Here is a 72089-nt window from a genome sequence, read left to right as displayed (position 1 = left end):
TAAAAGATAAATTACGGAAGAAATTAATAAATATTTTGTGTCCGTAGGGCCAAATCTTGCAAAAAGAATTCCTATAGCTAACAGTTTAACGAATGATCTATGTTTCCCTCTAAACTCTTACTTGAACTCTTTTGAATTATCTTTTAGAGAGTTTGAATTTGCCTTTAAAATGTTAAAATCTGACAAAGCAGTAGGCCCTGATGGTATTAATGGCAACATTATTATAATTTCATCAGATGTTTTAAAAGATATACTCTTTAAGATTTTTTCAATATCTGACTCATTTGAAACTTCTCAATTTACTTTAGGTGTTTTCATTGACATGGCCAAAACTTTTGATACTATTGATCACGAACTTCTTTTTAAAAAGTTGGAGTGGTACGGAATTACTAGAAATATATTAATTTGTCTAAAAAGTTATCTAAATAATCGAAAACAATTTGTTTATGCGGATGATAATAAATTATCTAATTTGTTAAATATTCCACGTGGAGTTCCTCAAGGATCCATATTAGGGCCCTCTTGTTTCTAATATATATTAACGATCTACCAAAAGTAGATCATTATATATATTAGAAAATATACATCTAAAAATCTTGTCTAGTGACAAGATTTTAAGGTGTATATATCGATAAAAATCTTGCATGGAAACCACATTGCTACCTTGAGCAATAAAATTTCAACCACATTGCTAACTTGAGCAATAAAATTTCAAAGAGTATAGGCATTTTATACAAAATAAGAAACGTTTTTGATAAACATACCTTAATTCAATTATATTATTCGCTAATTCATTGCCATATTATCTATGCAAACATTGCTTGAGTTTGCACTTATAAAAGTAAACTTAAACATAACTAAAGTAAACTTAGCACTTATAAAAGTAAACTTAAACAGGCAACAGGAGCATGTAGCACGCCTTAAAAATTTCAAGGACCGTTTTGCTCACGCCAAGCCTCTTTTATATGATATGAAAGCACTCAATATATACGCGTTAAATCTTTTTAATATTCTTTGTTTTATGTGTAAATGCAAGACCCACCTATCATCCGTTTCTTTTCGTAACTTGTTTTTGCAAAGAGATAGGAATAAATATGTTTTAAGGAACGATATTTTAATTTGACAACCATTTTCTCAAACTAATTTTAGAAATTTTTTAATTTCATTTCGCGGACCATTTTTATGGAATAGTATGGTTATAAATACTTCTAAAGATTTCTCTCAAGAATGCAATTTAGTCTCTTTTAAACAAAATCTTAAAAAACTTATTTTTTCAACTGAAAATATACTAATCTACTTTTAAGTTTTTGAAAATCCCTTATCTATATTAGTATATGTATATATTTGAGGGGCAAATAAAATTTTTTCATGACCAAAATTTTATGTAGATTTTGAATCTGCAATAAAGTTATAGATTTCTTAAGTTTTTGTTTAATTTATGTTTTTTTGAACCCAAGTGAAAAATATGATAAGAAAATGAATAATAGAGTAAAGCAGAGAACAAAGTACCACCAAAAAAAAAGAACATTTAATGTGCAGAAAGATAAAAATGCATGTAATGTAAGTGGATGTGAGTTAAATGACAGTAATATTTTAGACGCATCTGCTAAGAAAGTTAAATTCATTACAAATGTACCAAGTAAAAGCATTAAAAAAATTAGTGGTTTCAGAATTATAGACACTGAAATTTTATCTAAAGTTCTTTCATTGTTAATGTGTCTTCAATGTAAAAACTGTTCACTGTACCTAGTTGATCACCATGAAAAAAAGAAAGGTTTTGCATCGTTTCTATATTTGAAGTGTACTACACTATCTTGTGATTATATACATAAATTTTATACATCAGATAATTGCGATAAAGGTTTTGATATTAACAACAGGACAATATATCCAATTAGAGTATTAGAACATGGTCACACTGGAATTGAAAAATTTACTCAGCTCATGAATATGCCTAAACCCATGACACCCAAAAATATCAACTAAAATAAAAAACGTTGTGAAAAGTGTTGCAAACGAGACAATTTCAGATGCTGCAACTGAAATAAAAGAAAATGCAACTGGTGAGGATATTGTTGATGTTGGTGTATCATGCGATGGATCGTGGCAGAAAAGAGGATATCAGTCAATAAATGGTGTTTTTTACTGCAATTTAAATAAATAGTGGAAAAAATAATTAATGTTGAACCTATGAATAAGTCATTTAAAGCATGCTGTATGAATGAAAAATTAGGAAAATCAAATCCTGATGCATATCCTAATTGAAAAAATAAAAATATTTGCTTGTAAAATTATATAGGTACAGCTGGTGGTATGGAACCTGTTGGTGCAGTCAGAGTTTTGAAACATTCCATTGAAGAGCACAAGTTAAGATATACTGAATTTCTTGGTGATGGGGATAGTAAACCCCATCTTTCTATCAAAGAAATATACCGAAACATGGAGTAAAAAAAGTTGGAGTGTGTAAGACAATACCAAAATCGAGTTGGTACTCGCTTACGTAAGTTAAAAAAAAGTGTTAAGGGTCAAGGTGATCGTGCTCGACTTACCAATGCAGTTATTGATTGCTTGCAGAACTTTTTTGGTGTAGCTATCCAGAGCAATACATGTGAACTGAAAAAAATGAAAAAAGCAGGAAAATAACTATTACATTTACTGCCCTACTGGAGGCGATAGTTGGTGCAATTATCAGTTTTATCAATTTAACATTGATAAAGCTGAGTCTTCTTCCGTATACAAACCTGGACCAGGAATTCCTGTTGATATTATTCACAAAATCAAGTCAATATATGCTGATTTAAGTAAAGATTCTGAAATTGTAAAGTGTCTGCTTGGCAAAACCCAGAATTGTAATGAGAGTTTTAATAATTTAATATGGGAAAGATTACCAAAAAGTAATTATGTTGGTTTAGCCAGTTTAGTGTTCAGAGTGTAGGATACTGTTGCAAATTATAACATTGGTATGAAATCTGTAACTTTAATTTATTAAAAACTAAATATGAAACTAGGACATTTTACTTTAGCTGGTTGCAGACTCATAAACAAAAAACGAATAAATCTATCAACATTTAAATTGAGCGAATGTTTTAAGATTAAACGAATGTTGTTACGACGTCAAAGATTGTCAAAGAATGATCACCAAAAGTCAATAGAAATGTCCAAGGAACATTATGAATTTGGTAGTTTTTAAAATATTGTTTTAAAAAGTAGTTTTTTTAAAGATATATTTATGAAATGAACAATAATTTATGATTTTATTTTTTGTTTTGCGTTTTCTGAGAACTTGCTTGTTAAACACGCCGGTAAAAAATATTGAAAAGTATACATGCTATCATGATGAATTTTTCAGGGATTGTTCATTTTGCCAATATTTATGATATGATCGTAGTAGAATTTCTAATATGACTTAAGATTTTGACTTATCAAGTTTTTTTCTTTGTATTTCGACCTTTCTTTTAAAACCTAATTTGTCTGTAGCTTTTTATGGAAAAAAAATGTTTATTCAAAAATCTGCTTTGTTCATATCACAAAATTGGATATTTAGAACAGTTCTGCAAAACTTTATTAACACTCCATTACTCACAAGTCTTTATTTTTTTTACGGCGTAAACACAGTTTTCGTGGTATTTCAAGCTATTTTTTTGGTTACAATAGTAACGAGCTACCACTTTTTGTATTTTTTGGTATTTTTAATTTTTTTTGATTTATATATTTGTTAAACACCCACTCTATATTACAAGTAAGGTAAATAAAAAGTTTCAAAAAAAAATCTCTAGGATCTAGGAATTTTATTTTCAAGAACATCCTTAAAGATTGTTCTTTGTTCTTTTGAGTTCCAGAACTCAACTGCACATTTTAAGATTTTAAGATCCGTTTCAGGAATTATATTTTTTAAACCAGTAATTTTTATTTTTTCTTTGTGTTGCATTAGTTTCTCTATATTTAATTTATGACTATTGCACAGAGCCTTGACGCTATCTACAAAAGGTCGTGGACCTGATTCGTTGTTCAACTGCGACTTAAGAATATCAAATGTCATTTTATTTTTCAACAGGCGAATAAATAAGTTTATCTTATTTTGTTGCGTAATTATAGATATATCTTCAATACAAAATAGGGGATGTATATAATTTTTACTATGTTTTGAAACGTTTAGTAGTGACTTCAGTGCAATTCTTCCTACTATATCAAGCTTTTGCAATAACATTTCTTTATGGTCGCAAAGCTCAAGACCATACGTTAGTGTTGGAACAGCTAAAGTTTTATATAACTGGACAATAGAGTTTGGGTGAACAAAACGAATTCCAGCTTGAATTAAAGACTGTATTACTGCCCGGAAATGGGATATTCGGTTATCAATGCTTAAACGATTAAGTGAGGCAATTGGTGAATATTTTGTGTCCCATATAAATCCTAGATGAGTAAGTTTATTGTCTAGTTTTATTTTTTTCATGTCAGTATAATATTTTCTATGTGACTAAAGAGAATGTTACTTTATATGTGTAGTTTTGAAATTTGAGGGTGGTTGCCCCTTAATGTATATTCTTTTTTATTTGTTTTTTGTTTTTTTATCAACTAGCAATTTTTTAACATGTTTAATTTTAGTGAATTATTTAACATAATTTATCTTTTAAGTTTCAGGGCTCTTTTATTGTAATATTGTATGTTTATTTTTATTTTAATTCATTACTAACTTTATATACTTTTATTATTAAATTTATTTTTGTAATAAAAAGATATTGAACAAAAATAATTAAATAACAATAATAAAAACTTTGAAAAAAAAAAAAAAACATTGAAAAAAAAAAGACAAAAACATAAAATATAATTTTTTCTTTTTTTATTATGATTTAAAACAAAAACAAATTTACATCACAAATTTACATCACCTAAATCTTCTTAATGTTAAAACTGATAGCGATGTAAAAAGAAAAAAAAAGCAAAGTGCAAAGGGAAGTAAAAAGGCAGAATAATTAATTTAATATTGAGGCGTTAAGAAAATATAAATCAAAGAAAACCGGAAACAACTCAATAGTTGCAAAGATGCTAATACAGCTAATACTTTTTGTTACAATAAGTTCATTAATGATTACAATAAAGCGTTTCCGATAAATAAAATAAAAATTAAGCTTAAAAGCCAACAAAGTCATTGGATTACAATAGGACTTATTAAATAATCAAAGAAAAAACAAAGACTATAACAAAATTCTTAAAAAATAAAACTTATCAAAGCGAAAAGAAATTTACAAAACCTGTTTGAAATCCTGAAAAGAAAAGCTAAAAAAAATTATTTCTTAAATTCACAACAAAATAATATTGGTAATAACAAAAAAACTTGGGATATAATAAAGGAAGTGATAGGAAAAAATAAACAAGATCATGGTAATACTTTACCAAAATATGTATACACTGAAGATGAAAGAACGGTAATTAATGAGCGAAAAGTTATTGCAGAGAGTTTTAATTTTTTTTATAAACGTCGGTAAAACCTTGCAAATAAAATAATTCCCGGAAATAAAAATTTTAAATCAAATAGGAAAGAAGGGGACTATGTGATGGATGAGCTTGAAGTATTGCCTGATGAACTTCGGTTTGCTTTTAATATGTTAAAACCAAACAAAAGCTCAGGTCTTGATGACATTAGCTCTAGGGTTGTTAAAGAAGTTTTCGATATTATTGAAAACCCCTTTCTAATTATTTTTAATCTTTCATTTAATAATGGAATTTTTCCTCACCTTTTAAAACTAGCAAGAGTAGTTGCAATTTTTAAAGATAGTGTTATTTCTAAATTATCTAATTATAGACCTATCTCAATACTTCCATGTTTTTCTAAAATTCTAGAGAGAATAATGCATAATAGGCTGTACAATTAATATATAATATATAAATTGCTTAATAATATTCAGTACGGATTTAGAAAACGGCACTCGACAGAACATGCAGTAATTAAATTAGCTAAAGAAACTTTAAGCGGATTTGAAAACAACAAATATACACTTGGGGTTTTTATTGACCTCTCAAAGGGCTTCAATACTGTGGACCATAATATCCTTCTTTCCAAACTCAGAAATTATGGAGTCAAAAATAATACTTACGAACAGTTTATTTCTTATCCTTATAATCGCAAACAATGTGTATTTTATGACAAAATTTGTACTAGACTAGAAAACATTTCTTGCGGAGTTCCACAGAAATCTATTCTAGGGCCTTTATTGTTTATTATCTATAAAAACGATATATACTTATCTTCTAGTGCATTAAACTTCAATCTTTTCGCTAATGACACTCAGGTTTTTTATACCCACTCAAAGATAGAGTCAGTCTTTATCACTATGAATCTCTAAACAAAACGAAAAGCAAATATATTCTTTTTTCTAAATCCTCCAAATCTGAAACTTTGCTCGAAAAACTCCCGTATATTTCAATAGAAAAAACTAACTTTACAACGGACATTTTGCATTAAATTCTTAGGCGTTTTACTTAACGAACAAATAAGTTGGAAAAACCACATTAAATTAATGGAAAAAAAATTTTCGAAGAGTATTGGAATTATGTACAAGACAAGACATATGTTGGATTAAAGCTGCTTGAAAACTTATCTACTTTTCATTTATCCTTTGCTAAATAAGTTATTGTAATATTGCGTGGGCCAGCAATTATCCATCAAAATTAACGCGTATTTTAAATAAACAATAACAAGCAAGCTGCCTTATATTAAATGCTAATAAATACACCAGTGCCAATCCACTGCTTACAAAGCTTGGAGTGCCTAATGTTTATCATTTAAATATTAACAGTATTTTTTTATTCATGTTTAGATTAAAATATCGTATGCTGCCAAATATATTTGACGACCTTTTTGTTATAATAAATCATAAATATCAAACAAAGCATTCATTACATAACTATCAGGTACCAAAAACTTTTTTAAAACAATCTAATTTCTCAATAACATAAAGAAAGCCACATTTGTGGAACTCATTCCTTCCAATATGAATAAGTATATATATATATATATATATATATATATATATATATATATATATATATATATATATATATATATATATATATATATATATATATATATATATATATATATATATTATGTATCTATATATATATATATATATATATATATATATATATATATATATATATATATATATATATATATATATATATATATATATATATATATATATATATTATATATATATATATATATATTATTTATATATATTGTAGGTACGTAGAATTACGCGTTTTACGGAACCGATATTTGCGCTAAAATTCTGTGCCACATTTTTTGAAGTTTGCTTAATGCTATTGAGGGAGAAACGTATTTTGAGGTTTTTTTATTTAGAGTTATATACTAGTATAGATATTTTTTAAAAACTCGAGTAATTAAACTTAATAAATTTGTACCTTTTGATTACAATAAAAACTTTTTAAAATAGATTTTTAAATGACAAACACTTAGTTATACTTTGTGCATTTAGTAAATGTTGAAGAAATGCTTGTTTTTTTTGCAATACTATTCTCGATGTTAAGTTTACACAATTTCTTTACATCTGCGAATTTCATTGCTTTATTTCATGCAGCACATACTCTATTTTGTGCAGCGCATTTGGTACTTATATTTTGATTTTCTACTTTTTTTTTAGACATGGAGAGGGGGAGAGGGCGGATGAAGAGGAACTTCAATCTGCTTTTAAAATTATAATGATTGGTTCAGATTTAACTAAAAAGAAAAACGAATAAAAATGAAAAAGTAAAAATTTTTGCGGTAATTAAACGTTCTCCACAATAATCCTCTTATGGCAATCAAAGTAGTGGTAAAATCATTTTAATAAATGATATTACCACTACTTTTTGTTGAATAGTAGTTTATTTGAATCATATTAAGTACGATTCAAATAAAGTTCAACTGTAGATAAAGTTCTTAAAATTATTAAAGAAGTATAATAAACTTTATTATTAGCATATAGTTTTTTCAACATAATAAAAGTTAATATTACTACAGAAATATGACAGAAGGCACTGTTAAAATGATCAATAAAAATTACAATGCTTGTCTATTATTCAGTTATGACTTTGGTTTCATTTAATTAAACTTGAAAAGTTTATTTGATTCATTTCTTCATAATTGCATTTTAAAAAAAAAAAAAAATTATTATATATTTTCTTTTCTTTTATAATTTGCTATTAATTAATCATTTTCAATTAAAACAGCTAATTTGCAATTTTAAATAGTTCTTTAACCAATTTTTGTTTACCTTTTTTTTAATATGCATTTAATAAGTTTAAAATTGGTTTTACTGAAATTGAAAACATTAGCATTGTACTTAGCATTGGTTGTAGAAGGTATTTATGCTATTGTTTGCACATTTTTTTTATTCATTTATATTTTCTTATTATAGTATTTCTCCTATTGCATAGTATTTACCCAATAGACTGAGTTGGTATAAATTTAAAGATAATATAGGTCCAAAAAGAAATTTACATATTTTTCGTGGCAAGCTTAAAAGGTTTTTGTTTTCTAACTTTGCATTACCTTGCGAAACAAACAATCAGTGTAGGGTAGGGCATACACTTTTTTGTTTTACTTTAAACAGTGAGTTGTTTATTAAAACTGTGAAAAAAGTCAAAGAGTATTTCGGTTTCAGCATTAGCAAAAATGATATTCAGACTCATGATAATAAAGAAATGAAATGGGTTTACAACTTTAAAAGAGACTCTTAACATTTTATTACATTTTGCAATGAGACCTATGCATTCCAAAATCCACAATTAACCAATTCATTGCAAGCTAACTCTAATAGCATAAACCTTGTATCAACTTCTTCAGTTGTGTCATCATTGGAAAACATTTCTATGTAATCTTTAATAAATAGTGAATCTTTATGTTCACAAGGTCAAATTATAAATTTACAAAGTAGGCACAGTTCAAGAGAAAAATTAACTCAAAAAAAATAAAGTTAAAGAATAGGTTGTCTCATTTGTCTTCAAAGTTAGCTAGCTCTTCTAAAGAATACCAAAATAAGATAGCTTCATTAAAAGCTAAAATAAAGAGCACGCCATATCAATTGAAAGTTTTACAGCAAAGTGTTAAAAAAAAAGAAGATATTATAAAAGCTTTAAGAGCAGAAGTTAGAGACTTGAAACAAAAGCTACAATCATATTATTACAGTAGACGTATTTGCAACCTAATAATTACAAGAAAGGCAAAAAAAGTTAAAGAAAAAGAAAAGTTAAGACAAATGAATCTCAAACATAATAATGTCATAAGGGAAAACAAAATGGCGTTATCTAGATTAGAAAATGATATGATCCAGATGGAGGAGGACAATATTGCACTTTCACTTTCAGATACACCAGAAGATAATAAGGCTCATGCATTACAAACAAGAATGATAATTTACACAATGTTGTTGTCTAATGTCGAACATGTAACATTCCATTCTTATTGCAGAAAATTGCACAATATTTTGGTGTTAAATTTTTACATATTCCTCAGCGTATTACAGTTGAGCAAATAGCTCGTGAACTAGGCAGTATATCTAAATTGCAAGCAGCAGAACGAGCTTTCAATAATAATATTTTAACTCTAGGGTTTGATGCAACAACGCAAGAGGGCGTCCATCGCAACAGCATCCACTTGACTTCAAAGAACAAATGTCAAGTCATTGCCTTTGACCAATTACCTGGAGGTACATCTGAAGATTACCAAAATCACATATGTAATGCAGTGGATCATATGGCTTTAGTTTATTCAGATTATTTCTCACTTTCTTTCTACGAATGTCGTAAGTCTATTATTTCAAGTATATCAAACACAATGACAGACATAGTTGCACCAAATCATCTTACCATTACCAAAGTTTGTGCAACATGGGGTAAGAATTTAAATGACCTGAACTGCCATTTGCACCCGCTTGATACAATAGCTATTTCATGTTGTTCAACATTACAGCCTTTGGGAAAGGAAAGTTGCCTATTATTTGGACACGACTGTATGACAGTTAAAATTGTTTTGGCAATGAACAAAATGAGATTTAAAGATGGCAAAGGTGATCCGGCAGGATTCGTAAATTTTTTAGACAATAACAAATTGCCACGAGTTACAACTCCAAGATATCGTGGCAATTGTCTTCATATACTCCTCCGTAATTGTTTCATCTTTATGAAACACTACAATGCTTTTAAGCATTTTCTTACCATTGGAGCAGTAAAGTGTGGCACTTTACAAACAGTTCTGCGATCAGCGTTTTGTAATGCAACTGCCATAAAAACAAATTTGTGTGCTAGCAATATTTAGAAAACTTCCTACTGGACCCTAGATTAAAAAATTTAATGTATTAGCTGAAAAAGCAAGTTTTGATCATATTGCAGGTATCCAAGTAGTTAAAAATGTTTTGCAAACAATTAAAAATTGCAAATCTAATCCAGGTGCACTGATAAACAGTAAAAAAGATTTTTTCGAAAATCCCCTAAAATCAAATGTTTTAGAACCTATCACAAATTTATGTTCCATCGATGAGTAGGTTATCAACATAATTTTGGCTTGTCTTATTGCGGTGGAAGATGTTTTGAACCGTCAATATGAGCGATATTTCTCACTTTCTATTACAGAGAAACTTAAGGAGGAGACAGCTAGTGCAAGGCTTCACAGCATAGATAGTAAAGAGAAAATGGTAATGTTTAGTGAAGCTAAAGGAAGATCTCTAAATATACTGTTATATATCTCCAAAATTATTTGCAAGATATATAACAGTTTGTTATATATCTTGCAAAATAAGATCAAAAAAGAATAGAACTATAGATTACCTGGATAGTCTTGACCAAATATCTAGGAAAAATATAGTTAAGTGGTCAATGCAAGCAGCTCGTAAAAAAAGAATAAACAAACGACTGAAACACACTGCATTATGAGCAGAGATTTTAAAATGACGGACATGCAAAAGACAAAAAATGTATGAAAAAGAAAAAAGAAAGCTCGAGCGAGAGCTGCGTGTTCTATCTTTTAATGATATAAAAAATTTATATAAGCATTTATCGATTAAACAACTAGACGACTTTATGATGTAATGTATGAAAGAATTGTTGGGAGAGAATTCTATCATGAGTGGTTTGAAACAGATAATAACAAATCTGTCATGTATGATGGGCGAGTAGAAAAAGTGAATAAGAGAAAAGAAGACAGAATTTATACCATTTCTTACTGGAAAATGATGAATCTGATTCAGAAGCTGTTGACCATCTCATAAATAAGATCCAGCTTGCTGTTATTGCAGGAGAGTTGATTTTTTCATAATTTTGCTGTGTTATTATGTGGTTTAATGTTATTTATGTAATAGTAGAAGCCAATAATAATATTACTTATGTGATTTAAGTATTATAAATCTATATATAAAAGTTATTATCAGTATATGTATATATTAATTACAGCAAGTGGTGTGACTTGCAAAAATAAAATGCAGTACAAGTACATAAAAAAAGTACAGCAAGTGTTATGACTTGCAAAAAAGTACAGCAAGTGTTATGACTTGCAAAAAAGTACAGCAAATATTGTGACTTGTAAAAAAGTACAGCAAGTGTTGTGACATGCAAGAAAAGTACAGCAAGTGTTGTGACTTGCAGAAAAGTACAGCAAGTGTTGTGATTTGCAAAAAAAGTACAGCAAGTGTTGTGACTTGTAAAAAAGTACAGCAAATATTGTGACTTGTAAAAAAGTACAGCAAGTGTTGTGACATGCAAGAAAAGTACAGCAAGATTTGCGACTTGCAAAAAAGTACAGCAAGTGTTGTGACTTGCAAAAAAGTACAGCAAGTGTTGTGACTTGCAAAAAAATTACAGCAAGTGTTGCGACTTGCAAAAAGGTACAGCAAGTGGTGTGACTTGCAATTTTTTTGATTGAAGGTTCTGGCTTACGTTCTCGTCGTGTCTATCATTAAAAATGATTGTTGTTTTGTTTCATTGATTGATTTTTTTATTGATGGAATTTTAAATTTTATTCATTTACTAAAAGCCAAGAAAAAAATTAATAATTGGTTTAGTTCAAAATAATTTAGTTTAAAATGTTATTTTAGGTTGGGAAGGAAATTTAAACGCTCTTTTTACAGAAAAAATGGATCATCTGATGCATCTTGTAACTTTGTTAATGTTGTTTTATTTTATTTTAAGTAAAAGTAATTTAAATCTTTTCCTAAATTGCATATAAAAATTTCATTCTATTTTTAGGTTGGAGGGACGTGGTGGCACACGCTCCCTATTACACTGAATCAATGTGTGTATCACTAGTAATAGTAAAATAAAGTTTTTGTATTTAATACTAATTTTTTTTTTTTATTTAAAAAAAAAAAATTTTATAAAAAATATTTTTTCATTTCAGGGTGTGTTAACACCTTTACACCCACTGACACCCTTACACCCACCCTAAATCTCATATTTAGAAGTGGTCTGGAAGTAAATAATAACTACTTCTAAAAAATAATATGAAAATCAACTATTTTACCAAAAAAAAACTTTTTAATAAATAAAGTTTGCATTTATTGGCAGTGTAGGTGTTGGTTTGGTTTTTTGTTGGTTTGATTTTGATAATTTTTTCACTTTCAAAATACTGTAATAAAGCTCTTTCCAAAGATATATATATATATATCAATATAATATTGATATATACATATATATATATATATATTTATATATATATATATATATATTTTATATATATATATATATATATATATATATATATATATATATATATATATATATATATATATATATATATATATATATATATATATATATATATATATATATATATATATATATATATAATATAGATATATATATATAATATTTATATTATATATATATATATATATATATATATATATATATAGTATATATATATATATATTATATATATATATATATATATATATATATATATATATATATATATATATATATATATATATATATGTATAGTATATATATATATATATATATATATATATATATATATATATTATATATATATATATATATATATATATATATGTATATATATATATATATATATATTATATTTATATATATATGTATGTATATATATATATATATATATATATATATATATATATATATATATATATATATATATATATATATATATAGATATACATATATATATATGTATATATATATAATATATATATACATATATATATATAAATATATATATATATATATATATATATATATATATATATTATATATATATATATATATATATATATATATATATATATATATATATATATATGTACAGGCCTTGGTGGAAGTAAATAAGCGTTAGAGTGGAGAAAAGCCCTCCTAAAACAAACATGCAAGTTGCTCCTCTAAACTGCTTTTTACAAAAGTTTTTGGTTTTTGTCCAAGCTATCTATTTATTTTTATAAAAATTGCTTATTGAATACAAAATTTGGTTTTATACTAGTTGCAAGCATATGTTTGTAATGTTAATGTAACAATAATATACAATAATATATAGCCTCCTTGATTAAGATTGCCTGGGGGATGTGAATTAAAATAATAAAAAAATAACAAATAAAAATATAAAAACATAGTAGGCTACACTTGAACACATAAAGTTAACAGTTTTTAAATATGTTACTTTTAAGTATAACAATAGAACAACCCAGAATAAAATTATTCTAAAAACAACACAGTGGTAAGGAAAAGTAGATGTACATTCAGCTGTTAAATTTAAGTTAATAAACATCATCTTCAAAATAAATGCTATTGCCTGTAAACAAAATCAAAATAGAAATTTATCAAAAAAATTTTAAGTAATGCATAAAGTTTATTTTATTTATTATTTAATTATTATCATAATGCAGGATAAAAATATTAAAATCAAATCGGTTGGAAAATCCAAAAATAAGGTTGATACCGATTGGGCAAAAAGTGGCCGTTTAACCCGATGCCGAATAATTGGTGCATCACTAGTATGTATATATATATATATATATATATATATATATATATATATATATATATATATATATATATATATATATATATATATATATATGAATATGTATATATATAAAAATATATAAATATATACAAATGTATATCTATATATATATGTATATATGTATATATATATATATATATATATATATATATATATATATATATATATATATATATATATATATATATATATATATATATATATATATATATAGATCTATAGTTTGTTGGCTTTAGATAGAGCGGAAGGAAAAAAGTGATTCTTACGCCAACACATACGTCACTTTTAATTACTTTTGACTTTTGTCCAACATTTCCGTGTTGGACGAAAGTCAAAACCATTAATTTAATTACAAATTAATTGTTATATAAAAAAACCACAAAAACGCAAATATAATTGACCAGAATGTTTTTAAAAACATTCTGAATGTTTTTAAAAATATAAACAATGTTTTTAAAAATATAAACAATGTTTTTATTTTTATTTTTTTTAATAGAATGTTTTTATTTTTGTTTTTTTTAATAAAATGTTTTTATTTTTATTTTTTTTACTGTAAATCATGCGCGGAGTGTTGCTACATCGACTATCTTATAGCCTGACTCGCAAGGCAGTGTTGCTACATCGACTATCTTATAGCCTGACTCGCAAGGGAGTGCTGCTACATCGACTGACAAATAGCCTGACTCGCAAGGGAGTGCTGCTACATCGACTGACAAATAGCCTGACCCGCAAGGGAGTGCTGCTACATCGACTGAGGGTTTGGTTGGGGCAGGCAGTCTGTTATTATTTAAAAAAAAAAATTCCGGTCTTGCATTTTAATTTTTACTTTTTGTCAACAAAATATAGAAAAAACTTTCGGACAACATCTTAGGGTTCAATATATATATATATATATATAAATATATATATATATATATAAATATATATATTTATATATATATATATATATATATGTATATATATATATTTGTATAAATATAAACATATATATATATATATATATATATATATGTATATATATATATATATATATATATGTATATATATATATATATATATATATATATATATATATATATATATATATATATATATATATATATATATATATATATATATATATATATATATATATATATTATATATATATATATATATATATATATATATATGTACATATATATGTATATATATATGTATATAAATATTCATATATCTATATACATATATATATATATATATATACATATATATATATGTATATATATGTACATATATATACATATATATATATGTACCTATATATATATATATATATATATATATATATATATATATATATATATATATTATATATATATATATATATATATATATATATATATATATATATATATATATATATATATATATGTATATATATATACATATATATATATATATATATATATATATATTAAAATTAAGTTGAATTAATAGAGACCTTATAATAAAAAAACTAATAAAAATGCAATTAAATGATGTAACAAATGTTTTAAAAAGATAAATGAACCGGTAATGTTAAAAGGAACTAGATCGAAATTGTCATTTTTACATGGTTCGTTTGCTTATCAATAGTGGGTTTTTCCCACTATATGTACATGCTTTCTATGAGTTTTAATATAAATTCGTTGGAGGCTTAATCCAAAATTAAAAAAATTTTCATGAACTATTAAAACTGCTTTCATTTGAATATGTTTATAAATGTGTGAGTTTTAATCCATTTTTAACTTGAAAAGTTAAATTACCGCATTAAGTTTAATAAAAAATGCCACGTAAAAGAGCTTAGGATTTCCTACTTCTGCTTTTTAAATTATGTAACATTGCGTAATTTATGGACGATCCCTTTTGTCAAATAAAGATTCTTTGCCAAAATGAGGGATAAAATTTTCGAGTTTTTTGTTTCCAGCGACCAACCATCGTAATTTTTTATAAGTATTATTATTTACACAAGTGTAAACATACAAATGTTTAGAGTTTGCTCCATGTCAAGAAGTCTCAAACACCAAAAAATGCTGGATCCGTCGCGAATGATTAGGGTGGTCTTACGGTCTTATCACAGAGTACTGCAGATAATCATTTTAGGATGAATATTAGAAAGATGAATATAAAAAAGATGATGAGTAGAATGATGTGTGCATGTATGCATGTATGTGTGTATGTATGTATGTATGTATGTATGTATGTATGTATGTATGTATGTATGTATGTATGTATGTATGTATGTATGTATGTATGTATGTATGTATGTATGTATGTATGTATGTATGTATGTATGTATGTATGTATGTATCAGGCCTTGTTACAAGATTTCGCTGCGTAGCGAAAACGCGTAGCGCATTTTTAAGTAACTTAACTCAGCAAATATATTTTGCATCGTTAGAAATTATATTGCGTCACTAGCGTCTTTACAAGTACCGCATTGTAATTAAAGTTATTTTATCAACGCGTTAAAAATCATACAAACAGTTTTTTTTTTCTCACTATAACAAAAGTTACAAATAAAATCTAAGATCTTATTAAAAAAATAATAATTATTATTTTTTTCAAATATAATCTAAATTTTATTTTGAAAAAAATATTTTTTTCATGAAACGTAAAATATTTGTTTATTTTCTTATGATTTTACATTTGGTTTTTGGTTATTTTATTAACTGTTAATAATTTTTTTCTTATTTAATTTGTGAACTCTTTTTAATAATGTTTTTAAACAATAGAGTTTTTTTTTGTTATTTATCAGTTACCGATAACATATTCGTAATTTATTTTCATAAATTAAACGAACGTCATTAAAACTTTACGTTATTGAATTAACAATAAACAAAATATCTTATTAATAAAATATTTACATCAAAATAAATCGTGCATTTTTTAAACTATTATGACTAAAAATAATTTTTATATTTAAAAGGAATTTATATATCTAATTCCTTAAGATAAAACTTAAAACACTTTATTTTTGTAATAACAAAAAAAAATTATGAAAAAACTGTTTCTTTAACAAAAAAATTTATTAGTTTACAATTGCGGTTAAATGCTTTTCTTACGACTTTATTTCTTCTGAATAAACGTCACGTTAACGATAATCAAAAGATAATTTGAATTTTCTAAAAGATATAAGTTTTTGCGTAGCGCAAAACTGCTGAACGCGTAGGCAAATTGCCTTTTCGCAAGCAAAATGCGAGCTGCGTAACGCTTCTTAACAAGGCCTGATGTATGTATGTATGCAGGGTTGCATGGTTTTAACCAAATGGTTTAAACCATTGGTTTAAACCATGGTTTAAACCAATTAAAAAAATGTTGGTTTAAACCAAATTAATGTTTTTTTAAAAAGATTTGAACTTACAACAGGAAACTAAAAGAGGGTTATGTTGACAAATAAAACTAATCTTCAATATATATGATTTTTTTTGAATTCATGAGTTTTGTTTTTGTTTTTTCATAGAATAGAGTCCTCAGTGTTATTATAGAACAAAGCAGTAATAAATTAGTAATAACACTTATTTATCTGTTTTCTTCTACAGGCTGTTTCTCTTTTAATAGGTTCATCAAGAAGCATTGCTTCCTGATGAACTTATTTCATCAGGAAGTTTTCTTAACAAGATATATATATATATATATATATATATATATATATATATATATATATATATATATATATATATATATATATATATATATATATATACATATTATATAACAAGTGGCGCATCATAATATAGTTATATATATATATATATCTATATATATATATATATATATATATATATATATATATATATATCTATATATATATATATATATATCTATATACATATATATATATATATATCTATATCTATATATATCTATATATATCTATATATATATATATATATATATATATATATATATATATATATATATATATATATATATATATATATATATATATATATATATATATATATATATATATATATATATATATATATATATATATAGATCTATAGTTTGTTGGCTTTGGGAAGAGCGGAAGGAAAAAAGTTATTCTTACGCCAACACATACGTCACTTTTAATTACTTTTGACTTTCGTCCAACATTTTCGTGTTGGACGAAAGTCAAAACCATTAATTTAATTACAAATTAATTGTTTTATAAAAAAACCACAAAAACGCAAATATAATTGACCAGAATGTTTTTAAAAACATTCTGAATGTTTTTAAAACATTCTGAATGTTTTTAAAACATTCTGAATGTTTTTAACAATATAAACAATGTTTTTATTTTTATTTTTTTTAATAAAATGTTTTTATTTTTATTTTTTTTACTGTAAATCATGCGCGGAGTGTTATTACATCAACTATCTTATTGCCTGACTCGCAAGGGAGTGCTGCTACATCAACTGACAAATAGCCTGACTCGCAAGGTAGTGCTGCTACATCGACTGACAAATAGCCTGACTCGCAAGGGAGTGCTGCTACATCGACTGACAAATAGCCTGACCCGCAAGGGAGTGCTGCTACATCGACTGAGGGTTTGGTTGGGGCAGGCAGTATATTATTTTTTTTTAAAAAAAAAATTCCGGTCTTGCATTTTAATTTTTACTTTTTGTCAACAAAATATGGAAAAAACTTTTGGACCACATCTAAGGGTTCTATATATATATATATATATATATATATATATATATATATATATATATATATATATAGAGAGAGAGAGAGAGAGAGAGAGAGAGAGAGAGAGATTTATGTGTTTAGCAAAAGTATAAGTAGTTATAACATAATTTATTGATACCACAAAAATGTCTCAAAAAACTGGGTGCAAATGTGATATGATTTGGTTAAAATATACACGAGTGACTGTTCCAGAAAGAAAGGGGTGTAGAGCAGTTTGTAATGTGTTTAGAAAAGAAATGGAAGGTCAAATTCAAAGGATGCATGAACATATAAAAAAGTGCAAGCAATCACAATCCCATGAAATTATGGATTCAATTGAAGATCAACAACTTCTTGAAGGTAATTAAATGACTGCATTGTCATTTTAAATTTTATACTTTCCCTAAATTGTAAACATATATATTTAGAATAATTCAATAAACTGCAATTTCATTTTAAAGGTAACTCACCATCAACATCACAACAACAAATGAAAAGGTTTCAGCCCAATTCAACATCAGCTGATAAATATTTGAAAATTGATAAGTTTTTCACACGAACAAGCCTCGAAGAGAAATATTTATTTGATCTGCAACTTAGTAGATACAGGACAAACTCTAGCTTCAGAAAAGTTGAACACAACGAATTTAAAATATTATCAATATGCTTCATCCAGGATACACTCTACCTAATAGAACTCAAATTGGAGGAGAAATATTAGATAGGGTTTACACAGAAGAAATTGAAAAATGTAATGTATTGAATGGGAAAATTGTAGCCATGTCTTTAGATGGCTGGAGTAATGTACATAATGAACCTATAGTTTGTATCTCTGTAATTACAGATAAAATTAACATTTTAGTAGAAACAATCAACACTTCGGGTCATTCACATACTGGTGAATATCTTACACAATTAGCAAGAGAAGCAATAGATTCTGTAAGATGTAAATTTGGATGCACAGTAAAAAGCTTTGTGACTGGCAATGCAGCTAATATGAAATCAATGAGACAAGTACTGTCATCTGAAAGAGATATTATCATAACTTATGGGTGTGCTGCTCATATGCTTAATCTTTTAGCAAATGATCTTAACATTGAAAATGTGAGCAAGCATGTTACACAAATAATAAAATATATAAGAAATAATCATCAAGCTGGAGCAATTTATAAATTAAGTGGAGGAACAAAATTGTCACTTCCTACTGAAACTCGCTGAATTCTGTATGTGATTCACTTGAAAAATATGTCAACAACTGGAGCATCATTTTCACAATGTTTGAAAAAAATAAAGACTTGGATCCTATGATTGGTAAAAAAGTAAGTGATATACAGATAAAGCGAAATGCAGAGGATTTATTAAAAATATTAAAACCAATTGCAGTAGCTCTAGATAAGTTGCAAAATGATCAAACAAAAATAAGTGACACTGTTGAAATTTTTAAAGATTTGATGAACAGTTTATCATTTTTATCAAACTAAAAAAAAAAAAAAAATTGAATCTAGATACCTTCAGACTGTCAGTGATGCTCATTTACTGGCAAACACACTAGATCCTAGATATTTTGGATCTAATCTTTCTGAAAATGAAAATGAAGCTGCCCGGAATTTCACAGATAAAGAGTTCAAGAACTTGTTACCAATAATATTCAAATTAAAAGCCAAATCTGCTCCATTCGTTAAAAGCTATTTGTATAGTGAATCTGTTTTAAAAAATGTATCACCAATAGAATGGTGGAAATCTCTAAAAATTGTGGATTGTAACATAGTGGATATTGAAGGTTTAAATGCACCAGCTTCTAGTGCTGGAATCGAAAGAATTTTTTCAACTTTTGCCCTTGTTCATTCTAAGTTAAGAAACCAATTGGGGGTAGAAAAAGCAGCAAAGCTTGTATTTATATATAGAACATTAAATAATGATGTATTGAATAATTTTGATGAAATATAACAGTAATATTGATAAAGAATATAGTTTACTCAAATAAAATGCGTTATGCTTTTTTTTAATTTAAAAGGATAACTAAATACGGCATTTTTTAATTAAAACCTAATTTAAACCAAAAAAACCATGGTTTTTTTGGTTTTTTTAAAAAAAACCATGGTTTTTGGTTTTTTTCAAAAAAACCGGTTTTTTTGCAACCCTGTATGTATGTATGTATATATGTATAGAAGTACTATTAACAACTTACCAATCCGCGTACTTCTTAACGCAACTTCTTATCAGCTCTTTTTTTTTATCGGTTCATTCAAGTGGTTCGATTATTTTTTAACTTATTTTAATTCATTATTGTTTCTATATCCACACAGTGGTCCGAACTAAATTGAGCCGATAAGTTGGTGTTTGTATTTTTTACACTTACACATAATTCTCGCAAATTCCATCTTTATTGAACCCTTAAAGGAACTGTAAGATTTATTTGTTATCAATATTATTAGGCATGATATATTTAATTTTAGCGACAAAAACATAAATTATAAATAAAAATAAATACTTTAATGACTTACAAATCTTACTCTTTCGCTACCGGTAGGAAAGAAAACAACGAAATTATTGTAGATGCCTCAAGATGCTTTTGTTGGCGAAGGTTCTTTTGCAAAAGTTTATAAATTTGTTCATAAAATGGTTATTGCTTGTAAACTTTATAAGCATCAATTCCCTAAGTCAAAAATGTTGTCTAATCGTTTTAAAATGCTTAACCATCCAAATATTGTAGCGTATATTGGCTTTAGTATTAGACCTCTAGCAATTTTGTGTGACTACTGCTGCGTACTAGTAGAGAATACAGTATGCCATTCATTGCCAGAATTATTAAATTTGTTTAATGAAGAAAGTTATTTTAATTATATGGAACGGTTAGATTACTGCTTACAAGCAGCTAATGGATTAAAATATTTGCACAACTTGAACATTGTGCATCATGATTTTAAGCCTGCAAATATTTTAGTTCAGGGCACTTTAAGTAGCATAGTTATAAAACTTACTGATTTTTGTGACCTTGCTATAATAAAAGAAACAATGACAACAAAGAAGGTAGAAGCTGGATTTGCTGGTTTAACAATAGCTTATCTTTCTCTTGAAATTTGTAACTATACGGTAAATATCGTCACGAAAGAATCAGATGTTTATGCCATGTCATTATCTATTTTTGAAATTATGTCAGGATTAAACTCACCATGGCAAAATCACTTTTCTATTTATAAAGATATTTTTTCAACTCAAACCCTTGAAAAAGGAGAAAGACCAGATACAAATATTATTTCTAAAATATATTTGGAATCTGACAAAATACATCTTGTTGAAACTATTGTTAGAGGATGGGGCAATGATCTAGAAGAGCGATTATCTTGTGTTTAGGTATCTATGTTTTTGAAACTTCAAGCCTTGGAAATTTCAGGATAAAAAACAACTAACTTTGTTTTTTTCAATGGTATGTATTTGTTACATATTTCTTTATTGTCTTTTTCTAATAGAATATTGAATCAATTTTCTTATTCGATATATATATATATATATATATATATATATATATATATATATATATATATATATATATATATATATATATATATATATATATATAGATAGATATGTATTATATATATATATATATTTATATATAAATATATATAAATAAATATATAGGTATATATATAAATATATATATATATATATATATAAATATATATATATATATATATATATATATATATATATATATTAACCCTCGGAATTAGCAAAAATGAGGTAGGCAATAATTTACCGACCTTAATTTTTTTGAGGTCGGCATCAGGTCGGCAAAAATTATTGGATACAAAGGTCTAACCATAAAGCATAGAAACAAGGTCGGCAATTTTTTGCCGATCTCAAATACTTTCAGGTTGGCAGTTAGGTCGGCATTGCCGAATGCCGACCCTAATTCTAAGGGTTGATATATATATATCTAGGATTGGTCGGCAAAAGCTTGCGATCGTACTCTGATCTTGACCACGCATACAATATTTAGTTGCGACAACTTGCCCACGGCTTCATAGATGTTTTAAGAACATTTCAAAAATTAATCAAGCACAAAAAAGTTCAACTGGACCGATGAGAGATAATTAAAAAAATTAAAGGCTGCCTGATTAAATTGTTATAAAATAAGTTTAGAATAATTAATAAACTTCGTCTTTTATAATTAAGCGACACTATTATATAATGTAAAAACTTACTATCAATAGTTGTTTAATAAAGAAACAATTGTTAATCATGGTTATCAAAGAGTTTAGTATAATTTATTTTATTTGAGTACTTCTGATTTATTTCAACAAGATTCTAATAAACAAATGTTTGTTGATTTATATAATAAATAAAAAAGTCAATCTATTTTTAAGCATTTCGCGCTTTGCGTAGTTGGCCTGAGTTTTGTTTTTACAAATTACATACAATTCTTTGTAGTACGACGAACAAAAGAAACAATTAAATCATTCAGTTACTATGACAATGTTAGAACGTTGTTTTTAGCAGTATCTTTAAAAATGTTAAAAGCAATTCCGCAATGTGCTAGACCCCTGAATTAGCGGTCTATAATGATCAGTATCCAAACAAATTACATTCCAAATGAATTATATTTTTATTTTTTATTTTACTTACCAAAATCAAATTTTAAATACGTCAAACTATATGAAAGCATTTTTTTATGATTAAACTCAAAAGGTAAAAATAAATTACAAGGAGGAAGCGGAACTGCTTTACCACTGATTATGAATAGTAAGTGGGCTTTTTTTATTTTTTTTATTTTAATAAGTATTTAAAACAGAAATAAATAAATTTAAGTTTAAATATAACAAATTTGTAAGAATGACATCTGAAGCAAAAAAAATTAAAGATAGTAAACCAATATCTAAGAACTTAAAAACTTTTCTTTCGTGGGGGCAAGAATCAGTTATTGGATACATGGAAGAAAATGGCTTAGTTGTCAAAATATGGTGTAAGATTTGTGCCAGGAACAAAACTGAAATTTTTACGGATGCTTTAGTTAAAGGAGTATCGAATAATTCTTTGACAGCGTTTACGGAGAGAACTTGTGTGGTGACAAAGTATCAGGTAAAATTAAAATAATTAGCTTGTTCTTAATTTGTGACTCCAGGAATTAATTTAATCATAATTTTTCTACCATTATATAACTTATAACTGTAGTTATCTTATAATTTACTATATTACTAAGTGAATAAATTTTTTAGAGAATTGCTTAATTTGAACCGTGATTTTTTCTTTGATAATAATAAAGGTTGATCGCCATCTTAGAGGGCAAAGCCATAGATTAGCGGTGCTGATTGATAATGGTAACTCAGAAGATCCTGGAAGTAGTTGTGTTGCTAACCTCGATATGGAAAACGTGTTACCTATTACACAAGACAACTGCGAAGCGTTATTAAAGATGATTAGAACAGCCTATGAAATGGCTCTAAACCCGAGCATGCCACATAGCCATTTCAAGACACTGATCAAATGCCAAAGACTTAATGGTGTACTCCTTTTAGAAGGAGAAGACAACAATAAAGCAGGTTATTGAATTTTAGGTTCAGTTTCTTTTCGTAATTTGATAAAACAATTCAAATGAAAAAATCAAATTAAAGTTACGTTACTATTATAATGAAAGTTTAATTATTTTTTTTCAAGATTTTACATACGAATGGTCTTATCCTTTTGATTTATCCATTTGATTTTTTAATTTGAAAAATATTAGTTATATTATTATAATTTTTTTTTATTGTTTTTTAATTTCTTTTTTAGCACGTGAATATATCTCATGCATTGCCAGTGCCATTAAAGAAAAAGTTGCTAAAATTGTCAATGAAACAAACTTTTTCTCCATTCTTTCCGATGGTTCTCAGGCTAGAAAAACAAAGGATGAAAAAGAGTTGCTTCTTGTGCACGTTGAACGCGAGGGGACCCCTGCCTGTTTTGTAGTTTCTTTACTTGATATGAACAGTTTGGCTGGTATGAATGCCAATACCATTAAAAAGGCTATTGATAGCATTTTTTTTGAAACCGGTAGTGTTCCTTTAACTGTGTCAGCTTACAATTACAAACTTGTAAGCGCTACGGCCGACGGAACTTGCGTTAATTTTGGAATTTATAATGGCGTGTTAACACAATTAAATAAAGATAAAATGTGGCTGATAAAAATTCACTGCGTAAACCATCGTATAGAATTAGCAATAAAAGATGCTGTGAAAGATATTTCCCAGTATAAAGAGTGTGAACGTTTTTACATTTCCATATTTAATTTATTTCACAATTTCTGGAAAACTAAAATGCGCAGTTAAAAAAGCTGCTGAGGGTTTGAACATTACATATTACACCTTGCCTAAAATATTTGGAACGCGCTTTATAAGTCACAGGAGACGCAGCTTTACAAAACTTTTACATAATTGGCCTTCGCTTATTGTTGGTTTCGATAATGGTCTTGCTGATCGCAACACTAAAGCAGATATGCGTGCTAAACTTTCTGGATTGTCCAAACGGTTGCATGACTACAGACTATTATGTATGGTTTGTAGTTATTTAGACATCTTAGAAAAGTTATCACCATTATCATTGGTTTTTGAAAAACAAATGTTAATCGTGAATGAGTTAAAACCAGCAGTGGTAATAACAAAGGCTAGCTTAGCGGAATTAAGCAATGAAGATATTGATAATATTATTGATTCATATTTACTCAAGTTTATAATCAATGAAAAAGATGGTTCAACCAATCGTGTTTCTTCGTATTTCAAAGAAGGTAACCAATTGAAAAAATCAAACCCAAAGTTTGTTGAGATTAAACTCAACAATGTGGCTAATCTTAACTTTGAATGTATTCATTCTGCCATTAAAGTAAGAAAATTAGCAATTGAAATCATTCTGCCATTGATAAACAATAGATTTAGTTTGCTGTTAAATCCCATTTTCGAATCAATGGATTGGTAAGATCCGCAAGTATGGGCAGCAGATAGCATGTATGGTGATGCCAGCATATCTTTATTACCTAATTAATTTTTTTACCCTCTAGAAAAATTAGGAATGGATCTTAAAATGGTTCTTTCGGAATGGAGAGCTGCAAAACTAGTAATTCTTAGATAAGCGAAGAGTTTTTTGCCTTGATTCAGCTAATGCTAGCATTGCCACTGATTATAGTAGCGAAGAAAGCTGCACCAGTGAAGATATAAGTTCTTTATCTGAATCGGACGGATAAACAATTTATTATGTAATTTTTATCCCACATAGTTTTATATTTATGCACATTACTAAAGAGTCCTGAAAGACAAAAATATATATAGTGTTATATATCTGATATCTTTGATTGTCATATTCTTGTTATACGATTGCATAAATAAGTTGAGTTTAATAAAAAGGCAGCGTATAAGCTAATATATGTATATATAAAACTTTTTAATAATATAGATCAAAATATGTTGTTAAAACGTTTATACGCTGCCATTTTATTAAATCTTTTAAATATCTGTGTGTGTGTGGCTCCAACAATAAGTCAACGTAACACAAATTTATATTAGCGAATCTTTTTAAAGCATTCGCCAATATAAAATCATTTTATTTGTAAAAATTAAAGTTATGAAGTTAATTTTTTTCCGTGTATTTTTAAAACTTATTGTTATTCTGACAAACATGGAAACATACTTGAATGTTCTCAAAACATCTATGAAGATGTAATAGTAACTGAATGATTTAATTGTTTCTTTTGTTCATCGTACTACAAAGAATTGTATGCAATTTGTAAAGATAAAACTCAGGCCAACTACGCAAAGCGCGAAATGCTTAAAAAAAGATTGACTTTTTTATTTTTTAAATAAATCAACAAACGTTTGTTTATTAGAATCTTGTTGAAATAAATCAGAAGTACTCAAATAAAAGAAATTATACTAAACTCTTTGATAAATTGAATAACAATTGTTTCTTTAATAAACAATTATTAATAGTAAGTTTTTACATTATATAAAAGAGTGTCACTTAATTATAAAAGACGAAGTTTATTAATTATTCTAAACTTATTTTATAACAATTTAATCAGGCAGCTTTTAATTTTTGTAATTGTCTCTGTATTATATAAATATATATATTTATAAATAAATATGTATATATATATATAAATATATACATATATATATAAATATATATGTATATATATATATACATAACTGTACCTTAAATCTATTTAAGGTCGGCAATTGTTTGCGGACATTGTTTATATTTTTTATGGCGAAACCTTTGTGAATAAAGGCTTTTACTGACCTCTAAACAGTTTATGGTTGGCAATTTTTTGCCTACTTTAATTTTACTTATTCCAAGGGTTCTATATATGTAATTATGATTTTATACATATACACTTATAAATAATGATTTTTTTTGTTTTGATTTACAAAAATTATAACTTTTTAGATTATTGGTAGATTAAAAGAATTAACAATGGTAACGGTATCTTATTTATTTCAAGTACTTAATCATGACAATTAAAATAATGTAAATATGGTATTTAAGATAAATTAGCATAGTTCAAATTAAATTTTTAATGCAACGATGACTATATAACTTTATTATTCATTATAGCTATATATAAGTAACTTAATGTTTAATTATTTTGTATTCATGTGGCTTTCAAATTTTAGAATATGTCATTGAAAGAGTCCAGCAACTAATAAGTGTTTGAAATGTTAAAGGAGCCTTTATTTGAGTAATTTAAATATAAATTTATATATAGTTTCTTCCATTTCTCTACATAAAAAAAAAAAAATATATTATATATAATTTATTATTAATCATAAATACTTCGACATTAAGTTATGATATGAGTTATGAATTGTTATATTTTATAGATCTAATAAATGTGCTAACAGTTCATAGTTGCTGGTACGATTTATTTTGATGATGATAATCATTATTTTCTTATTTTTTACTAATTTGTTAAATAAATGTTAAATACATGCTTTTTAACTTGAGTTTTGGAAATAATTTTTTTTTTAGAAGGTTTATAATATTTTTATTGATTTTTTAGAACTTTATAGAATTTTTTAAGAATGTAAAAGTTAATTAATTTAAGTCTTGGCCAATTTAATTTATAAAATATTTTTCTTTATATACCATGCAATGCACCATAATTAGATTATTGACTTTTAAGTCAACTAAAATTTACAGCATTTAAAGTTAAATTTACATTACATTTAAAGTTATATTTCTCAGATAAAATTGTTTATAAAAATGTACTCAAATATGTTTTTATTTCAGGATGATAATGTTGAATATAGTAATGAAGAAGACCAGAACATGCCAGTTTGTTTACCTCATTTTAAATTTAAATTAATATAATTACTTTTTTTTTTTTAATATACCTTAAGCATTTAGGCAAAATTGTACTTAAGTTGTTAAAGAAGTTCATAGAACTTCATCTATAAAGATACAATGAGACAGGAAATAATTTAATATTTATATATCATTTTAAACTGTGTTTAGTTATGAACATTATAGGTACTTGTTGAAATATTTTGAATGTTTATTAAAAAAGTTATTTAAATTTTATTAAATATGTTTAAAATAAAAAATTAAAGATGGAAAAATTTGAATATCGAGGATATATTAAAACCCATGCTCTACTTAGGGTTTCAGCACAAGCCATAACTGATGAACTGGTTTTAGTTCATGGTGACCAAGCTCCAAAATAGAGTACAGTTTCCAAGTGGGCTACTTTATTTAAAGATGGTAGAGAGCTTCTCAGACATGATCCTTGCTCAAAGTGCCCTCAAACCATGTATACAGCTGAGAGTATTGAACGTATGCGAGCCATAGCCATTATTGAAGAAAATCCGCATGCAACACATGATATAATTGAAGCCCTGACATCAATTAATTGTTTTACAATCAACAAAATCATTAGCAGCGCACTTAAAAAAAGAAAATTAACATCGTTTTGGATACCCCACGAGTTAACCGATCAAAATCGCAAGAATAGATTTGAAGCATGTAAGGCGAATTTAGCCCTTTTCAGAAACGGCCCATGGAGACTTTGTGATATTATTACAGGGTATAAATTGTGGTTTTATTTGAGACAAGTCGGACACAAGTTGGCTAAAGCTAGTTGGGTCGGTGAAGGTGAAAGTCCAAGAACTATAGTAAGATGCAACAGGTTTCAGCTGAAAAACATGTTCTACATCTTCAAAACAACAAGTGTTGTTCATTTGGGTTATGTTGAAAAGGGAGACACCGTTGCTAGAGAATATTATATAAAAAATTGTTTGAAACCTCTTATATGCGAAATAAATAATAAAAGACCTGAAACAGGCTCTCAAAATTTCAAATTTCTCCATGATAAAAATTGAACACATTTGAGTCAAACCATCACAAATTGTCTAAACCAAGCTGGATTCACAATAATTCACCACCAAACATACTCACCTGACTTAGTTCCATCTGATTATTGGCTATTTGACTTGATTAAAAAAAAATCTTGACAATGATACTGACGTCAAAAGTAAAAAAAAACTCGCACAACGAAGCTACTTCAAAGTATACCCAAAGAAGAGTATAAAAAAATGTTTGACAAATGGCTTGAAAGGATGCAACTTTGTATAGATAATAATGGACATTATTTTAAACATTTAATAAAATAAAATTAATAAGAAACTCTTTCTTTTTTTTTTATTATTATAGGGGAGTTCTATGAACATTCCTAACGAACTAAGTATTTACACAAACCCATGGATTGTTGACAGTTATTTATATACAATCAACTTTATTGTCGCAGACTGGGTAATAAGAGTTATGACCTGTATTTAATCAGAATGCCTACATAATAGATATATAGTTGTTAATTATAATTTTAGAATTTATTTAAATTTCCTGCTGAGTTTAATGGCCCTATACTTGCCATAGATTAGGTTTAAAAAAAAATTTAGTTGCAGTTTTAATTTGTTTAATTTTCTTTAGAATTTTTTTCTCATATAAAATTGTTTATAAAGATATAAACGAAAATCTTTTTATTTCAGAATGAGAATGTTAAAAATAGTATTGAAGAAGACCAGAACACGCCAGTTTGTTTACCTAACTTAGTATTTAAATTAGTTCAATTACATTAGTTCGCATAATTTAAATAAAAATCTAAATAACACGAAATGTGATTTTTTTTTTAACATACCTTAAGCATTTAGACAAAATTATATTTAAATAAACCAATGAGTTATTTACACTTATTTATATATAATTGACTTTATGTATTTATTAATACAGACTGGGAAATAAAATTTTTGACCTGTATTTAATAAAAATGTCTGTATAATAGATTTATAGTTGTTAATTATATTTTTAGAATTTAACTAAGTGTGCAGAAGAGTCAAAGGCCCTGTACAAGCTGTATATGAGGTTTTTTCAAATAAAAATTCAGCAAAAGTTTTTAATTTATTCAATTTTGTTTAGAATTTTAATGATATATATATATATATATATATATATATATATATATATATATATATATATATATATATATATATATATATATATATATAAAAATAAGTTGTATATATGCATGTTTGTTTCATTTTTCTTACATGCCTTTAAAAAAGGATTGTATAAACTTATGGTATAAACCTTGATATTTACCAATTTACAAACACATATAACATTTTAAAGTTTAGCCTAAATTTATAATTTTAGGATATTGAAAATATGTTTTCTGATGGTGAATTCGATGTAAATATTTCAAAATTAAATATTATGATAAATTTTTTTTGTTTATTTGTTTGACTCTGATTAAATATATTAAAATAATAATTTTAGTTTCTTATTGAGAAATCTTTGCCACACCAAGAAATTGGTAATGTTCATGTTGATAATAATGTAAGTTTGTAATAAATTTGTTTTCAGAATTTAATTAATAAAAAAAAACTTTTTATGTTGTATAAATATTACTTTTTGTTGTTACTTTAGAAGTTTCTTACTTCAATACCAATTAAAGTTTTTACCTACAAATTAAAATTACGGGTATCTAGAAAGTTTTCAAAGTAGTAAAATTTTAAATAATATTATTTGTTAAAGTTATAAATATATTAAAATCTTTTTTTTTTGCATATAGATTTGAATAAATTTTTTGAATCCTAAAATCTGTTAAATCTTTTATATATTATCTAGGCTAGAATCGAAACTCTAGCTTCTCCATTAAATGAAGTATGTTTTTTGATTTTTGTATCTCCTAATTTTACAAGTTACTGATGAATCCATTACATCCCAGTTTTATTATCAAACAGTTTTTTATAAATTATAATTCCATTACAATATCTATTTCAGACCGAAAATGCTGAGACCAGCGCTAAAGAAGACAGTAGCTTAGAAATACATTCAATCAATGTAAGTACTTCATGCTATTTTACATTTTACATATTTGTTACATTTTCATTCAATGAAAAGTTTTTTTTTTTTATCTTTATTCAGAGTTTTGTTAACGTTGAGCAAGATTTAGATGAGGTTGATGTATGATGTATTTCTTCATCCTCTTAATTTATAACAATAACTTTATTGTGTATATATAAATATATAAGTTAAAGGTTATAATAAATAATTTTTTATCAAAGCTTTTATGTTTATATTAATCAACTTATTTTAGAATGACAGTAGTGATGGCGATTATCAACCAAGCAACCTAAGTTCAAGTAGTGATGGGAGTAGTGATGAAAATGAGGAAGCAAATGTTTCAATAGAAAGGGGCGATGTCAGTGTATTAACTATCAATAAAGAAATTCCAAAGATAAAGACCAAGCTGCAAGATTGCCAAGCTTCTTGTAGCTATTTTGATGTCAGCAGTTCTATGACACCGAAATTAAATAACTATGAGCAGATTGTAAACTCTATTGAAAATTTAACTGAAGCAGTTGTTTGCAAAAGTAAGGGTGATGCTGTTGGTAAATAATTTATTGTTTTTTTAATAACTGTTTAATAGTTTAATTGTTATAAGTTTAATAATTGATTAATAATTTAATGGTTAATAGTTTAATTGATAATTTAATTGTAAAAAAATTAAGATATTTATTAACTTCAAATTCATAGGGTAAATACAATAAAATAAAATTTGAAAAATAATTTTAGGTATTCCAAAAAGAAAAAGTGGTCATAAAATGCACTTTTGTTTATATTTTAAAAAACGTGTTTGGAATCCTCCTCGACATTTTATGAATATTCATAAATCAGAAGATGATGTTAAGGAAGCTCTATCACACCCATTAAGAAGCAAAGAAAGGTCTCATGCTTGGAAACTAATTACCAGGCAAGGGGATTACCTAGCCAATATAAATCTTCTTAAAGATAATCAAAATAATCTTTTTGTTGTCAGAGAGTTATCAGCCAAAGTAATGGAGCTTTTACCTTGTATAAACTGTCATGGAATGTTTAATGCTAAAACTCTTTACAAACATCCTAAAAAATGTAAACCAAAATTTTTGCAAATAACTTCAAATAAAAAATTATCTTCAAGTCGAGCTATGCTTGGTGTTGTTGTAGGTGATAAGAAGTTTGGTGAAGTGCATGAGCTCATACTATCAAAAATGAAGCGGGACGATCTTCACCTTATTATCCGTTAAGACAATTCATTATTAATGTACGCTGCTGTTGAGATGCAAAAAAAACAAAAAGATAGATATCATGATATTAGGTATTCTTTGCGTTGCCTTGCTTGAATCTTGCAAATATTTCAAAGAAATGATATGCAAGAAAATGCTGTTGCAAGTTTGTTGGTGTTACAAGAAAATTTTGATCTTATTACTTCAGCAGTCAAAATTCTTTCTGAATATAATGGCCCTAGAGATATTGGGAAACCAAATACTTTTCTAAAGGCAGGATTTTGTTTACGCAATCTATTACTTACTGTAAGAGCACTTGCTTTGAGAGAAAACTGTAGTATTGAAATCGAAAAAATAAGAATTTTTTTAGAGTTATATGATAGTGACTGGCAAGTTATGGCAGGAAATGCAAGGTCAACTTATGAATCTGATAAAGCTAATCAGCCTGAAGAACTGCCATTGGAGGGTGATATAATGATTTTAAGGAAACACATTTTGGATGAAATGGGAGACTGTGTTTATCGCATTGAGTCTTCTAGTTTTTCAAACAAAGATGTTAAACAACTTGCTAAATTAACTTTGACACGAGTATTAACTTTTAACGCTAGACGTGGTGGAGAAGTATCAAAATTAAAACTTTTGCAGTGGCAAGGTGTCGAGGATGGAAGATGGAAAAGGCGAACCGATATTGACAATCTTGATGACCCTGTAGAAAAAATTCTTGCTGATCATATGCAGGTTTGCTATATTGAAGGGAAAAGTAAAAATGCTTTGGTGCCTATACTTTTTACCAGTGAAATGGTAGAGGCCATAAGGTTAATCATAAAACATAGGTTGTATCTAGAGGCTTATGATAGTAACCCTTATGTTTTTGCATACGGTGAATTTTATTTAAAAGGTTGGGATACTCTTCAAAGCATAACTAAAAGTGTTTCAAATCTTCAAAAGCCAAGACTTATAACACCTACAAGAACAAGCAAACTTTTGGCAGCAATGATGTAGCTATTAGATATGAATGATGCTGAATTAAATGGCTTACAAATCATTTTGGTCATACTAAAGATGTTCACATGAATTGGTATAGAAAGGAAGACGCTACCATAGAGCTGACCAAAGTAGCAAAAGTTCTTGTAGCTATTGATGATGGGAAATCTGTAAAGAACAAGAAGATTGATGATGTTCTTAAAGAAAATAATAGAGTTTTAGAAAATAACTCTTATGTTGTTAGTGCTTCAATGGGTAAAAAGTCAGGTAATAGTTAATGGTAATAATTAACAATAAAAATTTTCAATTGTTTTTACATAGCTAAAGTGTTAAGGAATACAAACACTTTATGCTGCAATACTCTGTTTTCTTATTTTATTTGATAAATGTGTTTCTATAGAAAAAAGAAAACAGTACACACCAAATAATAACTGTGAGGACATGCTAAAACCTATTAAAGAGGTATTAATTGCTATCACAACTGGTTTAAATGTAGTGTTATGAAAATAGTTTTCAAGTTTGTAAACTTTTTTAAAAATTGCAACTTATTAAAATATGTATATTAAATTATAGAAAAAGACATGGGAAACATGGACTGAGGAGGAAAATGATGCAATTAATAAAGCTTTTCGAGCTCATTTATTACAGAAAAAGATACCTCAATTGCACGAGGTGTTGCTAGCAATTAAAAACTTTCCTATTTTGGAAAAAAGAGGGCATAAAAAAATTAAAGATAAAGTTAGAAACAATATTTTACGAATGTAAAAGTAGCTTTTTATACTAACTATACTGTAATATAAAAATTTCATCTAAAGTGTTTAAATGACATTTAAATAAGCGAAAATAGTTTGTAGTTTGTAATAAATTGTTTCAGTAATTTCAGTTCTCTAATTTTAGAGAGTTAATTATTAGATAAACTCTAAGACTAGAGTTATTTATCGGATTAATTTCAAGACAAGAGTTATTTATTAGATTAATTTCAAGACTAGAGTTCTTTATTAGATTTATCCTAGACTAGAGTTATTTGATAGATTAGTTACTAGACTAGAGTTATTTATTTGATTAATTTCAGGACTAGATTTATTTATTAGATTAATCCTAGACTAGAGTTATCTATTATATTAGTTTCTAGACTAGAGTCATTTATGACATTAATTACTAGAGTAGAGTTATTTATTACATTAATTACTAGACTAGATTTATTTATAAGATGAATCCTAGACTAGAGTTATTTATTAGAATAATTTCTAGCCTAGATTCATTTATTATAATTATCAGATTTTATTGAAGGTCCAACAAAAGTAACTGTCTTTCCTCTTCTTTTTGCTTTATTTTATTTATTTACTTAATTGATTAATTTAAAATAAAAATATGTAAAATGAAATGATCATTTAGAATTTTCATTGTAGAAGAATCCTATTACATGATCGAGGGTCATATGATTCAATATTTGAAATGGCATTCCATATGCAGGTCCGATATAGATTTCTTAACATTGCAAAGATAAAAGTAAACATTATGTCAGAAAAATATGTTTTAGTTAATGTAGTTAGATTTTTCGACTCGTAAGAGTTTATCTATTGCTATTTCTTTTACGTATTTTTACATTATGTTAATATGTTAATAAAATTGTCTTATGTTAAAACCAAATTGATTTTTCTTTATTTAGAGAAGTTTCTACATAATTATGATGCGTATTTTAAAAATGATTTCATTAGGTGAAACTCAGTGAAACTCTGATTTTCACCTTTAAAATCATAAATTAATAGCTATAGAAAAAGTCTACACAAGTGAATAGGAACAAAGGCAACTTGCAAGAAAGAAAAGCAATTAGTAAGTTTTATTAAATTGTTTAAATTAGTTTCTTGTTTAACAACGTCAAGTTTTTATATTACCCCTAATATTTTGACATTGAAACAACATTTGAATTCCTTAATCGTGGTATGTATTCAAATCGAGTTTTAGTAAGCAACATAACGTTATGATAAAAACATTGAACACATTTTTAACGAGGTGATCAGTTAATAGGAGTTCTTAATAACTGATGAGCTCGTCTTTCTTACAAGTGATGAGCTCGTCTTTCTTTCTTAGAAACGGACGAACTTAGTTTAAGTTCTTGTTAACTGAAGGACTTAAGTTTTAAGACCATAGACTAAATATCATAAAACTTTATTTTAAAAAAAGATTCACGAAAACTGCTATGAAAATATTTTTGCTATATTTCTAACAATTTTATAGCATTACCGTTCCTCGCTTTTAAACGATAGTAATCAATTATATTTGGCGTTAGTTTGCTTGGTGTCAAATTTTATGCATTATTGACACACGTAAGTATATAGCAATTTTCAATCATTTTTTTTTTATAGCTTTTCTAAATAAGATTTAAAACCATAGACTAACAAGCTTTAAAATTTAAGAATATAGAAAGTAAACGATTCACTGAGTGTATCACTGTTCATAAGTGAAGCAAAATATAGATTTTTGTAATAAAAGTTATTTTTGAGCTGAGAGTTATTGAGTTGAATTTTACCAGCAACTGAAATCCTGTAACTTTTCTAAATATTCAATACTCTAATAAGCTCTTGTTAAATAGTGATTGACAACAGTTCAGGAGAAAAAATTTTTATCTCTGAAAACTATTTTGTCTGGACCATAAGCATGGCCGCCGAGTCAATCATGAATTTTCCATTGGACCCTTGGAAAGTCTCAAAAAAGAAAGAAAATTATTAAAATTATTATGAAGTTTTAAAATTTTTTATTTCGGCAACGGGAATCTTCCCGTTGACTTCCCTCTCTCGGCAGCCATGACCATAAGCTGTAGAAAAGTCGAATCATAAGGTATCATAATTTTACAACCGAATTATTGGGCAGTAGAGAAATCCTAAAACGCTTGTACTGAAAATTTAAAGTTTGCGGCCCTCGCCTAGCGCTTCTAAATGTACCGCGTTTACATTGTTGCTCTGTGCAGCTATCTAGTTTTTCATTTTTATAAAGTTGCTCAAGAAATAATAAAAGTGAATTAAAAAGTCTCCTTGACTGTTGTGGTTTTGGACTTTAATAGAAATAATTATGCCGCAAAAAAATTTAAAAATGACTTTAGATACAAGTGGCGGATACAAAGGAAGGAGGGAGAAAAAATGGGGTAATCCCCTCCTAGGAATTTTCAAGCTCAAAATATCATTGATAAAATTAATATATACATATATACATATATACATATATAAATATATACATATATACATATATACATATATATATATATATATATATATATATATATCTATATATATATATATATATATATATATATATATATATATATATATATATATATATATATATATATATATATATATAGATATATACATATATATATATATACACATATCTGAATATGTACATATATATTTATATATATATACATATATATTTATATATATATATATATGTATATATTTATTTATATATATATATATATATATATATATATATATATATATATATATATATATATATATATATATATATATATATATATATGTATATATATAATATATATATATATATATATATATATACATATATGTATATGTACACATATATGAGTATATACATATATATATATATATATATATATATATATATATATATATATATATATATATATATATATATATATATATATATATACAAATATATATATATATATATATATATATATATATATATATACTATATATATATATATATATATATATATATATATATATATATATATATATATATATATATATATATATATATATATATATATATATATATATATATATATACATACAGTATCGGACAAAACGAGTGCAACCAAATAATGCTAATTTAGTTTCTTTATATAAAAGTGCTGCATTTTTTCAATTTAGAGAAATAACTATGTAACTGTTTAGAGACAAAGTTCTTCAAGTTTTATTCATCACAAAGTTCATTATTTGTACACGAAAATTAATAAATTAATCAAAAGTATTAAAAAAAGTTGATTTCCTTCTAGACAAAACAAGTGCAACTCAACAAAATGTTGACCAAGCTGTATTTCGCTATCAATATTTCGTGGCGAATCCTTTGTTGTCGATCACAGCCTTGCATCTTCGAGGCATAGATTCGATCAGGTGATCAATGAAACTTTGTGGAATCGCTGCCCAGGCTTTTTGGATTTGTTCTAACAGTTGATCCTTATTACGAACACCTTCACGATTAATTCTGCGGTTGACGATCTCCCACAGGTTCTCGATAGGGTTGAGATCCGGAGATTGAGGCGGCCAATTCATCACCGATAGATGGTTGTCTTGAAACCACTGCTTAACTACTTTTGCAGTGTGTTTCGGATCGTTGTCTTGTCCATTTTATTGGCATATTCCATTCAGCATGAGGTAACATAACATCTTTCAGGATATTTTTATCCATGAAACGGTCCATTATTCCGTTGTTTCGATGTATTGGACCCAGACCGTTAGCAGAAAAACACCGCCAGACCATTACATTGCCTCCACCATGCTTCACGGTCTTATGGCAGTAACGTAAATCGAGGCGTTTTCCGGCCGGTCGACGTACACGGCAAATGCCATCGCTCCCAATGATGTTGAACTTCGAATCATCACTGAACAGGACAGTTTGCCATTTCTGCACATTCCAGTCAATATGAGATGTAGCAAACAGGAGTCTTTTCTTCTGGTTTTTTAGTGAAATCTGCGGTTTCTTTTCAGGGCGTCAAGAAAACAATCCGGCTTCAACAGCACGTCGTCTGATTGTTCGGTCCGATACAGGCAGCTTTTGTATCTCGACTAATTGCTTTTGTATCTCGACTAATGATATCCAGGGATCCTTCTTGACGGATCTGACGATCATAGAATCCTCTCTAGAATTGGTGGAACGCGGTCTTCCACCTTTGTTATCTGCTGCCAACAACTTCCCCGTAGAACGATATTTGGAACATAGTCTTGATACGGTCCATTTTTTCACTCGATATTTATCACAAATACTTTTTTGTGACATTCCACTTACGTAATCGCCAATAATTTTCTTTCTTAGTTCCAATCCAAGACTGTCGGCAGCCATTTTTGCACTTGAAGTCATAAAAATAGTAAAAATAAATAATCACGCTTCTCAAGGCTTACCGTGTTCCATTTACCTTGTGGTGATACAATAATGCTCTGCGGAACACAACGTCTTGGTTGGATGTGGACTGTATTGATGTAATGAAACACTTGTTGTATTTCACTTCTTGTATTGATGTTCTTTGATAAAACACTTTGATAAAACTCACTTCGATAAACTGTCTTGATAATACTGACAGATTGACTTCCATATACTGACTGAATTACATTTCGATTTACATGTCTCTTATATAGTAAAATGAACCTGAGTGAACCTGTTCTGGAAGATTCTAGATGCTTCTTTTCGATGCTTCTGGAAGCTTCTGGATGCGTCTGGATGCGTCTGGATGCTTCTGAATGTTTCTGGATATTTCTGGATGCTACTGGATGCTTCCAGATGCTTCTTCTGGAAATTTCTGGAAGCTTCTGCATTCTTCTGGAAACTTCTGGAAGCTTCTGCATGCTTCTGGAAACTTCTGGATACTTCCTTTAATTATTAAAAAACTTCCGTGACGTTGACACGGACCAGACTTAAGAAAATGAAACGAACCAAAAAAGTTGCACTTGTTTTGTCCGCTACAAAATGACGCTTGTCAACGAAATTCTGCCTGTGTGCTGTCACCTGTCAGCTGATTGCTCATGTATTGGCATGCTCTGACTCCAGACTCCTGAACTGTTTGCTGTGATAGTATAGTTCGTTTCGTTTTTGAGATATGTAAAATTGGGAACACCTTTTAGCATTGTTCGATGTTGGTTGCAAATGTTTTGTCCAATACTGTATATATATATATATATATATATATATATATATATATATATATATATATATATATATATATATATATATATATATATATATATAACTATGTTGCAAAATTAGATTTTTACGCAAAAAAAAAGTTCTTTATATACACATTCAATATATTTATTAGTAAACTAACTTATAAACATTGTAAATGATCAAATGATATAGTGGTTTTATCTAAGAAAACGGAAACCCTTTTTTTTTATTGGTCTACCTCTCCCTTCCTAAGATCCTGACTATGATCTGGATCTGCCACTGATAGATACGGAAACTGGTATAAGAGTTTTGTTTTGTTTTGAAGAGATCAAAGTATGGTATTTCTTAAAGGTGAATGATGAGGAACTGTGCATTGTTTAGGATCAGAGTAGAGACGTAAGTCAGTTAGAGAAAGTAAATGCTTTTGGTTGCCTGAAAAGTGAGTACGAGGTTTACCGATTCCTATAAGAAATTAAATAAAGACAAATTTTAGACAAAGTAGCACCCAGGATATCCGAGTCATTCTGTATGACAAGCATTAAAGTATTTAAAAACAATAAAGTGTTAGTAAGGTTGAAAAATGAACTTAAAAATAAAAAAATACCAAAATAAGTTATATTGAAAGCGGAGTAGTCAGGCTATTTCAAACTAGTTTAACGATAAGTAGGAGCATTTCGTACGTATCTTTGCGCCGATTGTAACTTCGTATAACATCCCCAAAAATCTGCAACAGTACACCAAATACCCAGCTAGCATACTACGTTGGCCCAACGTAGTTCAGACCATAACTCAACGTGGTTTGCTGGGAAGGCATTTTTTATACTAAAATAACAACATGTTTTATTTATATGCCTAATATTCTATTTTAATATATTAATATTTTTATTTGGGGGGATAGCTAAAGATCCTTAAAGATACACGGATTTGTAATATTAATAAAATAAGGTTCTTTCAAAGTATGTCAACCTGGGTCTCAAATGAAGTGTATAATCATAATATTTTATGAAAATATCTACAAAAAGGTTTATTTTATACATTAAAAAAAAAATACAACTAAAAAAGAAAATTCTTTTGAGAACCGTTTTGGAATAATTTTGAATAATGTCATTTTTAATATTAGGCATCCACATTATGCTAACTTGCTTACCTTGGAGATAATATAATTTGCTTGATATCACTAAATTGTTTCCGCACTGCTGTTGTTATTTATTTAGTACCAAATAAACCGTAACCATCAATTTGATCGAGTGTTATTCGTTTAACAACATCCCTGTCAAACCCTGCTTTAAGAAGTTTACTATTGTAAATTTTACTATTTCCAAAGTCATCAAGTTTCGTAAATTTCTATTCTAAAGATATTACGTTTTGGTTGATTTATTGTTGTTGCTTATCTAACATACTTAAATCATGACCTCTTACTTGATTTTGAACAGTCTGTATGTCGTGAGTTCTGTTTTATAAATTTCGGCCATGGTTTTGTATAAAAAGGTGGTATCAGCTATTTTTATTCAGAGTTGTTAATTTTAGACTTTATTTAGTCAGAGTTATTTTTTAAAACTATCAAACAATCCTTGTAGCGCAAATACATAATTGACTTAACTAGTTCGGTGGGTTAATGATGCACTCGTTCAACTATTACAGTCACTTTTAGATACGGAGACAACACTGGAACTAAACAAGGACGAATCCTGACCATGTCGTAAGGATGGAAGAGGGCAATTTTAATATTTTTTCAATTTAATGGTTCCAGAATATATAGTAATTAGGAGGAGGGGGGGTGATTTAATTATTAGTAAGCAAGTAGTTACTCAATTTAAAATTTTCACCACACAATTTTATTAAAAATGCTATTTTCCGTTTTTAAACAAATTAGTGTGTTAAATATAAAAATTTACAAAATTAAAAAAATACTAAAATATCTAAGGATGGGGAGGGTGTGTGATCGCCCGCATCGCCCCTCTATGGATCCACCCTTGGTAATAAATCCATTTTATACTGGAATGGTTCTTTTTTTTATTGTTTTAGGTTTAGATAATACTACCTCAAAACTATCACCCAGCTCAATGTATTCATTTTCAAATATGGAGAAAATATCATTCTTATTTGATAATTAAGGTATTTTTACTTCATTTGATATAACACAATATGATATATTTCATAAAGTTTGTCTCATAAAAAAAAACATAATCTTAAATATTATTCGATGCCTAGGTTCCGCCCCCCCCCCACCCTAACGGTTACGACTACGGTATCTCTTGTATACATATAACAATACTAGCATTTGTATATTACCCACAACTTTATTGATTGTATCAATAGCAGAATCCCATCATCTGGTTCGATATACAAGTTCTATTTTGTCAATAACAGATTAAAATAAACTCACAACCTAACTTTTAGATTTTATTTTTGGCAATTTTAACTTTCAAAAATTCAAACAATTATTATGAGGGGTGGCATATTCATGCATCAGGGTCTCCGAAGACCGTTAGAGTTTTCAGCTCTACCCGCACTTTGATGGGTTTTAACATAGATAGCGTTAGCCTTCCTCAAACCCCTCAATTAAAGTATTTTATTTTTTAAGTAATACCATATAGCAGGAGATTTTTCGAAATTTTGGGTTCAATATGTTGGTTTCTTTTGATTGATTTTAAAATTAAGGCTCTTTTTAGGGAGAGTTGTGGTGGCCATATTCGACCCACTGCACTGCAAATGCCACCCTTCCTCAATTAATATAGTCATTTCTTTTATCTCATAAAACGTGAGTGGCTTTTATAAAGATAAGTAATGAGAACATACATTAACAATATTAATAAATGTTAGATATCAAGTAATTTTTAAAAAACTTAAATAAATCAAAATTTGTAATAATGATCCGTTAATTACCAATTTTTGAAAAATTATGACGTTGTTTTTGGAACGGTAATGGGGAAATCTTACTTTTAAAAATTTAATTACACGTATTTATCGGCCTGCGACAAATGCTGGTATTAAATTATAAAAACATGAAGGAAGTTCATTATTAAAGTTTACTTTATCGTATTAATTTATAAAAAACTTATTTAATTGAATTATATTAAAATCATTCCTGGTTCAATAAAGCAGTATTTTAGGAAGAGCTGATAAGTCGGTTTTAGTTCCTATGTATGTATGTATGTATGTATGTATGTATGTATGTATGTATGTATGTATGTATGTATGTATGTATGTATGTATGTATGTATGTATGTATGTATGTATGTATGTATGTATGTATGTATGTATGTATGTATGTATGTATGTATGTATGTATGTATGTATGTATGTATGTATGTATGTATGGATGCATGTATGTATGTATGCATGTATGTATGTATGTATGTATGTATGTATGTATGTATGTATGTATGTATGTATGTATGTATGTATGTATGTATGTATGTATGTATGTATGTATGTATGTATGTATGTATGTATGTATGTATGTATGTATGTATGTATATATGTATGCATGCATGTATGTATGCATGCATGCATCTATGTATGTATGGCCTAAATATCCTTCAATGTAATTTTAAAAAAAAAGTCAAAGTAGGAATGTTTTAAGAAAATTATTTTAGTTTCAAAAAAATATATATTTAGAATATTATTCTTTTAAATTAAAAAAGTTGCGAATAAACCTCTGACTTTGACAACAATAAACACCGGGAATAATTAAAAAGATATATTTCTAAATGTTAAAAAAAAAATTTCAAGTATTTATTTTTATTAAAAGTGAATATTTTTCAAGTGTTTATATTTTTTTTTTCTACTAAACTTTAAAGTAAAATTAAACTTCCTTGTTTAGATTTTTAGGCCTATCGTTTTAAATAATAATTACTCTTAGAAATCAATAAAAATTGCACAACGTTATACAAGTTGTTCGAGCGACAACTATATTTTGCTGTTTTGTATCGTAATTTGAAATGGGTTTATAGTTTTACCTGCTATGAAATCAAGAGGCTATTTTAAGAATAAAATGAGGGGACAAATCCTGAAAAACTACCTACGTCTGTCTTTAAAAAAAAAAAAAGGGGCACAACTAAAAAATTGCCGCCTGAAATGTCTCAAATGCTAACTGGCCGACTATACTCCGGAAAAAACCGAATAAAAGTTGAAAATCGCCTTCTTCAGAGAGGGGGGTGTGTCACACACTTTATACACCACATACACCATAAAATTGTCCCTGGTCAAATCTCAACAAAGCAATCTACTTTTCAAAGATTTGTGTTTCATATTAACATACGCGCCAAATATTTCCACGTCTCAAAACCTCTTCTTAAATGTTTTGTGTAATAACCTATCACAAAATACCAAATATACTGTGTAAGTAAGAAGATATCGTATTACGAATGTAACTTTTGCTTTCAGATTGAATATTTTTTTGAAGTGTCGTAATATAAGCATCAAGAAAAAATTGACGTGTTTTTTGTTCATTTTTTTGTATCTAATATGGAATGGGAATTTGCATAGGAATTCCTTGCGGAAATTCCCCAGTATTATTATTGCATCATGTTTTCTATAAGCTTGATGGTGTTAAACTTGAATATATTATATTAATTCTTGACTTTGAGTAAAAAGCAATTTTTTAACTTTTGAAATAACAGATTGTCAATATATTACTTCGATCAAATGAACCTATTTTGGTTGTTCTTATTCGCCTGCATATTTATATTAAAAACTTTTTCAAAATCAACATCAGACGAACAATCATCGTGCATAAAAAATGAAGAAGGCTTATATAAGTTTAATACTGCTGCTGGCCCGATATCATGCGCTGATTGTTCGTGTATTGGCGATTCACATTTAAAACAAGATGTTTCACATGAAAAATGTGAAACATGTTGCTGTGAATATGTTAGCAAGACAAAAATAAATGACTTCAAGGAATTTAAAGTAAAACACACAAAAGGTTTGTTTATTATTTAATGATAATAATATAGTGTTAACTAAGCTCGTTGGAGGTTTGTTCTGTTGAAAAAAAAAAATTAAGTTTGTTCAAATAAATGACTCTCTTCTCTTTTTTAACTAAATTTTTCTGCTGCAGTAGCAGATACGCTGCTGCTGCAGCAGAATAAAAGTTGTAACTGCAGTTGAAACACAACGCAACTGCAGTAGAAAAACAACCCAACTGAAGTAGTAAAAAAAGTTTTAGAGCATATCCCAGCATAAATATAAAGTGAGCACCTTTTCAAAATATGTTTAAAAGTGTTAGAAAGTTTTTTAATCATTTTGATAAACAACTTTTCAACATTGGGTCACTGACACATGAGTGACCGTTTTCATAATAATTAGGATTTTCAAACTTGTTGCAATCTTGCCTCTATTTTCTGTAATATTAATTAAATAAACTTTTTTGTACTTTTTCTAGATGAACAAGAGTTATTACAAATGAAAAATAATTTTCATGGCTCACTAGGTGTTAATGGTCTACTTTCATTCGTACTTATATTTGGCTGTATATACTGTATATACAACAAAAAAAAATTTTTCAGTTCCCGTAAGTTTTTCTTTTTTGCAAGCATTTTAAACTAACAAAAAAAGGAAAATAAATATTAAGTTATGTGATTTTGATTTTATATGCTATTTTTCTATGCAAAAATATTTTTTAAACTTGATGTTAGTGTATATATTTAGCAATTCTAATTTATTTTAGGTCCTCCTTATCAAGCAGATGAAAAAGACGAATTTATAAAGGAAATAAAAATAGCTACCAACGTTTAATAAAATATTTTTGTTTTTATAATGTAGTTTATTTATAGTATGTGTGTATAATATAGATATTTATAAGATAATGTATATAAATATATCTTTAAGATCTAAGTAAACACTTTTCTTCTTTTTTGCTGTTTGATGCAAGAGTATTTACTTAAACGACTACAATTGTTAAAAGTCGATAAATAAATAAACTCGATAAATAAATAAACTCGATAAATAGATCAGTTATTTCTAGATATCATTCTAGATCATAATTTTCAAAAAATAACTTCTTTTTTTTTGATATTAACATTAATAACACATTCAGTATTCGGGGTACTTTAAAAAGTAACTTTTAAAACGAATCATTTGAAGTAAATTTTGTGGAGACTACCGATACAAAAATCTAACTTGACACTTCCCAAAGAAATTCCCTAAAAACCAAGTTAGTAAACTTGCTTACGGCGTTCCCCTTGGTTAATGTTTATCTATATTTAGGTGGCTTCTAAGTGTATTGTCTTACAAGCAATTTGAAAACACCAAAACACCAATAGGTTTTATAAATCAAAAGTCTTATTGATTTCAGTAAAGATACAGAGAGAGAGAGAGAGAGAGAGAGAGAGAGAGAGAGAGAGAGAGAGAGAGAGAGAGAGAGAGAGAGAGAGAGAGAGAGAGAGAGAGAGAGAGAGAAAGTGAGAGTGAGAGAGAGTAAAGTTGAGCATAAAAGAATGTTATTAAGGGTTTTCTTTTTTCCTTTTTTTTTTTGCAATTTTCATAATTTTAGTAACACAGTAAACGTTACTTATATTGCGCAAAAGTTAGGTTTTATTATATAAACAATTTCTTGCGTAAATCACTCAACTTAAAGTTTGTTTTATGACAATATTTATCAATTGTGGCGAAAACAGAAACAAATTAATTTTTGCAATAATTGTTGTACAACGAAATCATATGTGTTGTTCAACATATCTATAAGTTAGAAACCAGACTTTAATAAAGTTTGAATTTTTACATTAATATTTTTATAAAATTAAACTGTATCCTACTTATGACATGTGATATGACATGTGATATGACATGTGATATGACATGTGATATGACATGTGATATGACATGTGATATGACATGTGATATGACATGTGATATGACATGTGAGGCACTCTGCAAATAAATATATAATAAGAAAAAAATAATGTTTTATAAAGCATATTTTGTATATTTCAACTACTAACAATTGATTTTGTTAAAGTTTTTAAAATTTTCTCATTTGTCTACAGTAATTCTTTCTAATTTCATAGCTTACATAATAATAATTAAGTTAAATAATATTTATATAATACTTAAGCTTAATAATACTTAAGCTTAAATAATAATACTTATATAGTTTAAGTGCCTGAAAATATTTTTGAGCGTTGATTTGGTCAACTTAATTTTGACATGTTATCATTTATGTGAAAATCCATATTTTTACATAAAATATTATGTCTTATTATTTTGGTGAAACATTTCGGAAAAGCTTTGTGATTTTTTTTTTTTTTTTCAAAGTCTCTTTTAAAATTATTTCTTTTTTTTTACAATAATACTTTCTTATTTTATTTTTATTCTTTTTAAATATATGATGATATTTACTATTAGATAAATTGAGTACGCATATAAATACTGCCAAGAACAAGACGCAAACTTTCTTAGTCTTTACACCGAGTCTTTCAAGTTAAAAAAATATAAAAATATATATAACAAAATATATAACAACATTCATAACATAGGTATATTAATTGTTTTAGTAAACTATAAGATATTATAAATTTTCAATAGAACTTAAATAAATTATACTTTTAATAACTAATTAACTATATTTATTTAACTAAATAATTATATTTAACAATATATTTATCATTTAATTTGTCAGTAACTTTATTACAATAAAGCTTGTGAAAAATTAAATAATAAATATACTGTTTTAATTTATTTTTAAAGCCATTTTTTAATAAAAACTGTTTCTTCAAGACTAGAGTTATTAACTAAGAAGTTCATTACTGTTATTTATAAGGAATGTTAATTATTATAGAAATAGTTGTCCATTCGATTAACTAATCTTCGTCGAATTGACGTTTTAATCTATTCTAAATTTAGTAGTATTTAGGAAACTTAATTATTAGAGCAACAAAGTTGACATTTGAAAACTTTATACGAGTATTTGTAAAGTATTTCACTCCAGTTAAGCTAAAATGTATAAGAAAAAAAAACTATGATAATGCATTTTTTGAAAGTTGAAATTTAAAAAAAGTATAAAAACTACAATAGAGGTAACTTCAATTCATAAAAATAACCTGTTTTTAGAGATTACAAACCACTTTTGTTGCATTTTCAACCCTCAGACTAAACTTTATCATATGGTGCATTTTTATCTCTTTAACTAATCGGACTGATTGCATACGTTATCATATGATATTCTTCTACAATTTTTTGATATTCTTATGCGTGTTAAATGTAACAGTTAAAAGAATTGTTCTTAAAACATTAAGAATTAATTGACCTTTATAACTTTAGAAACAATAAACTCACACCCTGAAAATCTGGGACCTAATGCTAAAAAAAATCCCATCAAAATCCTTTTAACTAATGATTGTGTATGTTATAAGGTTCTCATAACACCAAAAATTGAAATCATAGTTAGAAATAATTTTATTTGGATATTTTGTTCAGAAAGTTAAATTTGACAGTTATTTAATGATAGATATCAGCTCTTAAATATGCATTTTACAAGTTTTTAATTATCAAAGTCATATTTGCTCATACTAAACTTTGTAAAGGTTATTTATTTCAACCGATATTTTTAAGCATAGAGAAATCACTCAGCATATCTCTATCAGGTACTTATTGTTAACTTCCATGCAATAAAATATTTCATTTCCGCGCGCCAAAAATTTGATTTCCATAATGCCGACGTTTGCCATAAAGACATAAAACCATAAAGACTGCAGAAAATCCATTTTGTATAATCTATATAAAAAAAATGTAGAAACGCACCCTAAAAACTTGAAACCCTAATGCTGATGAAAAGTCCCATCAAAATCCTTTATAGTGCTGATACTGTATACCATAAAGTATCCATAATGAGATTTTAAAAACTTGTATTGAAATCCTGCAGAGTTATTAATATTTTTCTTCAACTGATATTCATCTCAAGTTATAACGACTTATGACTTATCCCAAATAAAACTATTTCACTCAAAAAAGTCTAAATATTAAATAGAAATACACAGAATTGATTCCTGATTTATTTTATTACTCTTTTTTTTTATTAACAAACGTATTGGCCGTAAAAACACTGCTCATTAAATAATTCAGGCGACACAAATTTTTCAGGTTCTTCTTGGTGCAGTTGGTTCACACATTTGAGGATGTCCACGAGCAAGCACTGATAAGTATGTTGTACACCTTTTTTAGCTGCAGGAGTATGTGGACTAGCTTAACCTTCATTATATTGTGGATGGTGTTTCTCTTTTTTCTGTTGGTTTTGGCAATTTAACAGATCAAATAATCTATTATGGTCTTACATAATTGCTTTCCAGAACTCTCTTCAATTCTAAAGTATTTAATAAGTGCTTGACTAAATCTTGTTTTCCTGCCTGCTGAAAAATAGCATCTGTGGTTTCACTTTAAAAAACTCTGGAGAACTCTCTGTCCCCTATAGCTATTTTCCGATCAGCCTTTTTTATACTATTAATAAATTTATTACATTCTATTGTTAAAGAAATGCTTGAAAGCTAACACTCCTTCATTTCCGGTAATTTTTGGGGTTCCTTAAAATTCTATTCTTGATCTGTATTCGTATTAGCCTGTATTGTTACTAATCTACATTAATTGTTTCTTTTCTACATAAATAATTAATATAGAATGCAATTGATTGCTATGTTAGAGCCTGCCAAGGTTGCTTCTTTTTATTGTGCTTAACATTTTCTTTCTCCTGATTCCATACTCCACCTATACAAATATCTTATTCGCCCCTGTATGAAATAATGTTGTCATTTTTATGCTGGTTCTTCTAATGGTGCTATTTCTTTCCAAGACAAGGTCCAAAAACTCATTGTAGGCGTAGTTGGACCTGCTTTACCTGCCAAGCTCTCCCAGTATCATTAGGTTGTGGCTCTATTTACTATCCATAGCATTTTTGCCTTCTTGAAATAATCAAAGTATAAAATTAACTTGTTCAAAAGTTATTAGCTGTTAAAAATGATGAAAAAACTTTGAAGGGTAAAATTTTACGAAAAATGTACCATTACTTTAATAGTGTTTTCTCAAGAACCGTATTAGCTATTGATCTTAACTTTTCAAAACATCCTTTTCTTGCATATTTCATATGAGCAAAATCAAAAAGTTTTAGCAAAATCTGAATGGGACCTTTTTACCACTTAGCATGGAAGGACCTAAAGATTTTATTTTAAAAAAAGACGAATTTGTTTATTTTAAAAATACTTGACTATATACTTTAAAACTGATGATGACTAGTACATATGAGAAACATGTACTTTTGAAATAAAAAACTTGTTTTCATTTTTAAAATATATATATGTGTGTGCGTGTGTATGTGTGTGTGCGGCCGTGGCGCAGTGGTTAGAACACTTGCTTTATAAGTTCCAGTTTCGATATGAGCTCTGAACAAATTTTCCTGACACGGTAAGGAAGGAGGAGTGAAGTTCCTGGTTAAATGCACTTCCGTGGTGCTCTTTTTTTTAGGTGCCCTAAGAAGACCCTTTGGACTTCTTGGGGCACCTAAAAAAAAATATATATATATTAAAGCTCATTCATGCAGGAGGATCTTTAATAAATCATTGCTTTACCGCCCCCACCCCACATTTAATTGTTGGTTAAGATTGGAAGAACTTGTACTATATCTAAAAAGAGTAACAACATAGTTAGTAATCTTATTGATAGTTTCACCATTAAGTATTCAGTTCTGATCTGCAAAATAGGTTAATTCTAGAAAAGGTGTCTTGTAAAAAAATTGCTTTGTTTTTCTATAATATCATTATATAAAAAACTGCATTATGAAAGCTTGTCTGAATTACATAATTTTTGAAATGTTAACTCGCATTTTTATTTTTAAACAGTTTGTATAACTAACTCATGTGCAGACACTAAAGTTTATTTAAATATTGTTCTATTATTTAATTTAGCACTTGAATATACACTGCAGGAAAATTAATTTATAAATTAGTTTTTACATTAATAAATTTATCATATATTTTACAAACTAATTTGTAAATTAATAAATTATTTTCTTTCACATTTTATATACAGTTCGTTGTTTTAATATTAGGAATTGAAGAAGGTGACATTCACAATGTATATGGTGATATAACAATATAAGGTTTATTTTATGTACTCATGGTAAATTACAAACAAAATAATTTTATTTGTAATTTACCATGAGCACATAAAAGTACCATTAGTAATAGAGTATTATTAGGTTATCATCCCTGATTTTTATTTGCGTTTATTTTTTATTTTTTTTTAAACATGTTTTGTCAACCTTGGAAAACAATGTTTTTTCTATCCATGTTCCAATATCCATCAGCTTTTATGTCTCTCTTTTGTGTAGTAACTCTTTGAAATGAATACAAGAAACTATCGTCTTACTGTTGTTTTGAATTTAAAGTTGTGTAACTATTATTTCAGATGGCTTTTTCGATGTTGGCATTTATCTTTCACCAAAAACAAAAATATATTATTAAAAAAAAAATTAAATTCATTTTGTTATTTTCTTCTGCAGCTTTCTTATAATCATTACTTTTTATAGCTAAATTTTTTTTTTGTCCTTCTCTTAACAGTTTAAAGTGAATGTAAAAAAGGTAAATATTGGAACACAATTGATTTTTCACTGCCTGTTGGTTGGCGAAGAAAACAATCTACGCAATTGCTGAGAGCTATTAAAGTTTCTTTTTGGTAATCCTTCAAAGATTTAATACAAAAAAACTCACAAACTATTTTAAAAGCATAGCCTAAATTATCTTTTTTGTTTGTTACATAGCTTCTGAATAGCACTGATAATTTAATTAACTAAATTTTAACGCATTTTTAAAATAAAATCCCCCCGAAACATTACGATATTTCATTAAGATGAAAGCAAAACCGCAGGAACATATTTGTTTATCGAAGTTTTCTCGTCTGATTTCCCAAAGTTTTCGGGAAAAAAAGTCAGACGAATTATCGTCTACATAATTTTATGATTTATGAAACTACAATTGATATGAAAATTTTTCAAAATTTTCTTAATAGGCGTTTAATATACGTCATTTTTATTTAAGTTTTTATATTTTATTTATAAATGTTAAGTTTGTTTTGTTAAATGTGAGTTTTATAAGTTTCAATCAAAGTGTGAAAACCGGAATTTTTTTTTTAATAGCGAATACTTTCTTGTATTTTACTTTCCTAGATAGGGAAAACTGTTACACTACTTTTTCCTGGGACCTCCACACAGTGGAAGAGACGAGCGTTTATGTGCCGAATCCATGTTTGTCGTTTCTGCTATTAAAATTGTTATAATTAAAATATATGCGCATACTAAAAAAGAGGCGTATCAAAAATATTGTTGCTTCTTAACAATATTTTTGATACGCCTCTTTTTTAGTTAATTGTTTTATTTTGTAAAATAATTTATTTCTACAAAATTAAATTTGAGATATACCAAAATATAAAAGGTTAAACTTGTATCATTGTGTCTAAATTTTCCCTTAACAAACGCGATTGCGTAATTCTGTGCGTCAAACGTGCACACGATTAACTCTTTTAATATGTCCAAAAAAAAAATAGTGAAAATATTAAATGAATTTTACATTTTAAGATACTCACATATTAAGTACGACTATTGGCAATGCTTTGATGTTAGCATCCGTAGCGACACAATAAACTACCAAACATCATAGTTTTTGTTAAAGGAACACAAGTCAATACTTGGTTTTTGTTAAAATACTTTGACCCAAGTCGGATGTCGGGTGGTGCACTTTTATAAAATCAAAGACGCTTGACATAAGGGTCTTAGAACAATATTGGTGTATAAACTCCAGCTAAACGTCCTGAATTTCATTGCTGGCGAATTAGAGCATACATTGTTTTAACATTACAATTGCAAATTTAACATTGCCAAGTCTCTAATATTAGCATTATAGCAATGTCAGTTAAAAATTTTAGCAACTATTGCTTTTATTTTCTTTATTTATGCTATACAACATGTAGTCTATAAGTTGTATCAATAGTCATATTATATAGTGTATATATATATATATATATATATATATATATATATATATATATATATATATATATATATATATATATATATATATATATATATATATTTATTTATTTACTTTATTTGTTCTTAACAACTACAAGAGGCACACAGGTCGACTATATTTTCTGTAGGAGAAGAAACCTGAAAGAGGTTGGTGATTGCAAGGTGGTACCAGGAGAGAGTGTAACTAAACAGCATTAGAAGTGATATGTAGGATAGTTTTGGTGGTGAAGAAGAAGAAGAGAGTGAGAGCAGAACCTAAGATCAGGTGGTGGAAGTTAAAGGATGAGGACTGTTGTCTTAAGTTCAGAGATGAGGTGAGACAGGCACTGGGTGGTGGTATTCTGGATACCTAGGATGAGACGTCAAATACAGTGAGGGATGTGGCTAGGAAGATACTTGGTGTGACATCAGGACAGAAGAAGATAGACAAGTAGACCTGGTGCTGGAATAAGAAAGTTCAGGAAAGTTTAAGAGGAAAGCGGTTGGTTAAAAATAATTGGCATTTTCAGCAAGATGAAGAAAGTAGACAGAAGTACAAGGTGATGTGTGGCAAGACAAAGAGAGCATTTGCAAAAGGTAAAGGAAAGGCATATAGTAATCTGTATGAGAAGTTGAACACTATGGAAGGGGAAAAGGATCTGTACAGATTGGCTAGAAAGAGAAATTTTTACGCGTTTATCCCTAAAACCTTTCTTTCTATTGATACTAATTGCATGCATTTAGTTATGAAGATACTAAGTAATAGTCTTGATATTGGGTCAGAGGGTGCGCCCGAAGCCATATGGACTTCTGGCCTTTCAACCTAAAGTATCCAAATCATATTTGATAGTACTCTGTTTGAAAATATTAAAAATACAAATAAAAATTATAGGCTTCAATTAAATAATATTTTCTTTTAAAAAATCTACATTTTTTAATATAATATAGAGTTTTGTAAATGCCCCTCTAGCGTCATTCGTACACCCTTTGTATATACATATTGGCTTTTGTAAGACTTTCTTTTGATACCAAGTTATATGTGTTTCGATAAGTATTGACCAAGTTTTGACGTTCTAAATTTAAAAAAATCTCAAATTTCATCACAGTTTCTTCAAGAAATTCATATATCAAAAATTCAGTACTCAAAATGCCATAACTTTTTGCAGAATTATTTAATTTTGATAAGTTTTTTACCTTTGAAATACTGAATGAAAAACCTTTCTAATGATATATAATAATCTAGTGCTAGATTAATTTAAAAATTTCATGTCATGCACCTAATACTATATATGTATATATATATATATATATATATATATATATATATATATATATATATATATATATTTATATATATATATATATATACACACACAGTATTGGACAAAACATTTGCAACCAACATCGAACAATGCTAAAAAGTGTTCCCAATTTTACATATTTTAAAAACGAAACTAACTATACTACCACAGCAAACAGTTCAGGAGTCTGGAGTCAGAGCATGCCAATACATGAGCAATCAGCTGACAGGTGACAGCACACAGGCAGAATTTCGTTGACAAGCGTCATTTTGTAGCGGACAACTTTTTTGGTTCGTTTCATTTTCTTAAGTCTGGTCCGTGTCAACGTCACGGAAGTTTTTTAATAATTAAAGGAAGTATCCAGAAGTTTCCAGAGGCATGCAGAAGCTTCCAGAAGTTTCCAGAACAATGCAGAAGCTTCCAGAAATTTCCAGAAGAAGCATCTGGAAGCATCCAGTAGCATCCAGAAATATCCAGAAACATTCAGAAGCATCCAGACGCATCCAGACGCATCCAGAAGCTTCCAGAAGCATCGAAAAGAAGCATCTAGAATCTTCCAGAACAGGTTCACTCAGGTTCATTTTACTATATAAGAGACATGTAAATCGAAATGTAATTCAGTCAGTATATGGAAGTCAATCTGTCAGTATTATCAAGACAGTTTATCGAAGTGAGTTTTATCAAAGTGTTTTATCAAAGAACATCAATACAAGAAGTGAAATACAACAAGTGTTTCATTACATCAATACAGTCCACATCCAACCAAGACGTTGTGTTCCGCAGAGCATTATTGTATCACCACAAGGTAAATGGAACACGGTAAGCCTTGAGAAGCGTGATTATTTATTTTTACTATTTTTATGACTTCAAGTGCAAAAATGGCTGCCGACAGTCTTGGATTGGAACTAAGAAAGAAAATTATTGGCGATTACGTAAGTGGAATGTCACAAAAAAGTATTTGTGATAAATATCGAGTGAAAAAATGGACCGTATCAAGACTATGTTCCAAATATCGTTCTACGGGGAAGTTGTTGGCAGCAGATAACAAAGGTGGAAGACCGCGTTCCACCAATTCTAGAGAGGATTCTATGATCGTCAGATCCGTCAAGAAGGATCCCTGGATATCATTAGTCGAGATACAAAAGCAATTAGTCGAGATACAAAAGCTGCCTGTATCGGACCGAACAATCAGACGACGTGCTGTTGAAGCCGGATTGTTTTCTTGACGCCCTGAAAAGAAACCGCAGATTTCACTAAAAAACCAGAAGAAAAGACTCCTGTTTGCTACATCTCATATTGACTGGAATGTGCAGAAATGGCAAACTGTCCTGTTCAGTGATGATTCGAAGTTCAACATCATTGGGAGCGATGGCATTTGCCGTGTACGTCGACCGGCCGGAAAACGCCTCGATTTACGTTACTGCCATAAGACCGTGAAGCATGGTGGAGGCAATGTAATGGTCTGGCGGTGTTTTTCTGCTAACGGTCTGGGTCCAATACATCGAAACAACGGAATAATGGACCGTTTCATGGATAAAAATATCCTGAAAGATGTTATGTTACCTCATGCTGAATGGAATATGCCAATAAAATGGACAAGACAACGATCCGAAACACACTGCAAAAGTAGTTAAGCAGTGGTTTCAAGACAACCATCTATCGGTGATGAATTGGCCGCCTCAATCTCCGGATCTCAACCCTATCGAGAACCTGTGGGAGATCGTCAACCGCAGAATTAATCGTGAAGGTGTTCGTAATAAGGATCAACTGTTAGAACAAATCCAAAAAGCCTGGGCAGCGATTCCACAAAGTTTCATTGATCACCTGATCGAATCTATGCCTCGAAGGCTGTGATCGACAACAAAGGATTCGCCACGAAATATTGATAGCGAAATACAGCTTGGTCAACATTTTGTTGAGTTGCACTTGTTTTGTCCAGAAGGAAATCAATTTTTTTTAATACTTTTGATTAATTTATTAATTTTCGTGTACAAATAATGAACTTTGTGATGAATAAAACTTGAAGAACTTTGTCTCTAAACAGTTACATAGTTATTTCTCTAAATTGAAAAAATGCAGCACTTTTATATAAAGAAACTAAATTAGCATTATTTGGTTGCACTCGTTTTGTCCGATACTGTATATACACAGTATCGGACAAACAACGGAGTTTGTCTCTATAATAACTTACAATAACTCCTTTGTTATATCAGCAGCTTTACTACTTTCAGGAACTACTTGATCGATGTATATGTTTCCTGGATACGAGACAATGCTACAGTGTTCTTCTTTTTAACTTCTTCTACAACCAAAACTCTCAACTAATGTAACGTCTTTTTTTCCATCAAAGCCTATACAGCACAATTCCTTATTGCTCTGCATAAGTTCTTCAACCAGAGTATCTCTCCAGAAATTCCTTTGTCGACATAGCTTTGAAGGATCAAGAATTGTTGCTTAAGACAACATACTGAGGTCTTTTAAAATAGCATTAACAATGAGATATGTATTTCTGTTGCTAATTTTGCATCGATCAACTGCTTTACATAATTCCTTGTACTTGTTTATGTTCTGCACTGATACTGCCTCTTCCTCAGATGTATAGTTTCTTTCAGACGTGTTACGCTCATCCTCATCAATATCTTCCTCAGTTTCATATTTAACCTCTTTTGACTGTGCTTCATCACACACTGATTTCATAAATTTGCGTTTTTGTCTCTTTTCCAGTGTTGCTGTCGTTTCTTTGTCTACTTCACCAATTATCATATTTCTAACAGTTTTCTGGTCAACCCAGAAATCCCACTCTATCGATGGAATTTTATTTGGCAGTGGGCACGTGCATAAGTTCTTATCTCTAATGCCCGAATCAAAGCATTTGCAGGTACAAATGTCAAATAACTGCTTAAAAGAATTCAACTTCTCAGTGAATGTGTCTGATGTTCTTTTTGCATCTGAATATTTTTCAATTGTATCTACTTTATCCATAAGTCTTCTAATCCTAATGATTGTGCTATTCATTTCTATTGTGGGAATACTTGCTTTTGAATAAACACATTTCACTCTGTCTGCTAAAATTAAATATCTTTCTTGCAAGCTAATTTCTAATACTGTTTTCTGATTATAATAGAACGCCTTAATAACGTCTTCATATGATGGGATTTGATTTTCAGGAAGATCAACTAACTGTCCAAACAATGGATGTTCAGTTGCACTTCGTGTTCACATACTATCCATATTTAATATAATTTGTCTAAAATAATAAAAAAAACTAAAACAAGTTATGTTTACAATAAATAAAAGCTGTTAAAACAATTTTTCATAAGAATTTAGTCAATAAATATTCCAATATTTATACAGACTATAATATGTTTAGCTCTCTCATAAATAGGCCTATATGTTAAATGAAGTGATCTTTCTAGTCTAAATTATAGCCTACTGTAGTATACATCTATATTAGCCTACTTGAATTTTACTATAGATCTATTATTGCAAAGAAGAAAATAAAATTACAAAATAACACATAAGATATTTTGCTTGTTTCTAAAAAATTCAGCACATGGTTTGTTGCTAATGTTGGTGACGTCGCATGTAAATAACGTTATAAAATTTATTCCATTTCTTTTTTAGCACTTGTAGTTAGGTGCTAAACCTTTTGCCAATGCATTTTAGTCAATGGTTTATAGTTGGTACGTATTTAGATTGTACCAAGGAAATAGTTAAAATACATCAAATAAGGTAAGACTTTAATCAAAAATTGGGACCCCTAAACGTTTCATAAAAAATCTTTAAATATTATTTTCATACTGTACTGATACCAACACAACATTTTGTTCATGTACAGGAAAGATAAAAAAATTCGACCCACCCTAATATATATAAATATATATATATAAATATATATATATATATATATATATATATATATATATATATATATATATATATATATATATATATATATATATATATCTATACACACATATATAACAATATTTCATATTCAGTAGTTTTTATAGCTTTTATGTTTAGTAAATATCTTTATTTAAACATGTGTTTATGTTTAGTAATACATTTCTTGCTGTATTGTATTATAATAGGCAAAAGATATATAATAAGATAAAACTATTAACTATAGTAAAAAACTATATATATATATATATATATATATATATATATATATATATATATATATATATATATATATATATATATATATATATATATATATATATATATATATATATATATATATATATATATATATATATATATATATATTTGTAGAATTTATTATAGTTAATAATTTTATTTTTAATTATAATGTTAAAAATTATAATCTACATTTTCTACTATTTGTATTAAGTATATTGATGTAATTGTAACTAAATAAGAAATAAAATAATGTGTTTTAAAGTATGTTACTGAATCTTTTTTTCAAATAGGTAATAAATAAAATGGGAAAAGCTGATAAGTGCCTTAAAAGTAGAACTTGCTGCACAAGTTCTCGGTTTGAGGACTACCAAATGATCTTCCTGTTAGCGACCTTCCAACATTTAAACAAGTTATACAGTTCAGCTACAAACTCAATAAACAACTCACTGCCAAAAAAATAACGGATCAACAAATTGTTTCTCAAATAAGCAATAAACTTGTTGAGCTATAGAGAAAAGTGAACTCTAAACTCTCCTTGATCCAGTGCTATTGGGCTAGCGCAACTGATACCTGACATATATATAACTGCAAGTATATGTTTAATATTTAATTTTTATTTAGTATGATGATCCTTGTTCTAATGAAAATTATTGTGATGACGGTGAAAGAAACAATGATCCAGATTTTTATGAAGAGATGTCTACTTTATACAATTACAAACACTTGCCAAACTTTGCAAAAGCAGCAATACGTTATGGAATTAGTAACAATGCCGGGGCTCATTTAGGTACAGGATTACTCATTTACTATGGCATAGTAACAGAAGCTGAAAGAACTAATATCATTACAGAAAAGAAAGTTTTTAGTAATAAGTTTAGAATAGGAGAACAACAAACATCATTGACCATAGTAAAGAGGTTTTTTAATTAAAAGTTATTGGAGTATCTTACATTTACTGCAGAAAGAGAAACAAAGACAAGAAAATATTTAACTCATAAAATTATTACAAGTGGAACTGGAGTTTCCAAAGCAAATGCAACTAAAGAAGTTCTAAATGAGTTTAACAGCACTGAAACTCTTAAAGCTGTGGTTTTTGACAATACAAGTTCAAATACTGAAACAAAAAATGGTCTCGTTGTTAACCTAGAAAAATTTATAAATAGAAAATTACATTTAGTTGGTCAACTCCATCAAAATGAATTGCCATTAAGACAAGTTATTATTCTTCTTGATGGAAACACAAATGATCCAAAAAAATATATAAAAGTCCAGTTTGTTCATCGGTTTCAGAAAATTCCATACATGAACTCCCTATAATAGTTTTTTCTACAATAATGTCTAAAACTCAGGTATTTACGGATGAGCGTGTAGTTTCTGATTTAAGTAATGATCAAAGAAGATTATATGAATACACCATTGATATATCTACAGGTAAAGTTTCAAAAAAAATATGCCATGATAAAATCTGGACCTGTGAACCATGCAAGGATATTGACACTTGCATTACAGATTATGTATAAATATACTAGAGAAACAAATCCATTGGCAGAGTTGGTTATGATAACGAAATATATAGTCCAAGTATATTCTCCAATTTGGTTTGCTATAAAATGATTAGGTCATTATAAAGATTCAGCAAAAATTCTGTTTATTGATTGAGTTGACTAAATTGCAAGATAAAAAGATACAAGAAGTTGTCTATAAAAACTTAGCTGGAAATTCATTTTGCTGTTTACAGGAGAATTTTCTCTATTGCATGATAATGAATGATAAGAAAGTATATTGCGACAAAGCCATAGATCGAATACTCATTATTATGAAGCTAAATGAGAAAAATAAAGAATTTGTTCCTAAGCTTAAACCCGAAACAATAATGAAAATTTATTTTGATTGTAACTGCTGAATTGGTCTTGTTCAAATATGCCAAATTGAGGTGAAACCTGCTACCACAATTTATTTCTCAGAGTAGGAAAAGAAAGTCATAGAAATGTTACCAAAAGCAATTATTTGGTTCCAAGCATTTAAAAAAAACTGTTAAATGTAACTCTTGTAATATTAAATGTAAGAAGAACAATTTATTTATTTGAACTTTATTTATATAAATTTATAAAATTAAATTTATATTAGTTTTTCAAGGTTTAGGTATTAGAAAATAAACTGATTCGTTTTTTTTAAAGGGTTAATAAATAAAATCATTTTTATGCCTCGTTTTTTGTTTTGGGGGTGGTCTATGCATTAATTAGGAAAGGTAACACGAATCTTAAATAGGCTTTTCATAAAAAAGTTCCCTAAAATAAAATATTTTTTTAATATATATTGATCATAGCAGTTGGTAGGATTCCCCACGCAACTTCACTAACTCCTAACTGGAAGAGGGGGCAGCCTGAACTCGCTGTTCTTTTAATAATTTTTTTTAGTAATACTTATAAAGAAAAAGTTTCTTCGGATATTTATGAGTAGGGGTCCCCGGGGGCATTGAAGATTTAATGTATAAAACTAAGCACATAAAAAAAAATTAAAAAAATATAAAATTGATTCAGGCTTTAGCATTTAAAAATGGATAAAATTTGGTATTTTTGTGCGAATACATAAACTTTTGTTGAATAAAGCACGTAACAAAAACTGGTTCAAATCTAATGTTTAAGGCTTATAATAATGTTGTTTGCTATCACTGATAGCAAAAAACATTATTGTAAATATTTTACAGCCAACCACCAATATAATATTAGGGTGATAGGGGGCGCTGAACATGCTAATCATAAATTAACACTTTTAAGAATCTAAGACAATAATATCATAAAAGCAAAACAGAAGTTGAACAAAAATAATAATGATCAATACCAATAGGATGACAGTTTGTCCCGGGCAGCAGACGTCCAAGGGGTGCCAAAGAAAAGTTACGTAAAAAAATAAGGTTCTTCGCTGATAAAGAAAAATTTAAAATAATAGGGGCGCCAATCAGGGTTTTTCTTATACGACGTGATGGCTCTCCACGCCCATACCAATTTTTATTTTCGAAAAATTTTGCTCAATGGAATTGCCGTACTGATCAATTATTTTTTTGTTATTGTTTTTTTCACGTTTGTGTTGATTATTGGATTTTGGAATTCCAAAAACGATAATATTTTTTTCAAGTTTTTTTTATCTTCCTTTTTGGTTGATATATTTTTGTAATTGAATTTACGACAATAGCTTTTTCTGCAGATTTATTTTTTATAGAAAAGTTTGACCAAAACTTAGCAGAATTGATTTCTGTTGTTTTTTTTGTTTCTAATAATTTATTCTTTTTAAAAGATTTTAAATAGTTTCATTTTGCTTCCGTAAAATGTCGGATAGTTAAGCGCAGCTTAGTTTACCTTGTTTAATAATGGGTAAAGGAGGTCCTATAAAAAAAAATAATAATTACAATAGTGTAATAACATTTATAAACTTATTATAAGATCTAAAAAGGTATACGTTTTTATATATATTATTAAATTTTTAAACTCGTAAACATATTGAGAATATAAAAATAAAATAAAACGTATAGAATTTGGAAAACAAACAAATAGCCAATCCAAAAATTAAGTTGTAAAAAAATAATAATAAAAATAAAAAGTTTATGCACAAAAAATGAAAAATAAAAATAAAATAAGGATCAAAAAATAATAAAATAATGAAAATAAATGAAATCAGTTTTACAAATATATTTTACTAAATATATTTTACTAAAACGAGTTTTAGTAAAATATATATTGTTTGAAATAAATTTTAACGTATACAGTAGTGTTGCTACTGTATACGTTAAAAAATATTCTTATCTCGTTGACAGCGAAAATGATATTTTTTGAGTCTATGTTGTGTATATGTTGGGTCTTAAAAGAAGCGAAATTACATAAGTTTCAAAACAAATCATCATATTTTAAAAAAATATGTATATATATATATATATATATATATATATATATATATATATATATATATATATATATATATATATATATATATATATAATTTCCAAAGTTTCTCTTCAGCACAAAATAAGTAAATATTGTAATAAGACAACTTTTTTAATTTTTGGTAAAATCATTTATTTTATAAATTCATGTTTCGACTATATCATAGCCATCGTCTGTTACAATATATTAAAATGGTTAAATCAAATTAGTAAAATTAACTTGAATTAATAGAGACCTTATATTAAAAAATACAATAAAAATGCAATTAAATAATGTAACAAATGTTTCAAAAAGTTAAAAGAGCCGGTAATGTTCAAAATAACTAGATTGATATTGTCATTTTTACATGGTTCATTTGTTTATTAATTAGAGGGTTTTTCCCATACTATGTACATGCTTTCTTTGATTATTCGTGTCTTTAAATGGCGAGTAGTTTCGCCAAAATAACAGGATTTACAGCCAGCGCATTCAAATTTATAGACAACGAATAAATTAAAGTCTGTAGGAAAAGGATCTTTTGTGGAAAAAAATTTTGAAATTTAAATGAAGTAAAAACCAATCTTACGGTGACTGATTCACAATATCTTTTAATGATTGCGTTTAGTCATTGTTTAGTAAACACTTAACTACAATAATTACTATGAAAAAATAATAATAATAACTAATATTATAATGTTAGTTATGAGCATAAAATTGTTTATAATAATAAATTAACGATTTAGGATTTTAGGATGGTGTCACTCATACAGAAAATTTTTAAACATAATATAAGTAATAATAAGCAAAGACACATATTGAAACACATGGACCGTAAACACATAGATTAAAGCACATAGAACATACTTTAAAACAAACATGTAGAAATCATAATTTGCAGGTTTTAATAATAAAAAAAAAAAAATAGTAAACAAAAAGTACTGATGATAATTGTAGTAATGACGAAAAGAAAATTAAAAGAATATTTAAGGATAAACATGTTCAAAAGTTATAAGTAAAAGTTGTTCAGGATTTTTTTAAATTGATATTGTTTGAGATGGAGTAAAAGTATTTAAGGATATAGTTTTTTGAACTCATTTAAAATCCATGCAAAGCTCCTGTTCCATTCACAGATGCACTGATAAACAACAAAATTTTAACCATACTTCTGGGTTTTAAAAGATGGCACATTTAGCATTCCATTGTGCATATTTCTAGTAGAGTACGAATGTAATAGTCTACTTTCTGTGAACAAGTTTGTGATAGGAAATGGTAAGTTTTTATTTAAGGAGTCAAAAACAAAAAGATTAGCATACTTCACTAGCGCTGGAAATGTTGGAATAAAAAGTTTTTTGAAGGACGTATCTGATATATATCTTCGATGTCTCTGATTTAACTGGTTGGAAGTTTGTTACTCTAATGGATTGACGCTGATACGATAGCAACTTGTTAATTCGATAGTTTCCAACTTGACCCCAAACTTGACAACAATATCTAAGATGAGATGAGAATAATGCATAGTAAACATTCTTAAGTGTAACTTTATCGACATAATGACGAATTATTAAAAGCATACCGTTAGCTCGTACTGTTAGTTTCGAGCTTAGTTCAAAAATGTGAAAGTTCCATGAAAGATTGCAATCAATTAATACATCAAGATATTTAATAACTCTTGAAGGATATAGCCGTTTATTATTAATTTTGATTTTGATTTCAACATTTAAAAAAAAAAAGTTTTTTCTCGGAGATTAAAGTTCAGTTTTCTCGGTGTTGGGAAATATTAGGTTAGCATTTAACCAGTGTACTATACATTTTAGATCCAAATTAACATTTTTACATAAAGAGTGAAACGATCTGTTGATGTGCAAGAGGTTTGTATCATCAACAAACAGATGAACTGAAGAGAAGTGAGCAGAGCTGATTAGGCTGTTAACGTAGATTAAAAATAAAAAAAGGACCTAGAACAGAACCTCGAGGAACACCACACAAAACTGATTTACTACTAGAATTGAAACCATTAATACTTACAAATTTCTTTCGATCTGAAAGATAAGATTGAAACCAGTCATTAACAATTCCGCAAATTCCATTATGTTTTAATTTAGAAATCAAAATACTATGATTAACGGTAACAAAAACTTTTTGTAAATCGATAAAAACACCACAAACGAAATGACCAGTATCAAAAGCTTTCCTAATTTTTTCCGTTATACTTATTAATGCATGGCAAGTAGATTGTTTTGATCGAAAAACTAAATTGAAAATCATTTGAAAACTTTTGAAAATCAATTTAAAAATCAATCGAAAACAATTATATGAGTTTAGAAAAGTAGAGTACACTCTAAAATACATATGTTTCTCAAGAAGCTTACTAATGTTAGATAAATGAGAAATAGTTCTATAGTTAGTACATGAAAGTTTAGAGTCATTTTTAAATATTGAAATAACGCGAGATAATTTCAAAATATCAGGAAATGTTCCATTTATAAATGAGGTGTTAAATAGTTTGGAAAGAATATTTAAAAATTCATAGTTAAAATCGATAGGAATATTTGTGGGAATGCTATTTGGACCTAATGACTTTTTTTGGATTCAGTTTAGATTTTAGATATAAGAGATAATATTTCAGGAATATTTTTGGAGATAATAATAAACTATGTAAATTTGGATGTTTATGACACTTTTGATAGTTAACGTAAGACGAATGAATATTGGATTTGAGTTTATGAGCAACATTTGCAAAAAAGTGTTAAATGATTTAGAGATTAGAGTTGGATCAGTTATATATATATGATTTTCTTGCAAACAGTTGAGAGATGATTTATTAAAATTTTTTACATCAATTAGAATGTTAATGCCTTTCCAAAATTTGCGAAGATTTTTTACATTTTTTGAGGAAAATTTTTTTAAATGGGTTTTTTTACTAAGTTTAATTAATGTAATTATCATATTTTTATATCTTTTAAAGATACTTTCAAAATTTCTTTTATTAATAAGATCTTTAGATGTTAACATTTTTGTTGGAAAAGATTGCGCACTTGAATAGATTTTATAATTTCTTTTGTAATCCATGGTTAGAATCGACGTTTGAAATTTTTAATGTTCGTTTTTAAGCGGGGCGTAGCGATCTAAAATCAATGTTGTTTCAGTAATAAATGTTTGGAAACATGTGTTTGTATCATTGGACTTCATAACATCGTTCCAGTCAATTTTTGATAAATCAGACTTAAAGTTTTTTTTATTTAAGTTTTAAAACTCGTGTAGTATAAAAAATTTATTGAAATTGGGACAATTACAAAATTGAGGTAAGTGATCAGAAACAGAAGTTGTCAAATTTCCTGAAACAATTTCATTAGCTATTAAGCTAGAGAAAATATTATCAATAATTGTTGCAGAGTGATCAGTAATTCTATTTGGCAAACTAATAAAAGGGCGAATAGTATGACAAGAAAATAATCTTAAAAAATCAGACGTCGCAATGTCATTATTTGATTGCATCAGATCAATATTATAATCACCAAGTAAGAAAACAGATTTATTTTCAGCAGATATTTTTTGAAGTAAAACAGACATGATATAATTAAAAATATAAAATCAATGCAAGAGTGTCTATAAATGCAACCAACAATAATATTAGACTTTTTAGAAAAAATAACTTCAACAAATGTGGATTTTAAACAATTTGGTGTGTAAATCATTAAATCATCTCTTCATGTGTAAATTTTTTTTTTTAATAAATATAATAATGTACCACCACAAGAGGATTCCGTTGGTGTGTGTTCAATTATCAATAAGAATCGGATTATTTGAGGATGTTCTTTTTATTAACCTTGTTACAGTTATACAGTTATACCAATAATGGAAAAATCAAAGTTAATTAATGATAACATTATGTTTAAATCCTCAAAGTATTTTTGTAACGATGATATGTTTAGATAAAAAAAGGAGAGAGCGCTTATTTTATTAAAATTATGTGCACATAACTCGCTTATGTCATAATATTTAGAAATGTCTAATGAAGATTAAATTATTTCCTCAGAATCTAAAACATCAGTTTTAAGATTTTTATCAGAAGAAAATAGCAACTTAAATTCATTATCTTGAACATCTGTGAATGGAAAGATACTTTTAATACAATTTACACAATATCGCAACGAGCCACTTAATTGCAGTAAACTGTACTTAGTATCATTAAGCCTGTCTCACTTTGTATGAGTCCAAAATAAACAAGTATTACATTGAGATGAGTGGCAACTTTGACTAATTAATTTTTTACACAAATGAAAGTTAAAAGCCATAGTGGAACCGCAATATTTGAGAGAATGTAAAAAACAATAAGTAGGATGTAAATAGCTATGTTATTAATAATTTTTAAAATTAAATAATGCGTATGAATAGATTATTAGGAACAACCGATTACAACATCGATAAAACTAACAATTATAATAAATAATAATAATGGTAGCTAAACAATTATGCAACAGCCAAACAAACAGTAAACTATAACAAAAAAAAATATTGAAGAAAGTTATAAAAATCAAACTAAATGAGTAAAAAAAAAAATAAAATTTAAGATAAAATTAAATTTTTTAAAAAAATTTTTAGGAAATTTTTTTTTTTTTTTTTTTTTTTTTTTACAACAATCATTATTATATATTTCAAAAACAAATAATATTTACATGTCTCCAGTTTATATAAATGTCCACCACAAATATTTACAATGTCTAAAGAGCGTTAAGGCATGCGCGTTTGACATTTTAACTTATGCAAGTTAAAATAATAAACTTAAAAACTCGTGGTTTATAATATAAAGTGCTGGCTATTAACCCATGCATTTAAAAAATATACGCAAGTCCGTCGCACCACAGGGCTACTAGGGACTTGCTTGTCGTTGTCGTTTAAAATATATTTTATTCGTTGAAAATATATATTAACATATATTAGTAGTACTATGTAGTTGTAAGGAAACTCGCAGAAGACTAAGAAAAGTCTTTTCATCGAGAACCTTTAAAATACCAAGTAAACTAAAAATTTAAAGAGTAAAGATACACATTAATTTTTTGAGGTCTACTGTGCAGTAATATTTTACTATGTATAGTTGCTAACAATTTTTATTTTTTTATTTTTTTTTAATTTATGTTTTATTTCTTTTTTATTTATTTTTATAGCTTAAATTGTTCTTTTTACATTTTATTATATTAATTGTTCTTTTATATTTAATACATATCGATAAAATTGGTTTTGTTAATTATGAGATCTTTTAGTTTTTTCTTCAGGGCAATAAGATTATCCAGTTTAGTAAGTTCTATATTTTGAGGTATTGTTTTGTTGTATAAATAGGGGCCACGGTATACAATTGAAAATCTCGAAAATTTTATTTTTTTTATGGGCAATGTAAAGTTTCCAGTTCCTCGTGTGATATATGTTGGCGTTGGTTTGAAAAAAGTTATTAGTAAAATGAGTTGGGACAAGTCCGAGCTTATATTTGAGCATAAATAAAACATTTTGGTAGATGTTAATTTGATAGATATTCAAAGCATTCAAGTTTTTAAGTAAAGGATCGGCATGAGTGAATTTATTTTTATTATAAATCAATCTTGATGCGTGTTTTTGGTGTGTATATAGAGAACTTAATTTAGATTTATTTGTACTTCCCCAGGCAATATTAGCATATGTTAGATAACTTTGTATATAAGAAAAGTAGAGAATTTTCAGATTCTCCTGGGAAAGTATAGTTTTGACTTTGTAAAGTATGCCGATACTTTTTGATATTTTTGTATTTAATGTTTTTATATGGGGTTTCCAAGAAATCGTTTCGTCAATGATTATCCCAAGAAATTTAATAGTTTCAGTTCTTTCGATGTTTATGTTATCAATTTTTAGTAATGGTAGCATGCTTGGTATTTTAATTTTTTGCTGACTGGAATGACACAAGATGTATTTTGTTTTTTCTTGATTTAAAGATAATTTATTTACTTTAAACCAAATGTTTAGACTCTCAAGGTCATCATTTGCAGATTCAAAGAGATTTTCAATTGATGCTGATGAATAAAATAAATTTGCGTCATCAGCAAACATTATTGCATCAAGTTTTTTTAGTGATTGTGGAAGATCGTTAATATAAATTACAAATAAAAGAGGACCAAGAATGGAACCTTGGGGAACTCCGCATTTTATTTTTAGTAATTTAGAATATTTATTATCGTTTGAAATAACACATTGTTGTCTGTTGCACAGATAACTTTTAAACCAATCTAGGCTAGCATTTTTTATTCCGTATTTTTCCATTTTTTTTTGTAAGATATTGTGATTAATTGTGTCAAATGCTTTGGATAGGTCTATAAAAGTTCCTAATATAAATTGTTTTTTATTAAAAGAATCACTTATGCTATTAACTGAATCTAAAATTGCATGTTCTGTTGAGTGCTGTGCTTGAAAGCTGAATTGTTTTTTATTTAAGAACTTGTTTTGAATTAGGTATTCATATAATCTATTGTAGATTATTCTTTCAAGTATTTTAGAAAAGGTAAGAAGTATTGAGATTGGTCAGTAATTGTTTATTAGAAATGTTTCACCGGTTTTAAAAATAGGTACAATTTTAGCTACTTTTAATTTATCTGGTACAGTTCCTGTTATAATTGATGATTTAAATATTTCGAAAATAGGTTTGCTTATCTCCGAAAAGACATTGACGACGATATTACTGCAAATGTCATCTATACCTGGAGACTTGTTTGTTTTAAGAGAGTTTATTGCATTTTCGAGTTCATCAATTTTTAGTTCTTTAAATATTAATTCGTTGTTGACACTAGTAAGATAAGTTTCAAATAAGTTGTTTGGACAATTGACTTTTGAAGCTATTTTTATAATTTGGGCCTATGTTGACAAAAAAAACTATTAAATTTTTCTGAAATTGCATTATTATTGTCATACTCATTATTATCTATGACAATTTGAGCAGGTAATCTATTTATTTTGCAGGTTTTTATCCCAATTATTTCTTTCATTATATCCCAAGTTTTCTTAATATCACCATTTGCGTTTTTTATTTTATTTGAGTAATAGTTTTTCTTTGAATTTTTTAAAATTTTTTCAAGCAAGTTTTTATACTGTTTGTAAACATTTAGGTTTGCCTCATTTCTATTTTTTAAGTATTTAATATAAAGTTTTTGTTTTTGTTTTTGTTTTTGAGGATTTTTTAATACCTTTGGTGATCCATAGACATTTTAAATGTTTTTCTTTTATTAATTTTACTTTAATTGGGAAGTGTATATTATAGTTTTTTAGGAAAAATTTTTCGAAGTTATTATAAGCAAAGTTAGTGTGCCCAAGATTGCATTCATGGTATACCTTATCCCACTCTTCTGCCTACAGCGAGTCTTTAAATTGTTGAACAGCAAATTTGTTATTTTTTCTTTTATAAGTTTTAATTTTACAACTATTATTAGATTTTATATCTTGTGTCAAGGAGAAGAAAATAGGAAAATGATCAGATATATCTGCCTTTATTATTCCTGCCTTTAGAGAAGTATCAAATAATGAATTAGTTAATATATTGTCTATTGCAGTGATTGAAGTTGGCGTTACTCGAGTTGGTTTGTTAATAATTGGGAAGATGTAATGTTGAAGCATTTCGTCAAAAAAAAGTTTAGTATTGGCATGTTTAACATATTGTAAACAATCTATGTTTATGTCTCCAATACAGAATATTTTTTTTGCTCATTGTTGTTTTTTATAAAAATTTAAATGATTGGAAAATTTAAATAAATCACCTTTAGGTGGCCGGTAACATGTGGAGACCAGTATGTTTTTTAATTTGTTGCTAGTTATTTCAATTGTAAAAACCTCACTATCGGCATCTGAGATCGAAAGGTCATCTCTTATTTTGGTAATTTGATCATTCCTAATATAAGTTATAATTTCACCTCCCCTTTTGTTAGTTTTTCTTTCAGATGATAATAATTTGAAGTTAGGAATTTCTAAACTTGAATTTATTCTGCATGATTCGTCAGAACACCACGTTTCTGTTAGGCATATCATACTGAATAAATAATCGCATTCGATAAGAAAATGTTTTAGCTTATCCATGCTGCTATTTATACTTCTTATGTTAATGTGTATTTCAGTAAAATTACTCTTTAAGGTTTTTAGTCACTTTTAAAAGTTTTTATTTCAAAAAAGTATGAACTAAAATTGTTTTCGTTAAAAAAATGTAAACCATTTGCTGAATTGAAAACATTCAAGTGTAATTTTTCAAAATCTATTGTTAAGTTAGTCATTATTTAAAATCGTTAAAATAGTGCTTCGCTTAATAAAACTTCGCGCGTTTACTTTCTAAAATCTCTACAATAAATTTTATCAAATTTAATAACTGCAAATTTACCTTCGTTTCGTAACCGTTTAATTTCTTCCCAAAGCTTCTTTCTTTCTAACATCGTTTCTTTTGCATAATCTTCATTAATATAAATGCCGGTTCCTTTAAGTTTATTTACTGAGCTTAATATTTTATTTTTATCATGATAATTCAAAAGCTTTAAAACGATTGATCTTGGTGTTTTATTATATTTAACTGCACCGACTCGGTGCGCTCGTTACACAACTACTTCACTTAATATATTTAGTTTTGTTTTAAAGATGTCTTTTACAGCCTTCTCACAATCACTCCAGTTTTCTTCAGGGTTTTCTTTTATGCCATCGATACGTAAGTTATTACGTCTCGAGCGATTCTCTAAGTCAATAGATTTTTTTTTCAACATCAAAATTTCATTATCATATTTTGTTTTTATATGAATAAATTCATCCCTAGCTTTTTCTTCTTGGTAATTTAAGCTGACTTTTATTTCGTCAACTTCGTTTTTAACTCTTCTGATATTTAACTTGTTATTGTTTATTTCAGCGTCCATTTTGTCTAACCTTGCTGTTAGTATTTTGAAGTTCGAACTTATTATTTTAGTGAAGTTTTTTTCATGATCTTTGAGTAGTCTCTCCGTTTCTGCTAGTATACTTTTTTTTTGTTTTTCTAGTTTGCTTGTGGTAACTTTTTCTATATTTTTAATATTTATTTCCATTTTTATTGTAAATAAAGTTATTCTCAAAAAAAGAATACGTCTTACTCGTATTGTGCCGCAAACGCAAAAAAAGAAATCGTCTTTTATAACATCGTACAATGTGAAAACAAAGTGGCAAAATTATATTTTTTCCGACCTTCGATAAGCCACAGTTTTCTAACAGCAGAAACATCAAATTTGGGCTGACAAGTTTTATAATTACATAGCAGCTCGTAATTCATATCCAGACGGCAAGAAATAGTTTTGGTGTGTTTTTTATTACTTTTATTGAAATTTAATAATTTGCAGCAGTGATAAAAATATATTAAACGTCGTCTTTTGTAGGCAAAGTTCTACAATCAATTTTGTGGGTTTGTTCTAATAAGAATATTTCAGTATTTGAACGCGTTGATATTGCCATTTTAAATTTAAAAAGTTATAAACACAGCACAGTTTCATAAAATTTATTTCTGCGCGCTGTAGCTATAACTATACTTAGGTCCGGCAATGAAAAAAAAAAAAAAACTTCCCTAAAAATGTACTAAATATAAAATATTCAAACCCCAAGGGAGGTCAGGGAATTTTAAGTCTTTTAAGAATTTTTTGGAAAAGTCTTGCATGACAACATAGAATAGGAAAATAAGATGATAAAGTTGTGGTTTTCCGACCCCTAAAAACGGACCAGCCAAATATCCATATCAGAAATCTCCTTAGCTATTATTAGGTACGTGAGTAAAAATTTCAAACTGTTTGAATACTATAATGTTATATATAATTAGAAAGAGGATTATTACAGTATTTTAAATGTGAAAAATTATCAAAATCAAACAATTGGTTAAAAAGTTATGACGGTTTAAGTACCGATTTTTCTATATATGAATTTGTTGAAGAAACTGTGGTCAAAATAATATTTTTTTTCACTTAAATTGTCATAACTTTGTCAATTCTTATTGAAATACAAATATCTTGGTGTCAAAAGATGTGTAGAAGTGGGCAACAACTTTATGTTAAATTTGTAGAAGTGGGCTACAACTTTATGTTAAACTCTAGCCACAAGGCATATCGGATGGACAGAGGAGGCACCTTGCCCGTACGAAACTGAACACTTTTTTCAGAAATTTTTTTTTTTTAAAGACAAGTGAATGCTTAAAATGATTAATTTCAGTAATGAAACTATATTTTAATCATTTTTAACAATAGACACCAAGTGAAGGTAAGCCAGAGCCGTCTATCAAAAAATTATATATTATAATAGTATCTATATAATAACTACTGAGCTATGGAATACAGAAAAACTCACTGATGTTGTCGGCTGACGCCATTTCACTACAACTTCGAGCATCTAAAAGAGCGAAAGAAATATTTAAGTTATACATAAAAGATAGTGGAGAAATATTTAAGTTAAACATAAAGGATAGTGGAGAAATATTTAAGTTATACATAAAGGATAGTGGAGAAATATTTAAGTTAT

At 27.5% G+C, this 72089-nt stretch overlaps 4 protein-coding genes across 4 annotated transcripts; all 4 read left to right on the top strand.

Annotated features, from left to right (window-relative positions):
- The first annotated feature begins 21286 nt into the window (after positions 1-21286).
- On the top strand, positions 21287-22084 carry LOC136085224 (uncharacterized). Its single transcript, XM_065806512.1, has one exon. It carries the CDS (start codon positions 21287-21289, stop codon positions 22082-22084), a length of 798 nt encoding a protein of 265 aa, XP_065662584.1.
- Positions 22085-23156: 1072 nt separating this feature from the next.
- LOC136084986 (zinc finger protein 862-like) lies at positions 23157-26100 on the top strand. The gene is made up of 2 exons (XM_065806379.1): positions 23157-24273; positions 24503-26100. Exons 1-2 carry the CDS (start codon positions 24096-24098, stop codon positions 25036-25038), a joined length of 714 nt encoding a protein of 237 aa, XP_065662451.1. The 5' UTR covers positions 23157-24095; the 3' UTR covers positions 25039-26100.
- Positions 26101-27749: 1649 nt separating this feature from the next.
- On the top strand, positions 27750-41328 carry LOC136084518 (uncharacterized). Its single transcript, XM_065804600.1, has 11 exons — positions 27750-29808; positions 30410-30445; positions 30533-30592; positions 30683-30736; positions 30884-30919; positions 31040-31099; positions 31184-31222; positions 31356-31650; positions 34698-34761; positions 34958-35121; positions 41239-41328. Exons 2-10 carry the CDS (start codon positions 30422-30424, stop codon positions 34971-34973), a joined length of 648 nt encoding a protein of 215 aa, XP_065660672.1. The 5' UTR covers positions 27750-29808; positions 30410-30421; the 3' UTR covers positions 34974-35121; positions 41239-41328.
- A 2289-nt stretch (positions 41329-43617) lies between these two features.
- On the top strand, positions 43618-45059 carry LOC136084517 (uncharacterized). The gene is made up of 3 exons (XM_065804599.1): positions 43618-44143; positions 44603-44731; positions 44888-45059. Exons 1-3 carry the CDS (start codon positions 43864-43866, stop codon positions 44953-44955), a joined length of 477 nt encoding a protein of 158 aa, XP_065660671.1. The 5' UTR covers positions 43618-43863; the 3' UTR covers positions 44956-45059.
- Positions 45060-72089: the final 27030 nt, after the last annotated feature.

This window comes from Hydra vulgaris, chromosome 09 (genome assembly GCF_038396675.1).
Source record: "Hydra vulgaris chromosome 09, alternate assembly HydraT2T_AEP".
Lineage (NCBI taxonomy): Eukaryota > Metazoa > Cnidaria > Hydrozoa > Anthoathecata > Hydridae > Hydra > Hydra vulgaris.
This window is presented reverse-complemented; position numbering and strand designations above follow the sequence as displayed.

Excerpts from the sequence above, each read along its gene's own strand:
- LOC136084517 (XM_065804599.1), top strand. The coding sequence starts at position 43,864 with ATGAACCTATTTTGGTTGTTCTTATTCGCCTGCATATTTATATTAAAA. Across the intron at positions 44,144-44,602 it reads TAAAGTAAAACACACAAAAG|ATGAACAAGAGTTATTACAA; the intron begins GTTTGTTTATTA and ends TACTTTTTCTAG. Across the intron at positions 44,732-44,887 it reads AAAAAAATTTTTCAGTTCCC|GTCCTCCTTATCAAGCAGAT; the intron begins GTAAGTTTTTCT and ends AATTTATTTTAG.
- LOC136084986 (XM_065806379.1), top strand. The coding sequence starts at position 24,096 with ATGGAAAACGTGTTACCTATTACACAAGACAACTGCGAAGCGTTATTA. Across the intron at positions 24,274-24,502 it reads AGAAGACAACAATAAAGCAG|CACGTGAATATATCTCATGC; the intron begins GTTATTGAATTT and ends TTTCTTTTTTAG.
- LOC136084518 (XM_065804600.1), top strand. The coding sequence starts at position 30,422 with ATGTTTTCTGATGGTGAATTCGAT. Across the intron at positions 30,737-30,883 it reads CCTACAAATTAAAATTACGG|GCTAGAATCGAAACTCTAGC; the intron begins GTATCTAGAAAG and ends TATATTATCTAG. Across the intron at positions 30,920-31,039 it reads TAGCTTCTCCATTAAATGAA|ACCGAAAATGCTGAGACCAG; the intron begins GTATGTTTTTTG and ends TATCTATTTCAG.
- LOC136085224 (XM_065806512.1), top strand. The coding sequence starts at position 21,287 with ATGCCTCAAGATGCTTTTGTTGGCGAAGGTTCTTTTGCAAAAGTTTAT.